At 43.2% G+C, this 72089-nt stretch overlaps 3 protein-coding genes across 7 annotated transcripts in view; all 3 read right to left on the reverse strand.

The window, feature by feature from the left end:
* Window positions 1-7558: 7558 nt before the first annotated feature.
* LOC122044309 lies at window positions 7559-19950 on the reverse strand. Its single transcript, XM_042604814.1, has 6 exons — window positions 19729-19950; window positions 18383-18469; window positions 18183-18305; window positions 18040-18111; window positions 17597-17735; window positions 7559-7680 (listed from the first exon to the last, which is right to left on the reverse strand). The coding sequence occupies exons 1-6, from the start codon at window positions 19828-19830 to the stop codon at window positions 7559-7561; spliced, it is 645 nt and encodes a 214-aa protein (XP_042460748.1). The 5' UTR covers window positions 19831-19950.
* A 9631-nt stretch (window positions 19951-29581) lies between these two features.
* On the reverse strand, window positions 29582-31632 carry LOC122040328. The gene is made up of 3 exons (XM_042599649.1): window positions 31411-31632; window positions 30339-30410; window positions 29582-30034 (listed from the first exon to the last, which is right to left on the reverse strand). Exons 1-3 carry the CDS (start codon window positions 31510-31512, stop codon window positions 29726-29728), a joined length of 483 nt encoding a protein of 160 aa, XP_042455583.1. The 5' UTR covers window positions 31513-31632; the 3' UTR covers window positions 29582-29725.
* A 40214-nt stretch (window positions 31633-71846) lies between these two features.
* LOC122040329 overlaps window positions 71847-72089 on the reverse strand; it is a 10747-nt gene continuing 10504 nt past the window's right edge. For all 5 annotated transcript variants that reach the window (XM_042599653.1, XM_042599654.1, XM_042599651.1 and 2 more), the window contains one exon: window positions 71847-72089. This exon is cut by the window's right edge and continues 322 nt beyond it. The gene's annotated coding sequence lies outside the window, so the exon portion shown is untranslated.

The following is a 72089-nucleotide window of genomic DNA, read 5'->3' on the forward strand; positions in this document are numbered from 1 at the left end:
ATTACATATGGTTGAATCTATGTTAGGTAATTTTGGTAAGCCTCTCACTAGTCCATTTAATTTGCTTATATTTATAAAGTTGGTGTGAGACATTCTTCTATGCCATAACCATGTTTCTTCTTTTTGTGTTAAATAACACTTAATGGAAGAAGTGGTTAAGTTGATGGCATAGATGTTGTCTTTTCTAAAACCTTTTAGGCTTATGGTAGGATTATCTAGATGTTTAATTAAACACTCTGTGGATAGAAATCTAACCTTATACCTAGTATCACATAATTGACTTATGATCAGAAGATTATATTTAAAGTTTTCAACAAGTAAAACATTTGTAATTATAAAGTCTATTTTTAATTCAATATTACCTATACCAATTACCTTGAGTTTGCCGTTGTTTCCAAAGGCAACTGTTCCTAAGCTTTTGTAAATGAGTTGAGTGAACTTGGTGTGATCTCCAGTCATATGTTTGGAGCAACCACTGTCCAAAATCCACTTGGTTTCCTACAGTAAGTAGGATTTAAAGTTAGTCCTTTTATTATTATAATAATAATTTTCTTTAATTATTAGGTTTTTAAAATTCAAATTTTAAGATTTAATTTTAAGTTTAAAATTAAAATTTTGAAATTAATTTTTAAGTTTAAAATTAAAATTTTGAAATTAATTTTTAATTTAAAATTAAAATTTTGAGATTAATTTTTAAGTTTAAAATTAAAATCTTGAAATTAATTTTTAAGTTTAAAATTAAAATTTTGAAATTAATTTTTAAGTTTAAAATTAAAATTTTGAAATTAACTTTTAAGTTTAAAATTAAATTTTGAAATTAATTTTTAAGTTTAAAATTAAAATTTTGAAATTAATTTTTAAGTTTAAAATAAAATTTTGAAATTAATTTTTTAAGTTTAAAATTAAATTTTGAAATTAATTTTTAAGTTTAAAATTAAAATTTTGAAATTAATTTTTAAGTTTAAAATTAAAATTTTGAAATTAACTTTTAAGTTTAAAGTTAAAGTTTTGAAATTAATTTTTAAGTTTAAAATTAAATTTTGAAATTAATTTTTAAGTTTAAAATTAAATTTTGAAATTAATTTTTAAGTTTAAAATTAAATTTTTGAAATTAATTTTTAAGTTTAAAATTAAATTTTGAAATTAATTTTTAAGTTTAAAATTAAATTTTGAAATTAAATTTTAAGTTTAAAATTAAATTTTGAAATTAACTTTTAAGTTTAAAATTAAATTTTGAAATTAATTTTTAAGTTTAAAATTAAATTTTGAAATTAATTTTTAAGTTTAAAATTAAATTTTGAAATTAATTTTTAAGTTTAAAATTAAATTTTGAAATTAATTTTTAAGTTTAAAATTAAATTTTGAAATTAATTTTTAAGTTTAAAATTAAATTTTGAAATTAACTTTTAAGTTTAAAATTAAATTTTGAAATTAAATTTTGAAATTAATTTTTAATTTAAAATTAAAATTTGAAATTAACTTTTAAGTTTAATTTTTAAATTTAAAATTTAAGCCTTATTCATCTCACCCGATCTATATTATCAATCAGGGAATCCTATGATTTTGTGAGATGAAAATTGGATTGTTAATTGTGGAGTTTTGGTTTAACTTGTGTTAGATTCAGATTTAGCTTTGGTTTCCACAAATAGGCAATCTTCGGATAAACTTCTAAGCTTGGTGAGTCACATGGACGTCATTAGAAGTAACCAACCTTTCGAAGTTTTCCGAATAGTCCTTTCACGGAGCTTAGTACTAAATCTTGGTCTAACTGGTTAGGATTCATTTAAGGGTAGCTTCGGTCAGTTCCACTTGGCCAAATGCACCAGATCGAAACCATATCTTTCTAGACATGCGATGCCCAAGTTTCCGTAACGTACTATCATCCAAAAACTTCACCAGTACCATGATTCAAGTTAAACTTGGTCTCTAATCCTAATTACCCTGCCGGGTTAATTTGTTTTAGGTTACCCTGTCGGGTAAGTTAGTTTTGGAGGTGCCAGCTATTCTGGAGCCTCCCCCTGAATTATTGGCCATTAATTTAAATTTTGGTTTTAGGTTTGTGTCGATTCCTTTTATAGTTATGGTTAACTTGGTGATAATTTTGTTGATTTTTAAAGTGTTTAGATTTTGAATTTGCTTTAGGTTTGTATTCTAGATTTTGGTTTGGTTTATTCGATTTTATATAATGTATTTTTTCTTTAGGTATATAATATTGATTAAGTCCTATTTGCGTGGTTAAGCACGCTTTCGGAACCCAAGCTAGATTGGTTGATTTGTATTGGGTTATTAATGATTTGAAGGTTTTATTTGAATTCGACTTATATCCTAGTCCGGTTTTATTATAGCATGCTTTTTGATTATTTAGGATTTAGTCTAGATTTTTTTATCTTGTTGTGAATTTTTCTAACATTTCTTTTAAATTGTTAATCTCATTTTTTAATGATAAATTCTCCTCCTCAAGTGTTAGATCTTGAGTTGGATTTGAATTTTTTATTTGTTCCTTGAGGTTTTTATTTTCCTCAAGAAGTAATTTGTTTTCATTTTCTATCTTAATTAATTTACTATTTAAACAGGAAATAATTCTAAAAAAATTTTTGTTTAAATTAAAATATACCTCATTCGGGTATTCGGAAACGAGTACGGACTCGTGGCTTGTTTCGGGATCAGACCCGTCTTCATCTTCCGACTCGTCTTCTGTTTCAACTTCGTGGGCCATCAGTGCGAGGTGGCTCTGATGTTTCTGCTCTTCTTCCTCCGATTCGTCCGAGGAGTCATCCCACGTTGCTTTGAGTGCCTTCTTTTTGGTTGGCTTCGGTTTGTCGAACTTCAGTTTTGGGCATTTGTTCTTATAGTGTCCCTTTTTATTGCAGCCGAAGCAAGTCACGTTCCTTTGTTCTGAGGGAGAGCTGATCTTTTGAAAGTCCTTTTTGCTGAAGCTCCTCTTTCTCCTGGTGAACATTTTTCTTACCAAGTTCACCAGGTGTTCTTCCTCTTCGGAGTCTTGGTCAGAGTCTTCTTCAAATTCAGGCTTGCTTTTCTTTTCTTTGGAGGAACCTGCAAATAAAGCTATACCTTTCTCGGCTCCAGCATTAGTCTGTTCATGTAATTCTAATTCACAGAAAAGCTCGTCTAATTTTAACTTAGAAAGATTTTTAGAAATTTTGTAAGCATCTACGATTGATGCCCACAAACTATTACGTGGAAAAGCATTTAATGCGTACCTTATTAAATCTCTATTTTCCATTTGGTGGCCTATCGCATGAAGCCCGTTGAGGATGTCCTTGATCCTCGTGTGGAGCTGATTCGCCGTTTCACCTTCCTGCATTTTTATATTAAAAATTTTATTCAAAAGCAGGTCTCGTTTTGTTACCTTGGCGTCGCTCGTTCCCTCGTGCAGCTCGATCAATTTGTCCCACAGCTCTTTAGCGTTTTTGTGTGGACCGACTATGTTCAGTTCTTCTCTTGTTAATCCGCACTGTAGAGTGTTGATTGCTTTATTTTCTGTTGATGCCTTTTTCTTTAAGTCTGCTGTCCAGTCTTCAGGATCCAGTAAATTCCCGGAGTTGTCTATTGAAATTTTATAGGGTCTCGTAACGCTCATCCACTGGTCGAAGTCTGTTTTGAGGTAGACCTCCATGCGCTTCTTCCAGTACGGAAAATCGTCCCCGTTGAAGAGTGGAGGTCGTACTGTGCAGAATCCTTCTGTCTGAGATATTTTAGTCTTGCGCACAGACGAAAGAAAAGAAACAACAAAAAATCCCAAGACTTGGTCTTGGATTAGTAATGCGGGAAGAAAAAAAAATAGTAGAAAAAAAATCTAGATTAGTGTTGCACCAATTTAGATTTAGTTGAAAAAAAAACACTAGTTTAGAATTAAGCGTCAAACTGAAAACCGAAAAAAAGAAAAAAAATTTCACCCCCAGTCTGATTGGTGGTTGCACCAAATCAGAGTGGTACCTGCTCTGATACCACTTGTAGGACCGTTAGATTCGATAGAGGGGGGGTGAATATCGATTCGAAAATATCGAGTATAAGCGCAGCGGAAAAGTAAAGTAGACACAGGATTTTTACTTCGTTCGGAGCCTGTGACGACTCCTACTCGAAGGCCCGTACTCCTTGAGTACTTTCGTTGGGCAATTCACTAGCAATTCGGATAATTACAATTTAAGTACAACAAGATGCTAATGACAAGAAAAAAAAACAAAGCTGTACCGACAGACAAGGAATTTGAAAGAGCGGGAACGTGTCGTCGGAGCTTTGTGAGCGTCGTTGGAGCGCAGAGCAGCAGAGCGAGTAATCTCAGAGTTCTCAGATGATCCTGAAGCTCCTGCCTGGGACTTCTTTTATATGTTGCTCCGGGCGCCTGGATTCCTTCCGGGCGCCTGGAATGTGACGTAGCTGCTCAAACCGAGATGCTCCACGTGGCGACGACTTGGCCTGGATATAATTTGCTTTCCGGGCGCCTGGACCTCCGGGCGCCCGGATCACCTTGTTCCAGAAAACTCCCTTTTCCTGCAAAACAAAGTTAGTCCGAGGCAATATATATCCTGCAAAATAGATTGTTAGCACATTTTATAATAGTATGAGTTAGCACAAATAGTATGACTTAGATTCTGTCTTTCCGAGACCGGAATCTAGTCACGATCTCGACTTAGACATCCGAAATGGATCTAAGCCGGATCGACACCTAATGTTCCCTTCCTGGGAACGCGTCCTCGCAGTCACTCCCCTCCAGTGACTTACCTCACTTACCCGCCAGACGTCCGGTCAGCCCTTCGACCCGTCTGGACTTCTTGCCAAGCGTCCGGTCAGCCCGTCGACCCGCTTGGACTTCTCGCCAGCTATCCGGTCAGCCCGTCGACCTAGCTGGGCTTCGTGCCAGACATCCGGTCAGCCCGTCGACCTGTCTGGACTTCTCCTGCACACTTGATCAAAGTGTCAGACAACAACAAACTAACTTAACCTAATTTGTCATTCATCAAAACTTAGGTTAAATCGTTAGTGCTAACCGCACCAACATATACTAAGAGTGAATTTTGAGAAATACTGAGAGGCAGGGATTTAAGTCTTATAAATCCAACCGACATTGAGAGCAACTGGCTCTAGGCTAGGAGTTGTGTTCATAAGATGTGGAAAGTTAAGCCCTGTAGATCCAATCAGCCATGTGTTTGTCCAGGATTATACTGAGAGTATGGCTTCTGAGAAATACTGAGAGGTAGGGAGCTAAGTTGCGCTAGGACCAACCAGCTCTAGGTTGGGAGTTTTATTCATAAGATTTGGGAAGTTAAACCCCATAGATACGGTTGGCCGTGTGTCCACCCGGGTTTATATTGGGGGCTTTGCTCCTAAGAGGTGGTTCATCTGGATATGTACACCCTGACTTTGACCATCACCTTATTGTGACTCTGACCATCACATTACCTTGACTTTGATAGCCATGTCATCTTGACTACCAACTCCACATTACTTTCGGGGTCACTCACAACATGTCGTATCATATATATTTCATGTTTTCATCTCTTTGTGCTTTATTTTAATACATTCCTAATTCAGAGAATTGCTCTCGTTCATTTCATTGATAGGACATGAATTCAGAGTTAAAATAAAGTATTAATCCCTTTGAACATGAAGTTAGAGCAAGAAGCACGTTCTAACCGTGTCCCAGGACACGAGCATGCACTTACGACCAAGAAAGATGAAAAATGGAGCGAAAAGGCTCAACATGGGCTAGTCATGCCTCATCATTGAGCCAACACACAAAACATTCGAGAAGAAAAAAATGATTAAAAAGACTATTAAAATGAAGCTTTAATGAAAGAGCACACTCCGACCATGTTCCATGACACGAGTGTGCTTGTACGGAAGAAATTGGGCACAAAATAGTGCTAAAATGACCACAAAAAGCTTCCACTACGACCACCCATGTTGGCGGGCACGACTCGTGTTAGCCTCTGGACTGCACTGCAGACTAAATTTTGAACGACCATAACTTTTAGGTCGATTGGAGTCAGGATCTAGTCGCATATTAGAAGTTAGATAATTTAAAGATCTACAACTTTGGTTCAAAGTTTAAACTGAGAAAACTAGATCTAAAGGTTGAAAAAGTTATTTTGGCAGAGCCCTATAAATCTAGTAGTTCTGCCCGACCTAAACTGTACACCAAACTTCAAAGGGTCATAACTTTTGGCTCGATTGGAGCCACAAGTCGAGCCACCTATAAAATTTAGATAATTTTAAGGTATACAATTTTGGTTCAGAATATAACTAAGAAAATCAGGCCAAGTGATGAAAAACTAGTTTTGGCAGAGCCCAACACAGAGGCAGATCTAAAAAGTTTAGGGGAGGTATAAAGGTATCAAGCAAACCCTTGCTTGAGGGATCTCCGACCAGAGGGCTCCACCCCCTTCCTTAGAATAAGGTCAGACTTTATTCTAAGCCAAATCTCATATCTCTAACCTGGGATCCAGATATGTCAATACCTGACCGGACGTTTTGCAGCCGATGACGTCAGTCCCTCTAACTTCTTCTCCCTAACTTCTGACTGTCACGTCCTCTTGTCTTCTGACTGCATGACTTTATCGAACCCCACCTTTATGTATCGTATCAGTATATATATTTTTAATTTTTGGTGGACTCATGGGTTGGCCTGTCGAAGCCTGAGGCTATAATCCGTCTTAAGTTAGATTGAAGATGTTCTAATTTGTCAAGATGACAAATCTTTCCACATCACTACCAAATATCTGGCCTATCATGGATCAGCCCACCCGCTATGGTTGGCCCATTTGATCACTCTAGACATGATTAAGTGCCCACTCATATAAAAAAATACAAAAAAAAAAAAACTCAAGACGCTACGAACTCGCAAGGAAGCTAGAAGCCCATAAGGATCTTAAGCTCACAAACTAGAACGAAACAATAGATGAAAGAGTTTGGGGGAGACAATAGAAGAGCTCGACTAAAAGGATGAAAGAGCTCAATGCAACATGGAGGAAAAAAGAAAATTCTATTTAAAAACAATCAAAATCAGTAAAAAAAAAAATCCATTATTGATTTGAAATTCTTCCTCTTCCTAATATTAGTTAAAAAGTGAAAAATAATATAACAATAAAGAATCGAAAAGTGCTTGTTTTAAAAAAATTATTATAAATCTCCAATTCATGATAAAATTTTAAGAGTTGGAATTTTTATGATCAGATTTAAAAATTTGAATACAAGAAACGAATCCAAACAATTTGAATCTAAGATTCAAATTTTATAACCTCTTTCAACACAAACATTGTTCAACTTGACATGCAATAACCATTTCCAACGCTCAAATACATATGTACACAACTACACAGAGCAGCCCCCAGTGCATGGTGTGAGGGTAAGAGGCCGAATACATTCCTGGATAACCGGGGTTCAATTTTCATATAAGACACACCTATAACAATTGTACTGCTGGTCAGCAGTTACCACGCTTCATGAATTTATTTAGTGAATGGAATGTGAAGCCAAAAAACAAAAAACAAAAAACAAAGCAATATAGACACAGAATGTTCTTGAGATGTTTAAGTGTTTAAATATCTCCAACTGTAGACAATTCTTCTCCATGTTCTTCCCTCATTTCCTGCACTTCCCTTTGCACATCGAAGGATTCGGAGGACATGGAATTGTCGTAACGGTTGGAAACCAAACAATCTGTAGCCGAAGATTTACAGGAAATTAGCTGAATCTAAATACTCGAATTAAATTCAACTCACAGTTAAGATGACTTGAGCAGATAATCTCAGGCTGCCAGCAGGGGCTGGTTTTTCTGACCTCAGAGTCTGAGCAATCAGAACGCTCAAGCAGACTAAAGGATAGACAGGCAGAGCGGGAGACCAGTCGGGCAGATCAGAAGGGCGAGTGGCCGACCCAACAAATGAAGAGTCCAACCGAGCGGACAAACAGAGCACCAGACCAAGGCCTGCGATCGACGCAGTTTCCTTGAAACAGATTCGTCCCACCTCCGGCTGTGCTTCGAGGTTTTCTCGGATCGTTTGTTTCCCAGGATACAACAGCAAGACCACGAACGCAACCAAACACTGGTTGTTCGTGGCGAACTGAGAATGCACCTGAGTGCTATCACAAATAGTTTAGCCGAGCGGATGCACGACTGAGAGAAAAGAATCAGGGGACGAAGGTGGAGGAATTCTCTTGCTTTCGCTTTTCTTTCGCTTTTTTTCTTCGCTTTGCTCAAGATGCAGCCTCCTTATATAGGAGCTCTCATCTTGCCTGCAATAAATGATCAAATTATGATCATTTAATGCTGAGTTTAATTTCATCATTAATGGGTTTAATGTCTTCATTAATGTCGAGACGTTACAAAATCATTATTAATGAGATTAATGTCATCATTAATACTGAGACGTTACGAAATTACCATTAATGAGTTTAATGCCGCCATTAATGTCAAGACGTTACGGAATCAGCATTAATTTCACATTAATGTTTCCATTACATCCTTGAGAAAGATTCAAGTGGCTATATGTTGGTTCATTCTTTTGGGTAAATTTTACCTCAACCGGTCCGGCATTCGACATGCACAAGTCGTGCTCGCGCACGAGTCAACCTTGGTTCGGTACAATCCGGGCCCTGGATTTGCACCCACCCCTGCGCACTCACGCGTGAGAGAGTCTCTCCCCATGCATATGCTTACAACGTCAATGCATGTGTCATAATTTAAACCAACAATAAAGCCAAGAGATTTCTAATGTGGGACTAAACTCATGCACAATAGTGTCTCTTCGTCTCCATCTCTTTATTCCATTCACATTACCAACAATCCCCCACATGAATGGAAAATAGGGTATGTGATAGCATTCAACAATTGAGTCAAGTATAGGATAGGTAGGTTTTACCCTTTGAACCCTCCCTTGTGAAGATCTGGTTGCTTACTGGCTGATAGTCGACATGATGTCTTTGAACTATACTGCCGTCTGTGTAAGCAGTGACAAATCTCACCCAAGACTCTCCCTAATACAACTCAGTTCTCATGAGTGTGTTCATTCTTGGCCATGAACACGCCTTGTTCTGTGAGAAGCTCTAAAAATTATGCCTCCAATTCTCTTCGAAGCGGCCCCACTTCTTTCTCACATAGGTGATCCCTCAAGAGTTTCAACTACTCTTTTTGATCATTAAAAACCCATCGGCTTACCCTCGTCTAGTCACTGTTTCATTGGGCTACCCCCACAGTGTGTCTTGTCAGCGCAGATTAGTTGTCCCTTTGAACCTAGTTTTTGGGATCTCTAGTCAGCATAGCTTGGGTGTCCTCTGCACTGATCGCTGACAACGGCATCAAGCCCATTCCCTGTGATGAGCTTTGCAACTAACTCTCGATTTAACCCTTTGATTAGCGGATCCGTTAGGTTATCCTTTGACTTCACATAGTCAACAGTGATAACTCCAGTTGAGAGTAGTTGTCTAATGGTATTGTGTCTACGACGTATATGTCTAGACTTACCATTATACAGATGGCTCTGTGCCCGACCGATTGCTGATTGACTATCGCAATGTATGCATATCGCCGACACCGGTTTCGCCCATCGTGGAATATCTTCTATGAATTGTCGTAGCCACTCAGCCTCTTCACCGCACTTGTCAAGAGCTACAAACTCAAATTCCATCGTGGATCTGGTTATTACGGTTTGCTTAGAAGATTTCCAGGAAATGGCTGCACCTGCTAGAGTGAAGACATACCCACTCATAGACTTAGAGTCTTTTATATCGGATATCCAACTTGCATCGCTGTATCCTTCGATTACAGCAGGATATCTTGTATAGTGCAGTCCATATTCACGAGTATACCTCAAGTACCTCAGTACTCTTGTTATCCCTTTCCAGTGCTCAACACCGGGATTACTCGTGTATCTACTCAGTTTGCTTACTACGTAGGCCAAGTCTGGTCGAGTACAACTCATCAAGTACATCAGACTTCCAATCACTCGAGAGTACTGTAACGCCCGAAAATTCTCAAAACTATATTAGAATTATGGTACGATTTTTCTGGAATTATTAGATATTTTTCCGGAATTTTCCGAGTAGCGGAAGTAGCAATAATAAATAGAATCGTAAAACGGCCTAAGCGGGAATTGAACCCGAGACCTTCGGTTTACGGATAATGTTAGAAACCAGTGAACCCAGCAGGGCCGTGCTGAAAGGAAGGAGAACCAAATATATTTATATTAGAGTTGGGTTCATTAAACCACTTAATATAAATAATAAACTTAAGTGGGGTTTGGTTTATTTTAGAAGTTTGGTTCGGCAAATCTCTCTTCACCGAAGCCCTCACGCCAATTTCTCTTCCAAAACCTCACCGCCGCCTCTCCCTTCTTCTCCTCTTCCTCACGCACGGCACACCAAGGCAAGGGTCCATAGGATCATCTTCCGGCGACGACTCCAACACGAAAGAGGTTCTTCTTCGCGAGAGGAACGCGAAGACGTGAGCGGATCGTCGAAAGGATCAGTTTTCTGGAAAACCTAGCGGATAGAATCGTAAGAAAACCTTACGATTGAGGTAAGAAACCCCTCACCTGCAGTATAATTGCTCTCGCTTGTTAGTTTTAGCGTTAGTTCAGTAGTTTTACAGTTTTCAGTTTTAGGGTGTGCTTTCAGTGCACACCAAGCATTCGGTAGAATGCCCAGTTCAGAAGGATGCACTAGTAGGCGTCCTAACAGCATGTAAAATGTATTAGAAACATTTTATTCAGTTATTTATCAGTTATTACAGCTTTATGGATCAGATATCCATTGGGTAGGCTCCCACAGTAGCCTCTAGGTTCAGATAACCTAGCTCTAGGTTCAGATAACCTAGAACAGCAAAGTAAAATAAAACAGTATTCAGTATTTTACTTTTGTTCAGTTGGCACTGTACTTGGATCAGATATCCATGGGCTGGACTCCCACAGTCGTCCCTAGGTTCAAATAACCTAATAACCCTGCTGGATTCGGAACTTGCAATCCCGGGTCTCGTAGGGATGCGCGCACAGTATGTACAGTTGCCAGGGCCCCAGCAGCATGTTTAGTATTTTCATCTATTATATGTATAGTTTTCAAATTTGAAACTAGTGATGAGAACACTAGTTTAGCTTTCAGTTCAGTTCAGGTTCAGTTTACATGATTCGAGTTCATGTACAGATTTAGATATATGCAGGATTAGTTCAGTTTTATGCTCAGTTTGTAAGTATGCCATGTTCAGTTTAAAGCATGTTCAGTTTTTATGTTATGCCATGCTTTGTATGATACCATGCCATGCCATGCTTGCATATTCAGTATGTTTTAAACAGCATGATTTAAAAACATAATCGCATCGTTGCATGTTTTAGTGAGGTAGATGGTTTCTTACTAAGCTTTAAGCTTACAGATACTATTTTCCTTATACTGCAGATACAGGTAAAAGGAAAATGGACTAGCAGTGGAGGCTGGAGGTCAATGCAGATGAGGATGTGTGTGGAAGGAACTGGAATAAAAGATCCTCTGGGGATTTAGCATTTACTTTAGCACTTTTCAGTTTATTAGTTCAATTTCATGTTTTAAGCAATTAGAACTTTTAGAAATTCATATCTTCATGCACTTTAAGTTGTTAAAATGCCATGAACCAGTAAACCTTGCTTTAGCTTAAGTTAGAATTGTTACTACATGTTGCTAGAATGTTTATTATACATTAGATAGTTGTAGTGGGAGGTTTTGGCACGAACCAGTGCTGAAATCAGATTCGAAATCAGAAACCCTGATCGGTCAGCCGACCGATCAGGAATGAGTTGGTGTCACGGGATCGGTCAGCCGACCGACCCAGGCACGAACAGAGAGTTGGCAAGGGTTATGGATCGGTCAGCCGACCGATCCCGTAGCGAACAGAAAGCTAGGAAGTGCACTGATCGGTTTACCGACCGATCAGGGCGCTCCTGGATCGGTCGGTAGACCGATCCAACTGCGTACAGAACGCAGCAGAAGCACAGAGGCTCACCGATCGGTCTCCCGATCGATCAGGGTGTTCCTGGATCGGTCGGTAGACCGATCCAGTTGCGTACAGAAGCGAGGTAAGCTTATGGATCGGTTAGCCGACCGATCCAGAGGGTGCCTCCGTGCCAGTATCAGCTGGAACGATCTGTGAATCGTTCCGACGGCTCAATCGACTCACGGATTGGTTGAAATGTCTGATTTCAGTTAGCAGGACATTCGAGAGGCATAGATTGTCTCTCCTAGCATGTGTACAACACTTAGATACTCTTAGAATGTCAGGTTAAGACTTTACAGAATCAGTTAGTGAAATTTTAAATTAGCTCAGTTTCCGCACAGTCGGTATAGCAGTATTGTAGCGATTCGCCTTACAGCCTAGTCAGTAGAAGGCGGGTCGTTACAAGTACTCTATCGGCGAGATACTTTCACCTCGATTTTTCGATAGATGTTGACTCGTATCTATCGGCGTTCGTGCCAAAGCAGTATCACCCTTGGTGAATTTTTCAAGAATTTTATCCACGTAATGGGACTGACTAAGAACAAGTCCTTCTGTCGTTCTAAGAATTTTGATTCCCAGAATCACATCAGCTAGGCCCATGTCTTTCATGTCAAATTTTGAGTTCAACATATCTTTTGTGGATTTGATTATCTTATTATTACTCCCAATGATAAGTATGTCATCTACATAGAGGCACAAGATGACATAGTAACTCTCTGTGACTCTCATGTAGACACATTTATCACATTCATTGATCTTGAATCCACATTCCTTCATGGCATTATCGAATTTCTCATGCCACTACTTTGGCGCATGTTTCAAGCCATATAATTACTTCACCAATCTACATACCTTGTTTTTCTGTCCTGGCACAGAAAACCCCTCAGGTTGGTCCATGTAGATTTCCTCTTCTAAATCCCCATTTAGAAAAGTTGTCTTTACATCCATTTGATGTATTTTGAGATTTCATAGAGCGGCAATAGCCAACAATACTCTAATGGAAGTTATTCTCGATACCGGAGAGTATGTATCGAAGTAATCAAGGCCTTCTCGTTGTCGGTATCCTTTGATTACCAATCTGGCCTTGTATTTATCGATCGTGCCATCTGACTTCATTTTTTTCTTGAAAATCCACTTGCAACCTAGTGGTCGAGTACAACTCATCAAGTACATCAGACTTCCAATCACTCGAGAGTACTCTATCTGCGAGATACTTTCACCTCGATTTTTCGATAGATGTTGACTCGTATCTATCGGCGTTCGTGCCAAAGCAGTATCACCCTTGGTAAATTTTTCAAGAATTTTATCCACGTAATGGGACTGACTAAGAACAAGTCCTTCTGTCGTTCTAAGAATTTTGATTCCCAGAATCACATCAGCTAGGCCCATGTCTTTCATGTCAAATTTTGAGTTCAACATATCTTTTGTGGATTTGATTATCTTATTATTACTCCCAATGATAAGTATGTCATCTACATAGAGGCACAAGATGACATAGTCACTCTCTGTGACTCTCATGTAGACACATTTATCACATTCATTGATCTTGAATCCACATTCCTTCATGCCATTATCGAATTTCTCATGCCACTGCTTTGGCGCTTGTTTCAAGCCATATAATGACTTCACCAATCTACATACCTTGTTTTTCTGTCCTGGCACAGAAAACCCCTCAGGTTGGTCCATGTAGATTTCCTCTTCTAAATCCCCGTTTAGAAAAGCTATCTTTAAATCCATTTGATGTATTTTGAGATTCCATAGAGCGGCAATAGCCAATAATACTCTAATGGAAGTTATTCTCGATACCGGAGAGTATGTATCGAAGTAATTAAGGCCTTCTCGTTGTCGGTATCCTTTGATTACCAATCTGGCTTTGTATTTATCGATCGTGCCATCTGACTTCATTTTCTTCTTGAAAATCCACTTGCAACTTTGTGGTTTACTTCCCGGAGGAAGATCCACAAGTTCCCAAGTGTGATTTTGCAAGATAGATTCTATCTCAGATGCAATTGCCTCTTTCCAGTGAGGTCCATCAGAAGAGCCTACAACTTCTGAGTAACTACGGGGCTCACTCTCCAACATGAAAGTGATAAAATCCGATCCATAGGATTTTTCTACCCTAACTCTTTTGCTCCGTCTAGGCTCAACCTCCACTGGTTCCTCATTGTCATCATTTTCTTCTTCACCTTGTGTTTCATTCGCCCGTTTTGAGGAGCTAACATCCTCACGGGTCTTATATGGAAACACATGCTCGAAGAAAGAGGCATTTCTCGATTCGATTATCGAGTTCTTATGTATCTCCGGTATGTGTGACTGATACACACAAAATCGATAAGCACTGCTGTTATGTGCATATCCAATAAATATGCAATCAATAATCTTTGGTCCTATCTTAATCCTTTTTGGATCAGGCACCAACACTTTGGCAAGACACCCCCACATTCGTAAATATTTGTAGGACGGTTGTCTTCCATTCCACAACTCATAAGGGCTCTTATCTATTTTCTTCCGAGGCACATTATTTAAAAGGTAATTAGCTGTTAACACAGCTTCCCCCCACATGAACTCTGGCAATCCAGAGCTTAATAGAAGAGCATTCATCATCTCCTTAAGAGTTCGATTCTTTCGCTCAGTAACCCCGTTTTGCTGAGGAGTATAAGGAGCTGTTATTTCATGTCTGATCCCATGTTCAGCACACAATTCAGCGAACGGTGACACATATTCACCGCCTCGGTCACTTCGAACCTCCTTAATCTTTCTATTAAGCTGGTTTTCAACCTCATTCTTATAGAGAGCAAATTTCTCTATAGCTTCATCCTTACTTTTGAGAAGATAAACATAACAGTATTTTGTGTTATCATCTACAAAAGTGATGAAATATTTATTTCCACCACGCGTTAGCGTACCCTTTAGATCGCACACGTCAATGTGGATTAGGTCAAGTGGTTCGTTACTTCTTTCAATATGTTGAAAGGATGACCTTGTCATTTTCGCTTCAACACAAATCTCACACTTGTGTTTTGGGTCAAGGTGGAATGTAGGTATGCTTTGCATGTTTATTAATCTACGCAATACATCGTAGTTAACATGTCCTAGTCTACCATGCCACAAACACGAAGACTCAAGCATATAAGTGGAAGAGCTTTCAGTTTTATTTAACTTGGGTCTAATGGCCATTACATTGAGCTTAAACAGCCCATCAGATACATAGCCTCTTCCTACAAACATCCCATTTTTGGACAATACAACTCTGTCAGACTCAAAAACAATGCGAAAGCCATGCTTGCTCAAAAGTGATCCGGACACTAAATTCTTCCGAATCTCTGGAACATACAGCACATTGTTCAGAGTGAGGTCCTTGCCCGAGGTCATCTTCAGCACCACCTTTCCTTGGCCCGTGATGTCCGAGGTTGCTGAGTTCCCCATGAACAGTTTGTCTCCAGTGACTTCTTCGAAGTTGTGGAGCAGCTCCTTGTTGCAGCAGACATGTCGAGTGGCTCCAGTATCGATCCACCATTGTCGCGGGTTTGAACCGATCAGGTTCAGCTCAGAGACCACAGCGCAGAGGTCGTCCATTTCTGGTCCCTCGTTCAGGTTGGCCTCCTGCTTCTTCTTCGGCTTTCTGCACTCCGAAGATTTGTGACCCACTTTGTCACAGTTGAAGCACTTCCCAGAGAATATCTTCTTGCTGATGCCTCCTTTGGGTCCTATCTTGGAAGACTTGGGGTTCTTCCGTTTCGAGCTTTGTCCGTGCTCGACCACGTTGGCTTTGACAGTAGCCGGAGAGAACAACTTTTTCTCTGAACTCTTGTTGTCTTCTTCTATGCGAAGTCGAACGATGAGTTCCTCCACATTCATCTCCTTCCGCTTGTGCTTCAGGTAGTTCTTGAAATCCTTCCATCCGGGAGGCAGCTTCTCGATGATAGCAGCCACTTGGAAGGTTTTACTCAGAACCATCCATTCTGAGTGGATCTCGTGCAAGATCACCTGAAGCTCCTGGACTTGACTGATCACCGTCTTGGATTCAATCATCTTGTAGTCCAGGAATCTGCCCACGATGAACTTCTTTGCCCCTGCGTCCTCCATCTTGTATTTCTTGTCTAGGGACTCCCACAGTTCCTTAGTCGTACTCTTCATGCTATACACAGCATACAGCGAGTCGGCAAGGCAGTTGAGGATGTAGTTTCGACAAAGGAACTCGGAATGAGTCCATGCCTCCACTGTACTGATGGTTTGCGCATCAGCATCCTCAGTGCGTTTGGGATGGTCCTCGGTCAAGAACCGAGCCAGATTGAGTGTGGTCAGGTAGAAGAGCATCTTCTGCTGCCACCTCTTGAAGTTCAGTTTACAGAACTTCTCTGGCCTTTCCCCATGATTGATTGGCACAGTTCCAATCGGGGCGGAGGGGGCCTGAACATGTTGAGTCTGTTGCACCTCAACATTTCGTTCCGTGGTCATCTCAGCAGAATCGAGTCTGTTTCAAGATTGTTGGAAACCAAACAATCTGTAGCCGGAGATTTACAGGAAATTAGCTGAATCTAAATACTCGAATTAAATTCAACTCACAGTTAAGATGACCTGAGCAGATAATCTCAGGCTGCCAGCAGGGGCTGGTTTTTCTGACCTCAGAGTCTGAGCAATCAGATCGTCCGAGCAAACTGAAGGATAGACAGGCAGAGCGGGAGACCAGTCGGGCAGATCAAAAGGGTGAGTGGCCGACCCAGCAAATGAAGAGTCCAACCGAGCGGACAAATAGAGCACCGGACCAAGGCCTGCGATCGACGCAGTTTCCTTGAAACAGATTCGTCCCACCTCTGGCTGTGCTTCGAGGTTTTCTCGGATCGTCTGTTTCCCAGGATACAACGGCAAGACCACGAACGCAACCAAGCACTGGTTGTTCGTGGCGAACTGAGAATGCACCTGAGTGCTATCACAAATAGTTTAGCCGAGCGGATGCACGACTGAGAGAAAAGAATCAGGGGACGAAGGTGGAGGAATTATCTTGCTTTCGCTTTTCTTTCGCATTTTTTCTTTGCTTTGCTCAAGATCCAGCCTCCTTATATAGGAGCTCTCATCTTGCCTGCAATAAATGATCAAATTATGATTATTTAATGTTGAGTTTAATTTCGTCATTAATGGGTTTAATGTCTTTATTAATGTCGAGACGTTACAGAATCATTATTAATGAGATTAATGTCGTCATTAATACTGAGACGTTACGAAATCACCATTAATGAGTTTAATGCCGCCATTAATGTCGAGACGTTACGGAATCAGCATTAATTTCACATTAATGCTTCCATTACATCCTTGAGCAAGATTCAAGTGGCTATATGTTGGTTCATTCTTTTGGGTAAATATTACCTCAACCGGTCCGGCATTCGACATGCACAAGTCGTGCTCGCGCACGAGTCAACCTTGGTTCGGTACAATCCGGGCCCTGAATTTGCACCCACCCCTGCGCACTCACGCGTGAGAGAGTCTCTCCCCATGCATATGTTTACAACGTCAATGCATGTGTCATAATTTAAACCAACAATAAAGCCAAGAGACTTCTAATGTGGGACTAAACTCATGCACAATAGAGTCTCTTCGTCTCCATCTCTTTATTCCATTCACAATTCCAACAATAACTGGACTCAGTGGAGCATGAATTGCATGAAACAATATCACTTCTACTTGTATCATACTTCATAGCCACAAATTCATATAATTTGCCATGATTTGGGATCGACTTCAAGCATGGATTTTGGTTAAGCTGAGAATGAGATTAAGGTAAACCAACCCATCAGAAGATGCACCATCAGTTTCAAAAGTTCTAAAGGAATGTAAGGGAAGATATGTTTTCAAGATAAATAACAAATCTATTCTAATTCTTATTGAATATATATTTTCTTCATCAATACTTGAAACCCAGTGATGTAAGATGCTTGACAAACAATTGTGCAAGTGTCAAAAAGCAACGTCAATAAAAGAAACCTGTTGTCTTTCGATATGATTTGTACAAGATATGATTTTGGCACGACAGAAAAACAAGGAGGTTATGTCAATGTCGAGCCTACCTCTCTTGATACGGGACAATCAAAGTTGGCTCCATTCTTAGGAGATTGAGCAGCTGCGTCAGCAGCAAGAGCCTAATATAAACAAAATTTAAGCAATCGACAATTCAGCCATTAAAACAAAAAACTAACTGCTCGTATTGCACCTGAATGATAAGTTCATCCGCCAAATGAAGACGAGGATTCCCTAATTCCATCGAGTTTGGGCCGGGCGACATGGTAACTTCCAATGCTTCTGATGTTGCCGAAGAATCAGGTACAGGGGCAACCTATAGTCCGTGGAAAGTAAAAACACTTCAAATGAAAAATTATGGAACACGAATTAAAGAGTTATCACAATGTTTACAGAGCTAGGATTCCCTAATTCCATCAAGTTTGAACTGGGAGAATTGGTTATTTCCGATGCTTTTGATGAATCAGGTATGATGACAACCTATGGATGTTAACACTTTTCAAATGAGAAATTATTGAAGAAAAATTAAAAAGTCATTACAATGCTCACAGTGCTAGGATTCCCTAATTTCATCAAGTTTGAACCAGGAGAATTAAGTATTTCCGATGCTTTTGATGTTATGGATGAATAAGGTATGAATAAGGTATGGGGGCAACCTATATAGACCATGGAAAAGTTTAACAACACTTTTTTCAAATGAGGAATTATTGAAGACAAACTAAAACATCATTACGAGCTCATTGGAATATACATTTCCCCTCCAGCTTGACTGTAGACTTATTATTTCTTATATAAACAAGTACAAATGATTCATAATATTGATAAACATATACACCAAACAGACTTCCTGAACATTTTGATAACTTGTCATGCTGAAATTGTATATGCAAGCAAAATGTTAGCATGCAGCACTGTGATCAATACCCAATATTTAGCATTGTTAGGAATAAATGAGGGAAAAGGAAATCAGAAAATTTAAACAATGTTAGAGTTAGAGAGTATTATAGTTTTCATAACTAATGAATTTACTCATCGCCAAAACCAATAGGTTGTGCCAACCTTAGTGTCTATGCTTAGAATTTAGAGGGGAAAGATTTATGAAAAGTGAAAATATGATAAGATGTATATATTCAAGCCCCAAATAATTGGGGCTTGCATGGCGATTTGATGATCATCAAATGTTCATAATTAGATACAATAAATGGTCAAGCCGATTTATTAAGGAAATTAAACTCCTCGGCTGGCTCCCATCTCAGCCGCTGCGCCGCCACCTCCCGAGCCACCCGTACTCTCAGCAGACGTCTGCGCCCTGCCTCGGCCCACGTCTTAATCCCGACCTACGTTAGCGGTTCCCTCCACACAGACTGGGCCGTCGCCGTCGACTCCACCTGGACCTACCTCGGGTTGTAATAAAACCTTAACCCCGACCTATGTTAGCGTCTCCCTTCACCCAGATTGAGCCGCAGCTGCCGCCGCAGCAGATACCCATCGTCTCAGACCAGGACTTTTCTTAAACCCCGACCTATGTTAGCGGCTCCCTCCACCCCGACTGAGCCGCCGTCTCCACCCAGATCTACCTCGACTGAGCCGCCGCCGCCTCCACCCCGACTGAGCCGCCGCCGCCGCCGCAGAGGGGAAGGACGATGAAGATCCACAGCAGCCAACCGTCGGAAACACTTTCCGTCCACCGGAGTGAAGGAACAGCTCAAAAAAAGAGAAGGGAAAAGAAGGCAAGTCACCTGTTTTTGCTTCGCGTATAAACCGGCGTAAACAGCAGCTGGGACATAGTGAAAGCTGAAGCGGCAACGGATGCGGGGAAGAATCTTACGTTTGCTCGTCATCGCCGCCGGATTCACTAAGATTGCGAAGCGGAAGAGCGAATGAAATGAGATGGGACGATCACGATCTCCGATTTCCGAACTCCGATCCCGGACGAGGAGGAAATGAGTCAGAAGCACTAGAGAAGGTATGAAGGGAGATTAACTAAGGAATAGTGTATATTTAGTGGAGAAAAAGGATTGGAAGTCAAATTTTGGATTTTGCGCGCATTTCTAAAATAATACATGTTCTGCTCCGTTTTGTGATTTTGGGTTGCTTGTAACACGTGGCAAAAAGGTGAAATTGCTTGCCCTCAGCGTCTCCGTCGCACCCGACCCAAGACCATTACGAGGGAGGTAAATCATAGCATCCTAAGCGAGCATGTGGTAGGTGGAGTGAGTTGCACAGGGACCAGAGATTTACGTCCCGACTATCCCGAATTTCGACCCCACACATTATCAAAAAGACGTCAAAACAACATTAATTTGTGACTCTTTAAAAATTAAAATTATTATAAGAAATGAAGAGTTTTGTTGGAAAATTTTATTATCACTTAATTTTCAACGTGCAAGGAAAATGATGAAGAAAATTTTTTTTTAAAAAAATTAAATTTAATTTAATTAATCCATCAAGGTAAACAACCATGAGGAGAGGATAGACTAGACCCGACCCCGGGCCGGGTCTGGCCCGGACCCGGCCCGGGCCCGTAACTGGGTCAACGGGCCGGTTGCCCGTTGACCCAATTCGTCGGGCTGAACCGGAACCGGCCCGGCAAGTTGCCGGCCCGGTTCCGGTTCAATGGGTGTAAAAATCGGCGAACCGCCGGTTAACCGGCGGTTCGTAGCCGTTGGGAGAGTTTTTTAGGTATTTTTTTTCAACGGTTAGGATCATTTGACCGTTTTTTGATCAATGACTATGATTTAGTGTCCGTTACTATCAAAACTCTATAAATAGAGACATCATTTCATCATTTTTCACACACATCTTCTCTACTCTTAATTTCATTTTCGTATTCTCTAATTTCTACGTGCTTTCGTTTTCAATTACAATGGAAGGAGGCCGCGGAGGTGCATCATCTCGAGCTCGGAAGGGAAAGCAAATAATGAATCCGCGGGAGGACCCCAACATTCAATCAACCAATGATGAGATTGAGCAACTTCCGAATCCGACACCCGAAACACAAGGAAGTACCGATGCAATTACTTCTAAGGTTCGGGAACTTCCTCCTCTAAAGTCTTCTATTTTTACTAAACATTTTGAGAAGGTCACTCTTCCGTCGGGAGAAATGCGTGCAAAATGTAAGCACTGCAATGCTTCCTACAAATTCCAAGCCGGCGGCGGCTATGGGTCGTTGAAACGACATGTAGAAACGAAGCACCCGACGGAATATGGACTCGACCGTTCTCAAACACAATTATCAAGATTTTCTTCAACTAGCGGTAGTACCGATTCCGGTTTATTTTTATATTCGGATAATAAATTAGCTAAATTTGTTTCCGTAGAACATCTTTCTTTTAGTTTTGGATCTAAATGCACATTTGAAGATTTTTGTAAAGAATCTCTTAATCCATGTGCTAAACGTGTTCTAGGACTACACTTACTTGTACAATTAAAAAATTAGTAAAACAAGGAAAAAATAATTTAATTGATGAATTTAGTAAATTAGATAATAAAGTTTCTTTATGTTCCGATATTTGGAGTGATCATTGGCAAACACATTCGTATATGGGTGTGACTTGCCATTGGATCGATAACTCTTGGAACCTCCAAAAAAGATTATTAGCTTATAGAGTTGTTGATGAATCACATAATGCTCATAATATCGCACAATTATTATGTTTAATTTTAGAAGAATATGGTTTAACTCATAAAATATTTTCAATATCATTAGATAATGCTAGTTCTAATACCGCTTGTATAGATGATCTAAAATTTGTTTGTCAACCTATTATTGGAGGTTTATTTTTTCATATTCGTTGTGTATGCCATGTTTTAAATTTATATGTTCAAGATGGTTTAAAAATTTTAGAAAGTTATATTAAACCAATTAGAATTGCAATTTCTTATTTATGGTCTCATCCATCTATAATGAAACAATGGGGTAGGTTTTGTAAAATTAATGGAATGAGACCTAAAAATTTCCACGTGATGTACCAACACGTTGGAATTCAACATACCAATTATTACAAGATTCATTTCAATATAAAGAATTATTATGTTCATTTTTTGCACAAAACACTAATACTAATATATATTTATTTTTACAACAATGGAATATTTGTAGTAGTATTTGTGAAATTTTAAAAGTATTTAATGATGCAACCGAACAACTTTCCGGTGTTTATTATCCCACTGCTCAATTAGTTTTAGAAAATTTTTCTAATATAGTATTAGTTTTAAATGAACATATTAATTATGAATCTTTATCTCCTTACATCTTAGCTATGAAAAATAAATGGGAAAAATATTTTTATTTAATTCCTGAAATTTATTTAATTACATTTGCTTTAGATTCTAGATTTAAATTAGAAGTTTTACAAGAAATGTTAACTTTATATTATGATACTTTAATTCCAATTAAAGATTCTTCTTCCCCTGATCCAGCTAATATTATATATAATGTTAAAATTTATTTATATGATATTTATAATCAATATTATGCAAAATATGGAACACAAATTAATATTTCTGAAATTCAACAAACTACTAGTAGTAATTTAAAACTTACAAAAGCACAACTCTTATTAAAAGAACGGACAAAACGTCCACGGGGATCCTCAAGTTCCACACAGGAACTTGAGTATTATTTTACGACTTCTTTTGATTTTAATAAAGCAGATAGCGAAAACTTCGATATCTTAAAGTGGTGATCACAGAAGGCTCAAATCTTTCCCGTTCTCTCCGTGATCGCAAAAGAAATTTTAGCTTGTCCAGTGTCAACTGTTGCTGTGGAGCAGACGTTCAGTGCCGGCGGCAACATATTAGATGAACGACGATCAACTTTGTCTCCCGACTCCTTGGAGGCCCAAGCATTACTGGACGATTGGACCAGAGCGGAGAAAAGAATCCAAGGAATGCAACTTTCAGATGATGAAGTTGAAGATTTTGATACTGAAGGAACAAATACGACAGGAACAGGAAATGGAAGTGAATGAAAATGTAAAAGGATAAAAAATGTAAAAGAACTACGTGTGCTTTGATTCCCCTAAAGGGATACGTAAGCAACTTAAATAAGTGCAAGCCCTTTGTTTAATAAATTTTAATTTCTAATTTTTAATGTTTAATGTTTAATGTTTAATTTTTAATTTTTAATTTTTTTAACATATTAATCTTGAACCGTGACGAACTATGACGAACCGTGAACCGAACCGTGAACCGGCGGTTCTGAACCGTGAACCGTAACCGTCTTGGGCGGTTAAGGTTAAGGGTCGACCTGCTTGGAACTGTCGAACCGGCGGTTCCGAACCGTCGAACCGTCAGTTCCGAACCGTGGTCAGGTCTAGGATAGACCTCGAGCGGTGGTTTATAGGGGATTAAGGCGTGAGGAGATAAACAAGCGGCATTTGCAGCATCGGCACACGGCCCATTCACCCGCAACGGACTGCTCACCGAACACGCAACGTGTGCACAAAGCCAAATCTCGAATCAGTTCGTTTCCGTGAATAGAAATATTTTTTTTAAAATGCCCTCTCGTTTAGGCTTTAGAAAAATTTAGATTATTATTTCAGATTATAAATATTTTTTATAATTTATTCTCTTATTTATTCCTCTAATTATTTCTTTTCCTTCGAAAAAAATTATTTAAAAGCATATTAAAAGGAGTAATATATTTTTTTAAAATATGTTCAAATCACACGCTAAATGTCTTTAATAGTAACTTTATAATGTATTAAGATATTTTCACATTTTAAATTATATGTATATAAGTTTTCAGAATTTACTTACAATATTTTCGCATCCCTCTTAGTTCGGTCATACTATTTCCTTTGAGTTCGAATCCAATAAAACTTCTCATCATTTTGTAAGGTTTTTTTTAAAAAAATAATAATAAATATATGTAGTGGAAAAATTGATCCCTCTAATTATTACCTTTGAACAATCTGATAGTAATTTTACTTCAGTAGATCTCAGTATAATTAGAATAGTCGTGCTTCTTCGGTATCCACACGTCCTTTGTTCATCGCACGAACTTTGAACAACCTTTGTTGTGCTAGCAACAACTACAAGGTGCTTGGCCAAAGGAAGAAGAAGAACATCAAGTGTCTCTCATAAAAATTTCACTCAAAAATAGTTTTGTATTTATTTAATGAATACCAAAGGTTTGTCTTTTGATCTACTTCTTAATGATGAATTAATCTCCATTAATCCTCTTAATGGGTTAGATTTTAGTATATTGAATTAATCATTGACCTAATAACCCAATAAGTCTAATTCATTAATCCAATTCATTTGAGTCTAATTTGGATTTATTTGGATTAATCTACTAATCTTAAGGTCTATAGTATTCTAGTTAAACTAAAATAAAACTATCTCTAAATTAACATGCTCTTTATGTGTGTGACCTAATAAATTCTCGTGACCTTGACAATGTCTCTAAAATAATATTTTAGATACATAACTAATGAGTGACATCTAGTAATGCAGCATTGCTACCCAACTAACGAGAATGTCGAGATCTGATCTAACTTTTCTGTGTTTATTATCGTATATAACTTGGTCATTCTATCCTCGATATCTAAATCGATCAATATGACATAGACCATATCATCCTCTTATCAATCTTTACATTTTTTTATCTTTATGTAAACTCATTTAACTAAAAGAGTTCAATATCTCATATTGACTTATTTGATCATGACCATGCATTTAGTAGTCCTACTTAATCAAGAGACCCACAGATATCACTTCCGTTATATGAAATATATGGATCTCATCTACATCAGTCGCATTCCTTCGCATAACTTATTACAAACTTATGATCGAATTTATAGTCCATCTTGTTACAGGTGATGTTTACAGATATCAAATTGCACAACTCCTTATATAAGGAACTATAGTAACTTCAGGTCTAAGGACTATTTATACATAGTTATTATGAGAATGTTTATGATACTCATATAACGATCCATTATACATTCTCATAGTGGGTCAATTCAGTGCATATTCTCTAATATATACTAATATGTCAACTTGATATCTTATATCTATGACTTATAAAATTAAGTCATTAATTGACCTACATACTGTTGGTGTGGTTAGCATTAACGATTTAACTCAGGTTTTAATGAATTACAAATCAGGTTAAGTTAGGTTTGTCGTTATCTAACACTCTGATCGAGTGTGCAGGCTAAGTCCAGAAAGGTCGACGGGCTGACCAGATGTCTGGCACGAAGTCCAAGTGGGTCAACAGGCTGACCGGACGCTTGGCGAGAAGTCCAAGCGGGTCGACAGGCTGACCGGACGCTTGGCACGAAGTCCAAATGGGTCGAAGGGCTGACCGGACATTTGGCACGAAGTCCAGCTAGGTTGACGGGCTGACCGAATAGCTGGCGAGAAGTCCAGACGGGTCGAAGGGCTGACCGGATGTTTGACAGGTGAGTAAAGGTAAGTCACTGGAAGGGAGTGACTGTGAGGACGCGTTCCCAGGAAGGGAACATTAGGCGTCGATCCGGCTTAGATCCATTTCGGATATCTAAGTTGAGATCGTGACTAGATTCCGGTCTCGGAAAGACAGAATCTAAGTCATACTCTTTTTTGTCAAATTATAAACTGAACTAACACTCTGTTTGCAGGTTATAAATTATTTATTTACCTCGGACTAACCTTGTTTTGCAGGAGAAGAAGTTTTCTGGAGAAAGGTGGTCCGGGCGCCCGGAGGCAAATTTCATCCTGTTCGCGTCGTCGCTACGTGGAGCACACTGGTTGGACCTGCTACGTCACACCAGGGCGTCCGGAAGGGATCCGGGGCGCCCCGAGCCTCATATAAAAGAAGGGTCAAGGCTAGAGCTTCAATCAACAACTGACAAGAAGATCTTCTATTGCTTGCTCTGCTGCTCTGCGCTCCTGCGACGCTAACGAAGCTCCGACAACGCGCTTTTTCCCTTTCGATTTATTCCTTTGTCGGTATTGCTTTTATTTTCATTAGCATTTCAGCACTTAGTTTGTAATAATTTTCGAATTGCTAGTGATTGCCTACCGAAAGTACTCAACGAGTGTGGGCCTTGGAGTAGGAGTCGACACAGGCTCCGAACCAAGTGAAATTGGTCTGTGTTAGCATTGCTTACTTTTTCCACTGCGCTTAACTCTTTTCGAAAGAATTTTCGTAATCGATATTCACCCCCCCCTCTATCGACGATCACGGTCCAACACATACTAGTCTCAACGCATTAATATTGCCCTTATATATCAATACTTGACTAGAAATAGTTTAAAAGTAGTGTTCTATATATATTTATAGCCTCCCACTATCAATTCAACCAATTGATATATTGTAGACTAGAACCTACTACCCTAGTATATTATTATACTTATTAATCGGTCATTGATCTAAAGTAAATATAATGACCAAAAACTTTGTCTTTTATTAATAAAATATGATACAAAAGTTTATTTGTCAATCATCTCAAAATTAGTTCATAGGGCTAATACTAACACATTTGCACTCGAGTGAGTCACCTATGTGCAAGTTAATATCGATAAGTCAGGGATGACATGGCTAGCGTGATCCTTCCGATGATCAAATCAGCATAGAGCTCAGAAAAAGGATGTCTTCTTTAGGAGAAAAGCTTTAGTAAGAAAGATGAAGAATAGTTGACTAGATCAACTTTTTGGACTTGGAGCCATTTATAACCGATTGCAATTACCTCCTCTTGGTACACAAACTGTCCTCTATATATATATATATATATATATATATATATATGATAAGAGAAGCATCCACATAACGTGCCAGATGCGTAAGCATGACATTAGGGATGATAATTTTCCCTATGAGTTCAAGGTTCCTTATGAAAATTCCAAAATGGGAGTGGGTTTAGAGTCTTTTCAGATATAGGTTCGAGTTCAAGAATTTTTCAAATCCCCATATCTAGATGAACGAGGCAAATATGGGAGCAGAGATATAATTCGAGGGTGTGGATGGGATGGAAACCCCTTGCCCTCCTTAGGGCATAGGCAGGTAAAAAGACGTCATCGCCTTCAATGCAAAAACAATATCTGACATAGGACATGATCCCAAACTGATCTCAAGCCTTTGATAAACGCATTTCATATAGGGTGTTTATCATAGTTTGACGTATATCGTGTCCCATTTTATATGCATATTGATCATATCTGAAATCGATGGAGATGACGCACTGGGCAGAGGGTTCTGTTGTTGATTGGGAGAAAACTCTAAGATAGAGAAAAGATAACATCTGACACTCCTTTATGCTCACACCACAAAGAGACAAAAGGGAAACATTAAAGCAAAAACCAGGAATGGGGTCCCTGACGCAGACACTCTGACGCTCAAGTCAGTCCAATAGCCGAGCGAAATGTGGAGAAGAAGATGAACAGTAATGTAGATACGTGTACATAAAAGTATCATCGTATATGGCCAACGGAAAAGATCCTTTTTATACCACCTCTTAGAACCTCCGTAATAATAAGATAACAGAAAATGTCTGGCATTAGAATATGTTTAGTAATAAAGTATGTACAACAGTCCTCCTTTGGGTAGAAGAAGGTTCCATTGCGTGTATATGCCCGAATAAGGGAATATTCTTTGATAAATTATTGTGATTATCTAATAATGCTTTCTCCTAGAGGTGATCCGTCCGACTCTAGAGTCGGGTGGGTATATGCTGAGAGTTACCTTATAGAAGTAAGGAGCTGAGATTTAGAAGTTTGATTGGCTCCGGGCTAGGCAGTTATATGCTAGGAGCTAAGCAAATAAAGTGTGGGGAGTTAAGCCCTATAGATCCGGTCGACTATATATCCACCTGGGTTTCTGCCATGTGTGCCTGGGTTTATACTAAGAATGACTTTTGAGAAATACTGAGAGGCAGGAAACTAAGTCTTATAAATCCAACCGACATTGGGAGCAACTGGCTCTAGGCTAGGAGTTGTGTTCATAAGATGTGGAGAGTTAAGCCATGTAGATCCAATTAGCCATGTGTCTGCCCAGGATTATACTGAGAGTATGGCTTCTGTGAAATATTGAGAGGCAGGGAGCTAAGTCATGCTAGGACCAACCAGCTCTAGGTTGGGAGTTTTATTCATAAGATTTGGGGAGTTAAGCCCCATAGGTCTGGTTGGCTGTGTGTCCGCCCGAGTTTATATTGGGGGCTTTTCTCGTAAGAGGTGGTTCATCTGGATACGTACACCCTGATTTTGACCATCACCTCATTACCCTGATTTTGACCATCACCTCATTGTGACTCTGACCATCACATTACCTTGACTTTGACAGTCACGTCATCTTGACTACCAACTCCACATTATTTCGGGGCTACTCACAACACGTCGTATCACATATATTTCATGTTTTTATCTCTTTGTGCTTTATTTTAATACTTTCCTAATTCAGAAAATTGCTTTCATTTATTTCATTGATAGGACATAAATTTAGAGTTAAAATAAAATATTAATCTCTTTGAACATGAAGTTAGAGCAAAAGGTACGCTCTAACCGTGTCTCATGACACGAGCATGCACTTACGACCAAGAAAGATGAAAAATGGAGCGAAAAGGCTCAACATGGGCTAGTCATGCCTCATTATTGAGCCAACACACGAAACATTCGAGAAGAAAAAAAATGATTAAAAAGACTATTAAAATGAAGTTTTAATGAAAGAGCACACTCCGACCATGTTCCATGACACGAGTGTGCTTGTACCTCCTCCGTGTTACCCTGGGACGGGTTGACAGGGGCGCTGGGGGTAAGCGTATTCGTCTTTTGCCACAATGACACGAGTGTGCTTGTACGGAAAAAATCGGGCGCAAAATAGTGCTAAAATGACCACAAAAACTTCCACTACGACCACCCATGCGGGCATGACTCGTGTTAGCCTCTGGACTGCACTACAGACTAAATTTTGAACGGTCATAACTTTTAGATCGGTTGTAGCCAAGATCTAGTCGCATATCAGAAGTTAGATAATTTTAATATTTACAACTTTGGTTCAAAATTTAAACTGAGAAAACTAGATCTAAAGGTTGAAAAAGTTATTTTGGCAGAGCCCTGTAAATCTAGTAAATCTGCTTGACCTAAACTGCAGACCAAACTATCATGCCCCCTTGACTTCTGACTGCCTGACCTTATCGAACCCCCACCTTTATGTACTGTATCAGTATATATACTTTTAATTTTTGGACTCATGGGTTGACCTCGATCCGAGGCCTGAGGGTTGTAACCCGTCTTAAGTTGGATTGAAAATGTCTTAATTTATCAAGATGACGAATTGTTCCAGTTCACCAAATGTCTGGCCTGTCATGGATCAGCCCACCCATTATGGGTTGACCCATTTCACCAAATGTCTGGCCTGTCACGGATCAGCCCACCCATTATGGGTTGACTCATTTGACCGCTCTAGACATGATTAAGTGCCCACTCATATATATATATATAAAAAAAAAGACGCTACGAACTCGCAAGGAAGACACAAGCTCATAATTTGAATACAAGAAACGAATCCAAAGAATCTGAATCTAAGATTCAAATTTTATAACCGCTTTCAACACAAACATTGCTCAACTTGACATGCAATAACCATTTCCAACACTCAAATATATGTACACAACTACACAAAGCAGCCCCCAGCGCATGATGTGAAGGTAAGAGGCCGAATACATTCCCAAATAACTGGGGTTCAATTTTCATATAAGACACACCTATAACAATTGTACTGCTGGTCAGGAGTTACCACGCTTCATGAATTTATTTACTGGATGGAATGTGAAGCCAAAAAACAAAAAACAAAGCAATATAGACACAGAATGTTCTTGAGATGTTAAGTGTTAAAATATCTCCAACTATAGACAACTCTTCTCCATGTTCTTCCCTCATTTCCTGCAATTCCCTTTGCACATCGAAGGATTCCGAGGACATGGAACTATCGTAACTGGACTCAGTGGAGCATGAATTGCATGAAACAATATCACTTCTACTTGTATCATACTTCATAGCCACAAATTCATATAATTTGCCATGATTTGGGATCGACTTCAAGCATGGATTTTGGTTTAGCTGAGAATGAGATTAAGGTAAACCAACCCATTAGAAGATGCACCAGCAGTTTCAAAAGTTCTAAAGGAATGTAAGGGAAGATATGTTTTCAAGATAAATAACAAATCTATTCTAATTCTTCTTGAATATATATTTTCTTCATCAATACTTGAAACCCAGTGATGTAAGATGCTTGACAAACAATTGTACAAGTGTCAAAAAGCAACGTCAATAAAAGAAACCTGTTGTCTTTCGATATGATTTGTACAAGATATGATTTTGGCACGACAGAAAAACAAGGAGGTTATGTCAATGTCGAGCCTACCTCTCTTGATATGAGACAATCAAAGTTGGCTCCATTCTTAGGAGATTGAGCAGCTGCGGCAGCAGCAACAACCTAATATAAACAAAATTTAAGCAATCAACAATTCAGCCATTAAAAAAAAAAACTAACTGCTCCTATTGCACCTGAAAAATAGATGAAGACCATGCATCCCCACCAATGCATGGTAAGGGAGCATCTCGGCTGATGATCTCCTCTCAAATAATTGGGGCTTGCATGGCGGTTTGATGATCATCAAATGTTCATAATTAGATACAATAAATGGTCAAGCCGATTGATTGAGGAAATTAAACTCCTCGGCTGGCTCCCATCTCAGCGCTGCGCCGCCGCCACCTCCCGAGCCACCCATACACTCAGCAGACGTCTGCGCCCTTCCTCGGCCGACGTCTTAATCCCGACCCACGTTAGCAGCTCCCTCCACCCTGACTGAGCCTGAGCCTGAGCCTGAGCCGTCGCCGTCACCTCCACCCGGACCTACCTCGGGTTGTAATAAAACCAGTAGGTTGTGCCAGACCAGTACTTTTGTTAACCCCGACCTATGTTAGCGTCTCCCTTCACGAGCCGCAGCTGCCGCCGCCGCAGATACCCTGGTCTCAGACCAGGACTTTTCTTAAACCGGACCTATGTTAGCGGCTCCCTCCACCCCGACTGAGCCGCCGCCTCCACCCGGATCTACCTCGGGTTGTAATAAAACCTTAACCCCGACCTATGTTAGCGTCTCCTACCCTCCCTCCACCCAGACCGACCCTCCGCCCGAATCTCTGCCATACTGGATCCGATCTGGTTGCCGGAGAAGAGAAGGGCACCGGGGGAAGCCAGACCTTTTGTTCCACTCCCACCAGCGTGCATAAACGAAACTCCGCTTCCACCGAAAAATGCTTCCGAGGAGACGGCGACTCGCCCTTTCCCCGTCGACTTCCACCCAAACCCAAATAATGAGAGAAGAGGGGAAGGACGATGAAGATCCACATCACCCAACCGTCGGAAACACTTTCCGTCCACCGGAGTGAAGGAACAGCTCAAAAAACGAGAAGGGAAAAAGAAGGCAAGTCACCTGTTTTTGCTTCGCGTATAAACCGGCGTAAAAAGCAGCTGGGACATTGTGAAAGCTGAAGCGGCGAGGGATGCGGGGAAGAATCTTACGTTTGCTCGTCATCGCCGCCGGATTCACTAAGATTGCGAAGCGGAAGAGCGAATGAAATGAGATGGGACGATCACGATGTCCGATACCGACGAGGAGGAAATGAGTTACAAGCACTAGAGAAGGTAACCAACAATGAGGAGCGGGCAGACCACTTGAGTGATGGTTTATAGGGATTAAGGCGTGGCAAATGATGAAGAGATAAACAAGCGGCAGATTTGCAGGGCACACGGGCCCATCTCACCCGCAACTGACGGCGGGCAGACCGAACACGAACGTGTGCACAACGCCAAATCTCCAATCAGATCGTTTGAATAGAAATATTTTTTTTTCAAAAAATGCCCTCTCTTTAAAAAAAATATTTAAAAGCATATTAAAAGGAGTAATAATTTTTTTAAATATGTTCAAATCACACGCTAAATGTCTTTAATAATAACTTTATAATGTATTAAGATATTTTCATATTTTAAATTATATGTATATATGTTTTCAAAATTTACTTACAATATTTTCGCATTGCTCCTTGATCTTGTCCAAAAATTGAGTCGGACGAAGGTTGATCGCGGTGACCTGGTTGTTGACGGGAAAGTCGGAGGTGATCCGGCTCCCACGGGTGACTGACGCTGCTGCAGGACCCTACGCACACTCAGACGATCCCCCCTCACGTTAGAGACCAAAACCTAAGGAAAAAGTCCCCGGATCAGGCCCTTCGACGCTCAAGTCAGGTACTTTTTCCCCGAAATCACAGAGAAAATACGAAAAGTAAAAGACTGGTGAGAAAAAATGACGAGTGAACGTACCCGCGTATGAGGCCTCCTCCCCTCTTTATGCACCCGCCTCCCTTCTAAAACCTGCAACCCTGTCAGAAAACGTTAGACGCTGGACTTTGTCGTGTAGTCCCGGACACCTGCCTTGCTGCTATTGGTCGTGAGAGCATCTTCTTGTTTAGGAACTTCCGCCTTTACACATGGGTTTTGTCTTGTAGTGGGGGACATCTGTCAGGCTGCTATTGGTTATGAGGGCATCCTTTCGTTTAGGAACCTCCGCCTTCGCACAATATCATTGGTGTATAATGATTATTCCGGCCGGCCCATTGAGATTCTCCGATTCCCGCATTGCTGAGTTCATCTGATCTACTGTGGCCTGCACCTGCCTTGCATCCTCCGATCGGATCCAGCCTCTAAACGTCACCTGCCAGCCGGGCTGACTCCGAACAGCTCTGTCGGTCCCGGTCTATGATTTGTGACTTGCACTTCCGGGCCCTCGAATCGCAGACCTGTAGGTCGAGTCGTCTCTACACAGCTTTGCCGCTTCTGATCCGTGACTTGTGACCTGCACTCCCGGGCCTTCGAATCGCAGGTCTGTAGACCGAGCTGCTTCTACCCAGCTCTGCCGCTACCGATCTGTGATTTGTGACTTGCACTTCCGGGCCCTCGAATCGCGCACTGCTTAGTTCATCTGATCTATTGTGGGCTGCACCTGCCTTGCATCCTCCGATCGGATCCAGCCTCTAAACGTCATCTGCCAGCCGGGCTGACTCCGAACAGCTCTGTCGGTCCCGGTCTATGATTTGTGACTTGCACTTCCGGGCCCTCGAATCGCAGACCTGTAGGTCGAGCCGATCTGCACAGCCCTGCCGCTTCTGACCCGTGACTTGTGATCTACACTCTCGGGCCTTCGAATCGCAGACCAGCCGACCGAGCCGTTTCTGCACAGCCTTGCCGCTTCCGACCTGTCCCCTGTGTTCCGCTCGTCGTCTCCCTTTGTCTTTCAACTACTTTGCCCCCCCTGATTGACAAGTCTACTTGATCTCTGAATACCTCATATGCTTGCCTCTGACTGCCTAGTCAGCTTGACTATTGACTGCCAAGTCACCTTGATTACTGACTGCCACATCCTCTTGACTTTTGACCGCTATATGGCCTTGACTCTTCTCACCTTTTCCTTTTGGGTCCCTTCCATCACCAGTCGTATCACAAGCCTCCCCCACAAGTCTAGTCGAAGGAGGACGACAGTCTGACTGACTAGACCTCAGCCTATCTCTGTGACCTCAGCATATCTCTGTGATCTCAGCATATCTCTGTGATCTCAGCATATCTTTGTGATCTTAGCATATCTCTGTGTCTCACTATACCCGTGCGCATCAACCTTTGTGTCGTGTCGCTTGGGATGCCATGCCTCCTTAATTGCTTCGCCAGTCGCTTGGGGCACCGTGTCCACGCAGTTTCTTTGACTTGGCTACCCATCCTCTTTATAAAGAGCCTTACGGTCACTTCTTCATTCTATCCTTTCTCTTCCACGCCTTCCTATTTTCTTTTGCTACCCCGCATTCCACCAACTTCTTTCCCACGTGATGCATTCTCCTTCTTCTGAAGAGGTTGATCAGCCACCCTCCCAAAGGCTGATAGATCAACTCACCTCGCTACTTGTCGAGAGAGAACGCGAACTGGAGCGCGTGTCCCAGGATCGAGCTCGCCAGATAGCTTCCCTGCATTCCATGGAAGATCAGTATCGTCTTGCAAAGTATTGCGTGCATGCGGAGAAGGAGAGGAAAGAGGAATGCCAGGCTAGCCTGCAGCGCCAACTTAGCCTTCAGGAACATTTGCAACAAGAGCATGCGAAGGAGCTATCTCTCCTCCGCGCGGGTCTTGAAGATAAGCAACACACTATCGCTCAGCAGCAAGAGGTCATCAGGTCTTTACACGCGGAGCTGGCTCGAGCCTTGAACGCCCCAGGAGCTCCTGAGTCCCTCGACAGCTCTTCACGCGGCAGTGCTCATTCTCCATGACCAATCCTTTCCCCGAGTTAAAGTTGGTCTGGGGGATAGATGTCTCAGTGGCTCCTTTCCCGTAGGGCGTTCTTTCTTGTAGCCTTAGCTGTATTACCGACTTATTGAACTGTGCTACTATACTTGTATATCTGTCCTTTTCCTGCATATTCTTTCCTGCTCAATTTTCACCTAGCAAGCATTCTTAGAAACTGGCTCGTATGTAAGAAACAAGAGTTGCATCATGACTCATTTTTATGTATGAATTTTGGATAATAAAACCAACATAGTACTTGAAAATTAAAACTGTAGTGAACGTGTAAAACCTGGTTCCGCAGTTAATATTGATGCTTTATAGGTAGGGTGGATGACCTCCCGTATTCCGTACCTTGCATATTTGCTGCATATTTGCCATTTGCATAAAGGAACTACAACAAGACTAGACGTAGTTAACCTGATTATTGGAAGACGTTCCGCTCATCGTGAGGCATATCCATCTGAAAGGCAGTTAGGCGGGGGCGCCGGGTTCACTTATGATTCTCGCAGGGGAGATGATTTTTGATTCCCACATGGGAGCCGACCTAGATGGTCGTTGGGTGTGAGAACAGAGCTCACTTTTAATTCTCGCATGGGAGCCGACCTGAAAGGTCGTTGGGCGTGAGAGCATAGCTCACTTATAACTCGCATTGAGACGAGAGTTTGGGCTACCGACCTAAAAGGTCGTTGGGCGCGAGCACAGGGCTCGCTTTTAATTCTCGCATGGGAGCCGACCTGAAAGGTCGTTGGGCGTCACTTATAACTCGCACTGAGGCGAGAGTCTGGGGCTACCGACCTAAAAGGTCGTTGGGCGCGAGCACAGGGCTCGCTTTTAATTCTTGCATGGGAGCCGACCTGAAAGGTCGTTGGGCGTGAGAGCAGAACTCACTTATAACTCGCACTGAGGCGAGAGTTTGGGGCTACCGACCTAAAATGTCGTTGGGCGCGAGCACAGGGCTCGCTTTTAATTCTCGCATGGGAGCCGACCTGAAAGGTCGTTGGGCGTGAGAGCAGAACTCACTTATAACTCGCACTGAGACGAGAGCCTGGGACAACCGACCTAAAAGGTCGTTGGGCGTGAGAGCAGAGCTCACTTACAACTCGCACTGAGACGAGAGCCTGGGACAACCGACCTAAAAGGTCGTTGGGCGTGAGCACAAGGCTCACTTTTAATTCTCGTATGGGAACTGACCTGAAAGGTCGTTGGGCGTGAGAGTAGAGCTCACTTATAACTCGCCCTGAGGCGAGAGTCTGGGACTACCGACCTAAGAGGTCGTTGGGCGTGAGCACAAGGCTCACTTTTAATTCTCGCATGGGAACTGACCTGAAAGGTCGTTGGGCGTGAGAGTAGAGCTCACTTATAACTCGCCCTGAGGCGAGAGTCTGGGACTACCGACCTAAGAGGTCGTTGGGCGTGAGCACAGGGCTCACTTTTAATTCTCGCATGGGAGCCGACCTAAAAGGTCATTGGGCGTGAGAGCAGAGCTCACTTATAACTCGCACTGAAGCGAGAGTCTAGGACAACCGACCTAAAAGGTCGTTGGGCGTGAGCACAGGGCTCACTTTTAATTCTCGCATGGGAGCCGACCTGAAAGGTCGTTGGGGGTGAGAGCAGAGCTCACTTATAACTCGCACTGAGGGGAGAGTCTGGGACTACCGACCTAAGAGGTCGTTGGGCGTGAGCACAGGGCTCACTTTTAATTCTCACATGGAAGCCGACCTAAAAAGTCGTTGGGCGTGAGAGCAAAGCTCACTTATAACTCACACTGATACGAGAGTCTGGGGCTACCGACCTAAAAGGTCATTGGGCGTGAGCACAGGGCTCACTTTTAATTCTCGCATAGGAGCCGACCTGAAAGGTCGTTGGGCGTGAGAGCAGAGCTCACTTATAACTCGCACTGAGGCGAGAGTCTGGGACTACCGACCTAAGAGGTCGTTGGGCGTGAGCACAAGGCTCACTTTTAATTCTCGCATGGGAGCCGACCTGAAAGGTCGTTGGGTGTGAGAGCAGAGCTCACTTATAACTCGCACTGAGGCGAGAGTCTGGGACTACCGACCTAAGAGGTCGTTGGGCGTGAGCACAGGGCTCACTTTTAATTCTCGCATGGGAGCCGACCTAAAAGGTCGTTGGGCGTGAGAGCAGAGCTCACTTATAACTCGCACTGAGACGAGAGTCTGGGGCTACCGACTTAAAAGGTCGTTGGGCGTGAGAGCAGAGCTCACTTATAACTCGCACTGAGACGAGAGTCTGGGGCTACCGACTTAAAAGGTCGTTGGGCGTGAGCACATGACTCACTTTTAATTCTCGCATGGGAGCCGACCTGAAAGGTCGTTGGGCGTGAGAGCAGAGCTCACTTATAACTCGCACTGAGGCGAGAGTTTGGGACGACCGACCTAAAAGGTCGTTGGGCGTGAGCACAGGGCTCACTTTTAATTCTCGCATGGGAGCCGACCTGAAAGGTCGTTGGGCATGAGAGCATAGCTCACTTATAACTCGCCCTGAGGCGAGAGTCTGGGACACTCCGGTCCGAGACCGGTGGCGATGGCACTGGTCCGAGACTAGTAATGATACTCCGATCTGAGACCGGTAGCGATGGCGCTAGTCCGAGACCAGTAATGATACTCCGGTCCGAGACCGGTGGCGATGGCGCTGGTCCGAAACCTGCCAGACCTCCGTCGGCGAAGGTATAGATGCATCGTTCTCCTCGGCCTTCACCCACCTTGCCTATGCCAACCTAATTGCTTCTGTTGATCTGGTTGTTATCGCTAGCTTTGGGCTTACTCATCCGCGCCGCTTGTCTCCTTGTAATCGCATTATGTATGGTATAGGATTAAGAACAAAGAAGGGAGCATATAAACCTTACTCGACCCTTGGGCCCTAGTGCCCTTGTAGTTTATGATGACCCCGCAGCTCTCGCGATGCGCTTGGTTAGCAGATCGGGTCAGGGGATGTCTTCGCCGAGCTACTTGCTCGGGCGATCCGCGCAAGCAACACCCCCATAGGCCTGTTCGCTACTTTTCTGATCTGGCAATCACTCCCGCTGACCTGCCCTGTCTCATTTGCGACCCTTTTGAATTGCCTGGCTTCCACAGCTTTATGAAACTTCCCGCTTAGTCTCGAGCCTTTCACGAAGAATGCCTGTTTTTAGGGGCCACACCCCTTCATGATTGCTTTGTCATGTCGATCTTTAATGCGTTTCTTCTCGTGATGACACCTGTCTGGCGCCTTTACTGCTCACGCCTCCTGACGTCAGCTTCTGCCCCTTTTTCGCACGCCTCGGCGCTTACCTTACATCAGACGGCGCGAGGGCGTATTACCCAAAAAGATACTTGGCTCGACTCTCGATGTTTCCTAGGAATAAATGGCTTTATAAACCCTAAAGGTCGTCCGCCGTCTTCACTTTGACGCTTCGCTATCCTCTTCCTCTCGTTCGTGGTCGTCTCCGGTAGTGCAGCTTCTCATCCTCCTGCTTGCGCCTGACCTGTGACCTCTCTTGTCCTCGACCTCCTCACTTGCTTACTCCTCGCAATCATGGATGGTAAGGAAACCCTTTGGTATTCATGTTATATCTCTGATTTGGACCATCACGACCTGTCGCTACTGCAATCCCATTTGAGGTTAGACTCCTCGTATGAGCTTCATCTACTGAACACCCCTCTTCCCCTCCCGAAGGTTTTATCACCGTCTTTAGGGATCAAGTCTTAGGCGACCTTCGCTTTCCTTTACACCCTTTCTTCTCCGAGTTGTGTCAGTACTGCGGCCTCAGCATTTCTCAGTTTGCCCCTAATGTATTCCGAGCCGTCTGCGGAACCATTATCTTGTGCCGTATCTATCAAATTCCCTTGACCACTCGATTATTCCATCACTTCTATTCCTTCTGGCGGGCCGAGGCGGGGGTATTCAACGTTCAGGCAAAGCCGAGCTATAAGTTTTTTGATGACTTACCTTCTTCCAATAAAGGCTGGAGATCTCGCTTTTTCTTCCTCAAGCCCCCCGTCCCCTTAACCGGGCCTTCCCAGTGGCGTTCCATCCTTGCTTCGGACTTCCCTTCGCATGTTCATGAACCTGCCTGCTCCACAGCTGCGGACAAGCTGAGCGGTGTTGTTGTTCACTTGTCTGTGCTGATGCTAGAAGGCATTCTATACACTTTTGGTCTTAGTCCTGTTTCCACAGAAATCGGAGCTCCTTTTGGTAAGTTGTTACTTTTTATATGCCGCTCTTTGCTAACTGAGGTGCTTTTTCCTTTTATTCTTGTAGTGGCTGCCATCCTCCGCTCTTTTGCCAATCAGGAGAAACCCTCGGTGGCCGTTCTGCAAGCTCTGAATGAAGAGCTAACACAAGGCCTATCTTCTGATTCCGCCGGCCCACAACCTTCGGGACCCCAAGTCTCTGATGCGGTGGCCGCCCCGACGCTTACTGAGCCACCTGCCCCCAGCCCTGCAGACTCAGCCTTGCCCCGCACCTCTGATCAACCTGCGGCTGAGCCATCGCCCGCAGGACAAGCACCTTCTTTCCCTCCTACTATGAAGTTGCGTCTGACACGCAAGGGCAAAAGTTCGGCCCCGGTCACCGCGACTTCTCCTCCACCTCCTCGCCGTCAACGTGTGGCGGGTATCTCTTCCTCCTCCAGGTCCTCGGATACGAGCTCGGCCCAGGAGACAAGCTTAGCCCAGGAGAGGGCCTCTGATCTGGAAGTGGCAGACCCGTCATTGGACCTGACCGCTCCGGTACCAATCCAGAGTGTATCACCTGCCCCGCCTTCGTCCTCTGGCGATCAGCCCCTGGGCTCGCCGACTCCTTCAGCCTCTCCTCTTCTTGTGCCTACGAGCTCAGTCGCGCCGACTCTGGAACTGCCTTCCGCGGACCTAGCCTTTGAGGCTTCCTGGAGGCTTCCCTCAGAGACTGACCCGACCTATGCACTCGCTGCCGACCTATCTTTTATCTTTGGTAAGGTCGACTTCTATGGGGACTTGGCCACCTCCTGGCAATCAGCCAATCGGCTATTCTGGGAGAGCAGTTCCCCCTAGAGGGGTTTGATCAAATTGCTCGTTCCTTGGTAGCGGTAAGCTCCTTTTCTTCTTCTTCTTCTGAGTATCCGTGTGTTTCTGTAACCCCCTTTCTCTTCCTACAGCCACTTGCAGACCTGTTCCGCCAGTCTGAGCGCCATTCAACGAGCGGCCGAGCTTCAGCGGGAGAATGCGGTGCTCGAGGCACGTCTTCAGGAACTAGAGCCCCCTGTAACTTCCTCAGCTCCTCCCGAGCCCTCCCTTGGAAGCCTGGATGCTTATCTGCGTGCCGCCGGGGAATCTACGGCCTCTGCCCGAGCCATCTCCCACGCCGCCTTCGATAAACTACAAAAGTTGGAGGCGGCCTTAAAGACAAGTGAGTCCTCCTTGGCTTCTGAAGCGGAGCGTCATCGAGCGGCAGTTTCTGAGCTGAAAGACAAAGAGGCAGAGCTGCTTTCCCAATTAGCGGAGCTAACACTGCTACGACAAAGTCAGGAACTCCTGCAAATGGGGTTGGTCGATGCCCAGGCCCTGGCTAGTGCTGCCGTTGCCCGGGAGGCAATCATGCGGACTCAGTGGGAGGCTCGTCAGGCCACGCTTCAATCTTTGCAAGCGGAGCTCTCGTAGGCCCAGGAAGCAGCGTCTTAGAGCCAGAGCGACTTATCCGCGGCGCGTGCTGAGGCTGCCCAGAACAAGAACAGCCTGGAAGCGTACCAGGCCAGCGAACCCAGGCGGCTAAAGGCCTACAAACTGGCCTATGTCAGCTCTTCCTTTTTCCTCCAAAAGCTGAGGCACTGGATGGTCTTGTTGCTGTGTCATGGAGCTGCTGGCAGGGTCAGACAGGCCTTCGAGCAGGGTTATCTACGCTCGGCACCTCCCGCCACCTTTCTGGACACAGCTCGCCTAGCCAGGGAATTGCCGCAGGAAACTTTTCCTTCCTTCGAAGCGGATGATGGACTTTTCCTCCTGGAGGCTCCTCCCCCTGCGGCCGATCAAGCTCCCATGGATATTTCTGCCGGGGATCTTCCTACTGCTGTTCTTGAAGCGCCTGCCGCTCTTGCGCCCTCTTCCCTAGTGCTGGCCGACCCCGTGCTCCTTCCGCTAGCCCCCGGTGACTCTGCCTCCTCTTCTTCAGATGTTGTGTAGTCGGGACCATGTTGTAATGTCTAAGTTTTATGTGTTGATGCTGAATCTTCCCTGATTGTACTTATTCGTGTGGTCATGTTGAACTTTGGATGATTGTACTTATCTTCCCTTATATCCGGATAATCGTATCACTTCCCCTTCATGTATTCTTAGCTTATTTCTTTTCTTAGTAGGTCGTCTGCTGGCTTTGGCTGACCTCTACTAATCAGCTTGCCTTTGCTTATTTTGCTCTGCTACGTCGCTCTTCCTCCAATAATTGCTTTTACACCGAGCCCGGCGAGGGCTAGACTTTTACTCTTTATGCCTATAAAGCCTGCTGATTTGATCTACCCCCCTTTCTAATGGCTCCTCCGTACACTTTTGTCCTGCTTGGAGCGATCTCCTTAGGAGGCGCTTCGTATCTCGAGCCCCTGCCTTTCCTATAATGCCCCCTGGTTATACTCTCGAGGACCATCACAGGGCGTTCCCTGTCTATCTCCACCCCTGCATCAACCATCCGTTGTCAACTTACGAAAATGTCCTTCCTCCGCCATACCTATAAGTATCTTCTTACTCTCTCCCTTTTGTTATGATTCACCATCACCGCGGAACACTCAAACGTCGCAGCCGCCGACTGACTTTCTCGGGGACTTTGCCGCGACCCTTCCTTTTCTCCAAACCTTTTCTTTTCGTTTGCTCTTTCTATCTCCTGAGATAATCTCTTTTGCAATGACTTCTCCTTCTTGGATCTCCTTATTGGCGGAGCACTTCCCAGGCGCTTCGACTTTCGCTGAGTTGGATTGGGATGACCTACGGTATACTTACGAAATCCCTACTAGCTTTCGCCCCATCATCCCTACTGGTGTGAACCTGTACTTTGATCCTCCGCCTGGTTCTTGCACTTTCTTCACTGAACAATTTGTATCTGGCCTTCGTCTACCCCCACATTCTTTTTTGTCTAGAGTGTGCCGCTACTTTGAGATCCCCTTAGGTCAGCTAACTCCCAATTCCATAAAGATTTTATGTGGCTTCGTAATACTCTGCGAAGTTTGCGAGGTTTCCTGGTCCGCTCCCCTTTTTCACTGCTTCTTCGCTCTTGCTCGGTACGCCGACGGTCTTTTTGATTTCCAAGCTCTCAGTCACACTGCTTTCTTCTCTTCTCTTCCTCCTCCCAGTGCTAACTGGAGGAAAAAATTCTTCTTTCCCCGATTTCCTAAAGAAACAGGCTGGCCCTTGCATTGGCAATCTGAGCTTCCTCTAACTCCGGCACTGGATGAGTTCCACATAGACCTCTCCTTTGCTACGGCTGCAACCCAGATGGAGGATTGACGCTTGAATCTGACAAGGTTGCTGTCTGAAGACCTACTTTCCTTTTTCTGGCTGAGCCCCTCCTCCTCTGAAACACCGCGCTCCTTAGGTAAGTTCAAGCTGAGCCCCTCTCCCCCGCTTTCGATCATTTTCCCCATGAGAATGACCTTTCGCATTGGTGCCTACAGCGGAGGTTTTGCGTCGCGCCTCAGAGGTTCTACCTTTGCCCCTCGATGATCTGGAAATACTGCGGCGCGGTCGGGTAATCTTGGATAGGAGGTTACTCCCTCATCTTGGATCCACCTCATTTGGGGCAGCGACTCAGCCCGCTACCAACCCCACCTCGCACACAGCTTCTCCTTCACATGTCGCCCCGAACCAAGGCCGGGGTTGCGATCCAGCCGGCCGTCCGACTAGATGCGTCTTCCGAGGAGCCCCCCGGGGCCCCTAGACGGGGTCGCGCAGCCCTTCATCGTGCAGGTCGAAGCTCGTCCGGTCGAGACGCCACAGACGGGGGTGCTGCAGCCTCTTCACAGGGTCAGCCTCGCTCTGATGATTTTGACTCTAACGACCAGCCCCTGCGTCACAGGCGGCGTCGAAGACCAGGTCCGACTTCATGAACGCTTAATCCTGTTCCTTTTACGGCCATATCGCCCCCTGCTGCCCTCGTGGCTGACTCTGACCCCACTCCCTTCTTCATTTTTGTTCCGTTTATCTGGCAGCCTCTCCCAACCCTTACAGGGGAAGACCAGCTGCATTCCGCTCCGCCCCCACTCCTACTAAGGAAGGCAGCTCAGGCGAGCGTCATGACACAGCGCCAACTGAGCCCATTCCCGAGCCACCTCCTGCTCCTCCTGGTTCTACTGCCGACCCTTCTCGACCTTCCTCCTCAGCCCGCCATCGTTACAGGACCACTATCCCTTCTGAAGCCGCTCAAGCTCGGCGACACGACTCCCCCACGAGCATTCTGCTGATGAAAGGCTGCCTCGGCAGTTTGTGGGCAGAGAGCATGAGTCAAATGGATAGCGCATCGCCATTAGCTCAGATGGATAGGTTCTCGAAGTCCTGGGCTAAAGTAAGTACTCTTCACCCTACACTTGCTATTAGTTTGCCTTAACTGAAGGTTATATCTTCCATCCAAACTTATGCAGAATCCTTGGTGCTGAACCAGTCCTTCCACACCCTTCATCATGAAAGCAAAGAACTCCGAAAGAGAATCTTTGAATTAGAGCTGCAACTAAATGACCCCGCTCAAGCCAGTTATGCATTGCGAGCAGAGATCCAAGCCTTAACTAATCAGACCGACCGGCAGAAAAGTTCCCTGATGCAGGTCAAAGATGAACTCCGAGCTACGAGGGAGGAAAGAGCTGCCTCTGAGACGGGGTATCAGCAACAACTAGCCCACCAGGCTCAGGAAATACAGTCCAAAGATACTCTTCTGCGGGAGAAGGACAATAAACTGGAGGCTCAGGCAGCTCAGTTGGAGGCTCAAGGAGCTGAGCTGAGGGCCCTGAGGGAGGAACTATCCCAGTCTCGGGCAGCTTTGACGGGAGTATCCGTTGCCCTGGCGATCTATCAAGAAGGAGAGGAGGATCGTTGCCTGCGAAGTCGAATGTCTTATCTAACCTCTCCTGAATTTTTATCCTAGGCTGGGGCACACTTTTCCGCGACCATACCATACACGGCGGCTGGGGTTATCCGATAGCTTCATGCACAGAACTTCTTGAACTCCATTCCTCCCGCAGACTTATTGGATCAAGACAAAATCATTCAAGGCTTTCCGGATGAGATTTTTACTCCTTTTAAATGATCTGTATCAGCCGCTTAAACTGAGGAATTTTTACATGTACACATGCATCTTCGAATTTTTACTTGACTATCCTACTGTCTCCGAGCCCCTCGCCTGACCCGGCTTGTACCAACAGAGTCAGCCCCCTCAAACCCGATAAGGCCGTAGGTAGTTAGCGCTCCAAGGTCGATCCAACTTCCTTCCTTGAGCATCCTGCAAATAATAGGCCCCCGATGTCAATTTTTTGATAACTTTGTACGGTCCGTCCCATTGAGGTGCCAACTTCATCACTTCCCCTAAGGGTTTTGTCTGCTTCCAGACCAGGTCTCCTTCTCCGAAGAATCGGGGGATCACCCTACTATTATAGTTTTGTCTCATCCTCTGCCTATAGGCTTCCAACTTGGCAGCTGTTTGTTCACGAATTTCGTTGATAAAATCTAGCTCGGCCAGCCGTCGCTCTGTGTTCTCTTCGTCATACATCATTCTGTTGGTCCCTTTGGAGGCCGGCAAGAGGGGAGGGGTGAATTGCCCTACAAATTAAAACACGAACCTTTCTCGGATTTCAACTATATAATGAACACTTGTAATAAATAAATAAAAGAGACTAAGTAAAGAAAAACAGACACCAGAGTTTTACTTGGTTTGCAATCAGGGGATTGCTAATCCAAGAAATGTAAGCGCACTATCTGATTCTCCTCTGGGCGGAGTAGCGTCTTACAGCGTTGAACGTACAAGAAGAAAAGTAAAGCACACTGAAGTTGATTACAAGTTCGTTGTTCTTAATTAATTGCTTTGCTTCTGGACCAAGGTTATATTTAGTCTTGGTCCGGGTGCCTGGAAGGGTTCCGGGCGCCCTGGGGGGGATAAAATTTATCCCCCAACGGTCGGATCGAGTCAAAACTCGATCCTGTTGAAAAGTCGATTCCGGGCGCCCGGAATGGTTCCGGGCGCCCGGAATGGTTCCGGACGCCCGGAATGGTTCCGGGCGCCCGGAAGGGTTCCGGGAGCCCGGAATGGTTCCGGGCGCCCGGAGCCCTAAGGTCAACATAAGTTGACTTTTCGACTCCGCTTCAGCTCGTTCTCAGTTCGGCTCGTCTTGGTCCGGGTCTGTTCGCTCCGGCTCCACTAGCTTGGGTGATCTCGGCCTTCCGGAATAGGGCTCACCCGAACCCATGTTCCGGCCTTCTCCTCGAGCAGCCTTCCTTCCCGGTTTCTCGTCCCTCGAACGCCGCGCACGTTCTTGTCGTCCGCAGATCTACTCTTCCGCGGTCACCTCGTCCTTCGGACGCACCGAGCCCGTCGGCTCTCTCCCCGTGCCGTCCTTCTCGTTAGCCGCGTCTTCCGCTCGACTTTCTGTGTTCCTAAGCTCCTGCACACTTAGACACAAGGGTTAAACAAACGCATGACCTAACTTAGCTTGTTTGATCACATCAAAACACCTTGGGGTTCCAACAATCTCCCCCTTTTTGATGTGAGCAACCCAAGTTAAGTTAGGGTAAACATATGCAATAAAAACAATTTATATTCAAAGAAGTCCAAATATTTTTCAATTGAAAAATTATATTACCTCCCCCTAGACTTAGCATATTTCTCCCCCTTTGATCACATAAAAATTGAGGTTATAAACAAGTCTAAGGTAAATTTAAACAAAAAATTGTAAAATAGTTAATTTTTCTTCAGAATTTTTCTTTCGAGAAAAATTTAAGTAAAACATTTTCCTATAATACCAATTTAAACCTCTATAATTCCTAAAAGTAGAAATATTTGAACTATTAGATTTTTTCAATCTTTCTATTTCTTCTTGTCATAAATGAGAAAAAAGAAAAGAAAAAAAAATTTAAGTTTGAAATTTATTTCAACATTCCAAAAAAAAATTTCTAAATAAACAAATTCTAAGTTACTATTCATAAGATACAATTCTAAGTAAAAAAAATTCTAAGATAATAATGAATTTCTAAGTCAAATTTTTTTTTTTTTTAAATATTTTCTAACATAAATAAATTGAATAACTCTTTTAAAGCATTAAGTAATTTAAATTAATGCTTTTTCAGTTAGTCAATTAAACTTTTCATTTCGATACTTGGCTTCCAGGTCGTGGCGAGGTACTAGGCCTTCTTGGTTATTGGAGCAACAACCACTTCCTTAGACAAAGCCTTATAAAGAAATTAGTTGTTTAATTTCCTTGCTGAAAATGTTAAGTCTGATTTTAATTTTAAATTAAACAAGTTTTTGGAACCCAGTAGAGGTTCATACCTACAGGATTAACCAAGTATTTCCTAGGTACATAGATTTTTGATATATTTCTAATTTGACTTTGATGAAATCTATAATACCAATTTAAACCTCTATAATTCCTAAAAGTAGAAATATTTGAACTTTTATATTTTTTTAATCTTTCTATTTCTTCTTTTAGTTTTTCATTTTCAATTTTCAATTTATCAAAATCCTCTATAAGACATGATTTTGCTAAAATTCTTTTTGTTTCCAAAATTTCATTTTTTAATTTGATATTTTTCATTTTCTAATTTATACATGGATTTAGTCATTGCCTTAATGCCAGAATAAAGTTGATCAGGGGGTAAGAGACATACCTCACTTACCATATCAGACTTGAAGCCTAAATCTCCCCCTGCTTCGCTGCCTTCATCTGAGGTTGCTCCCCCTTCATCGATGCTGGGTTCTGATGTACTTTGTCCTTTGTGGCTTGCCATCAGTGCAATCCCCGCATATTCTTGAGCTTCTGATTCAGATGAAGAAGTGTCGTCCCAAGTTGCTTTTAGGTTGTGTTTCTTGGGTGTCTTCATTTTGACCTTCTTGAGTTCTGGGCAGTCTTCCCTTAGGTGTCCCTCCTTCTGACACTGGTAGCACCGTACCTTTCTTCTACCTTTTTGATTCTTGTTATTCTGCATTTTAAATTTATTAGATCTAAAAAACTTTTTAAAGTTTCTTACCATGTACGCTTCTTGATTGTCTTCGGAGTCTGACTCGGGTTCATCCTTTTTGGTTGCGTTTAGCGCCATAGTCTGGGTTGTGTCCTTTGATATCTCTGCACATCTAGTTTCATGTAATTCAAGGGTAGAAAACAACTCTTCTAACGTACTTACCTTCAGGTCTTTTGAGATGTAGTAAGCATCGACGATTGATGTCCATTCCGGAGTTCTTGGAAACGCATTGAGCGCGTAGCGTATAGTGTCTCGGTTTGTTACCGTTTCACCAAGATTTTCGAGACCAGTAACTAGTTCTTTTACCTTTGCATGTAGACCGGCTACTTTCTCACCTTTCTCCAGACGGATGTTCATCAGTTTGTTGCGGAGGATGTCCCTTCTAGCGAGCTTTGCTTCGGACGTGCCTTCGTGGAGTTCCAAGAACTTCTCCCAAAGTTCTTTAGCAGATAAGTAGTTTCCGATGCGGTTGACCTCTTGAGGCGGTAACACGCTCAGCAGGTGATGTTCCGCACGGCTGTTTGCTACCGACTCATTTTGCTCATTCTTTGTCCAATCGCTCTCTTCTTTTTCTTTTCCATCTTTATCTATTGGAGCTACAAAACCGTATTTCATAATAAACCGAATTTCAAAATCTGTTTTTAGGAATACCTCCATACGACGCTTCCAGTCTGCGAAGTTCCCCTCGAATTTTGGTGGGACGATGCTTGGTCCGACCATCTTGTTGCTTCGATCGGCGGTTAGTCCTCCTGAAGCGCGCCTTGCTCTGATACCACTTGTTGGTCCCTTTGGAGGTCGGCAAGAGGGGAGGGGTGAATTACCCTACAAATTAAAACACGAACCTTTCTCGGATTTCAACTATATAATGAACACTTGTAATAAATAAATAAAAGAGACTAAGTAAAGAAAAACAGACACCAGAGTTTTACTTGGTTTGCAATCAGGGGATTGCTAATCCAAGGAATGTAAGAGCACTATCTGATTCTCCTCTGGGCGGAGTAGCCTCTTACAGCGTTGAATGTAAAAGAAGAAAAGTAAAGCACACTGAAGTTGATTACAAGTTCGTTGTTCTTAATTAATTGCTTTGCTTCTGGACCAAGGCTATATTTATAGTCTTGGTCCGGGCGCCTGGAAGGGTTCCGGGTGCCCTAGGGGGGATAAAATTTATCCCCCAACGGTCGGATCGAGTCAAAACTTGATCCTGTTGAAAAGTCGATTCCGGGCGCCCGGAAGGGTTCCGGGCGCCCCGGTCGGTTCCGGGCGCCCGGAGCCCTAAGGTCAACATAAGTTGACTTTTCGACTCCGGTTCAGCTCGTTCTCAGTTTGGCTCGTCTTGGTCCGGGTCTGTTCGCTCCGGCTCCACTAGCTTGGGTGATCTCGGCCTTCCGGAATAGGGCTCACCCGAACCCATGTTCCGGCCTTCTCCTCGAGCAGCCTTCCTTCCCGGTTTCTCGTCCCTCGAACGCCGCACACGTTCTTCTCGTCCGCCGGTGTACTCTTCCGCGGTCACCTCGTTCCTCGGACGCACCGAGCCCGTCGGCTCTCTCCCCGTGCCGTCCTTCTCGTTAGCCGTGTCTTCCGCTCGACTTCCTGTGTTCCTAAGCTCCTGCACACTTAGACACAAGGGTTAAACAAACGCAGGACCTAACTTAGCTTGTTTGATCACATCAAAACACCTTAGGGTTCCAACACATTCTTCTCACGGACGGTATCCCGACCTCCAGAGGTACCACTGCTTCATTATCATACACTAAATGGAAAGGTGTCAGACCTGTGCTTTCTCGGGGTGTCGTACGATAAGCCCACAAAATGCTCGACAGCTCGTCCACCCAATTGCCTCCTGCGTGATCCAGCTTGACTTTGAGTCCTCGCACTATTTCCCGATTGACTACCTCTGTCTGACCATTGCTTTGATGATAAGTCACCGAAGTAAAGGCCTGAGTTATGCCGAACCCCTTGCACCAATTTTGTATCTTGCGTCCTTGGAATTGTCTGCCATTGTCCGACACTAACTTATGAGGCAAGCCAAATCTGTAAAAGATATTCTTCCATAAGAACTGGATCACCGCATCTTCAGTTATTCTGGCTAAGGCTTCTGCTTCTACCCACTTGGAGAAGTAATCTACCACTACCAGCAAGAAACGTCTCTGCCCTGTAGCCATCGGGAAAGGTCCTATGATATCCATACCCCATTGGTCAAATGGACAAGACACTATAGAAGTTCTTAGCAGCTCTGTGGGTCGGTGCGTCAGGTTCTGGTACTTCTGGCATGACAAACAAGTATTCACCAGCTTCTGTGCGTCCTTCTGCAGGGTAGGCCAGAAATACCCGGCCAATAGTACTTTCCGAGCCAGTGTTCTCCCCCCTGCGTGATTGCCACAGCACCCCAAATGTATCTCCCGCAAGGCCTGATCTGCTTCTTCCATATTCAAGCACTTGAGCAGAGGTCTGGAGAAAGACTTTTTGTACAGTTGATCTCCAATCATAACATAAGAATGGGCCTGTCTCCTGAGCATACGCGCCTCTTCTAAGTTGGTGGGTACGATTCCTTGCTGGAGGAAACTTATTATGGACGCCCTCCAATCAATTACTCCTCCCAGGTTATTTTGTAGATCTATTTGAGCTATAAGGAAGGTCTGTGCTATAGATCTGTCAAGCGCCCAAGTGGTCAAGGAGCTGGCCATTTTAGCTAACTCATCTGCTCTTTCATTTTCAGCCCTGGGAATCTTAGTGACTGTGACTTCTTTAAACTCTTCCCTCATCTTTTCATAGGCTTCCTTATAAACTTGCATCTTCTCGTTGTTCACCTCAAAATGCCCGGTCACCTGCTGAGTTACTAGCTGGGAATCTGAATATATAACGACTCGGCTCGCCCCCACGTGCCGAGCTACTTGCAGGCCTGTTAGTAGGGCTTCATATTCTGCCTCATTGTTGGTAGCTCTGAAATTTAGCCGTACAGCCAGCTGCATAATGTCTCCCTGCGGAGATATTAGAAGTGCACCTACACCACTTCCATGATGGGTAGCTGACCCGTCTACATAAATTTTCCAGACCTCCTCCGAGTTTGCTTGATAAACCTCTGTCAAGAAATCCGCCAGAGCCTGTGCTTTGATCGCGGTTCGGGGCTGATACTGTATATCATATTCCCCTAGCTCGGTTGCCCATTTGATAAGCCGACCTGCCACCTCCACCTTGGTGAGAGCTCGACCCATTGTACTGTTTGTCAGGACGGTAATGGGGTGTGCCAAAAAATATGGTCGGAGGTGCCGAGCCATGAGAACAAGTCCGTAAACCAACTTTTCCAGGGTCGTATACCGAGACTCGACCCCCTTCAATAGATGACTGAAAAAGTACACTGACCGTTGTACATTGTCCTGCTCTTTAACCAGCACTGCCCCCACGACCTCGGGGGTGGCTGACAAGTAGACCCAAAGGGGCTCTCTCACAACAGGATTAAACAGCGATGGCAAAGACTCCAGGTATTGCTTTAGCTCCTCAAAGGCCTGTGTGCATTCTTCTATCCACTGAAACTTAACTGCTTTCCTGAGCACTTTGAAGAAGGACGCGGCTCGATCCGTAGATCTGGAGATGAATCGGGACAGCGTTGTTATCCTGCCGACTAGCTTTTGCGTTTCCTTCAGATTCTGAGGGATTTGCATATTCCGGAGCGCTTGCACCTTCTCAGGATTGGCTTCTATCCCTCGTTCAGTCACCAGATACCCCAGGAACTGTTGGTTGCTACTCGGAAAACCTAGAGGTTCCACTGTACAAAAATTTTGTACAAAGGTCTGAACCTTTTCCTAGCTACCGTGTGTTCTTTTAAATTAAATTTTGGATCGCCTGCGGAACTTAACACTTTTGATCCAAAACTTAATCTATTTGTTCTTTTAGGTTTAGACTTGGATCTCCTGCGGAACTTAACACGTTCGACCCAAATCACCTTAAGTTATTAATTCCATTAAATATAAATTTCCATAATTGGTTCCCAGTACTGACGTGGCGAGACACATGACCTTCTTGGATATGGGAGCAACCACCACCGACTAGACAAAACCTTTTATGGAAAACTAATATTTAATTTCCTAAAATAACTTTAGGTTAACCAAAAAGAACAATCAAATCACAAGGAAAAGAAAAACAAAAGAACACTATATCGAAAACAAATTCGAAACACTAGAATCGTAAGCCTCTTGTATTTGGTATTATTTCCATAAATAACTAGCATGATGCAGAAAAGGAAAAACTACTAGTTATACCTTTTAGAAAGACCTCTTGATCTTCTACCGTATTCCTCTTCTAACCCCGGACGTTGTGTGGGCAACGATCTACCGAGATGAGAAACCACCAACCACCTTCTTCTCCTCCAAGCAAGGTTCGACCACAAAGGAAGAACTTCACCAAGGAAGAAAACCAAAATACTAACCAAGCTCTAAGAGATGCTAGCTTTCTCTCCTTCTTCTTCTTCTTCTCCGAGTAGTATCCGGCCACCACAAGAGCTCCAATGGAAGAGGGAGATTCAGCCACCACAAGAGGAAGAGAGGGAGAGGATGGCCGGCCACACCAAGGAACAAGAGAGGGAGAGAAATAATAGATGTTGTGACTCATGAAGGCACCCTCACCCCTTCTTTTATATTCCTTGGCCTAGGCAAATTAGGAAATTTAATTACAATAAAATTTCCACAATTTCCTTGACATGATTTAATTGAGAAAAATAAAATAAAATTTCCCCAATTACAATCTCATGGCCGGCCACAACAAGAGAGAACAAATTGGACAAGTTTAAGATATCGAATGTCCACTAATTAAGTGACTTACTGACAAGTCATTTAATTAATATCTTAGGCCAAGAGTAGTACCACTCAACCTTATTATCATGTCGGACTAAGTCCACCTGCAGGGTTTAACATGACAATCCTTATGAGCTCCTCTTGAGGACATTATCAACCTAGTATTTCTAGGACACAGTTTCCTTCTATAATCAACAACACACACTATAAGTGATACCATTTCCCAACTTATCGAGCTTATTGATTTATCGAACTAAATCTCACCCATTGATAAATTAAAGAAATAAATATCAAATATATGTGTTTGTTATTATATTAGGATTAAGAGCACACACTTCCATAATAACCGAGGTCTTTGTTTCTTTATAAAGTCAGTATAAAAGAAACGACCTCAAATGGTCCTACTCAATACACTCTGAGTGTACTAGTGTAATTATACAGTCAAGATAAACTGATACCTAATTACACTACGACCTTCTAATGTTTGTTCCTTTCCATTTTGGTCGTGAGCTACTGTTTATAAAGTATCGATAATATCATCTTCTGTATGTGACACCACATACTATATTATCTACAATATAAATTAATTGAACAACTACAACTAAATGTAGACAATTTGACCAAATGTGATTCTTTATTCATAATGAATGTTTACAAAGCTTAGGCTTTCAGTATACACTCTAACAGGAACTTCCCTCCTTTGGCCCCGAACAAGCATTTCAGGGGATTCAGCTTTACACCATATTGCCTTAGAGTCCCGCAGGTTTCCTCTACATCTCTTATGAGGTTGGACGCCAGGGGGGACTTGATTAAGATGTCATCAACATAGACTTCGACGTTCCGCCCGATCTGGCTTCGAAAGACTTTGTCTATCATCCTTTGGTAGGTAGCCCCAGCGTTCCTGAGCCCAAATGGCATGACCGTATAGCAGAAGGTACCGTCAGCCGTTATGAAGCTAACCTTCTCCTGATCCTCCTTGGCCAAGGGTATCTGATGATATCCTTGATAAGCGTCCATCATGCATATCCTCTCGCAGCCAGCAGTTGAATCTACCATCTGATTGATCCGCGGGAGAGGATAACAGTCTTTGGGGGTGGCTTTGTTGAGGTCGCGAAAGTCTATGCACACCCTCCACTTGTTGTTAGGCTTCTTTACCAATACTACGTTAGAAAGCCAGGACGGGAATTGCACCTCTCGAACATGTCCTGCCTTCATGAGCTGATCCACTTCAGCTCGGATAATTTTATTCTGGTCGGCAAAGAAGTTTCTCTTCTTCTGCTTGACTGGCTTGGCTTCGGGTATTAGATGCAGCTTGTGCTCGGCTACCTCTGGTCTGACTCCGGGCAGCTCCTCCGGTGACCAAGCAAAGACGTCTCGATTGCGGCTGAGACACTGTATCAGCTCCGACTTAAGCTCCGGAGGTAAGTCGCTGGCAATGCGAGTAATGCTCTCTACTCTGTCAGGGTGTAAATGGATCTCTTCCCAAGGGATAGGCTCCTCGGCTATAGGCAGGGGCTCCTCTTGGATGACGTGTACACCGCTATCCTGAGTCCTCCGGCTCTTGCGCACCTCCACCCGGACCATATCAATGTAGCAGCTGCGAGACACCTTCTTCTCTCCCTTGAATTCCCCGACCCGCTCGCCGACCGGGAACTTGATCTTCTGGTGAAAAGTGGAGACAACAGCCCGGAACTCATGCAGAGCTGGCCTTCTCAGGATGACATTGTAGGAGGAAGGCGAATCCACCACTATAAAGGTGCTCCTCCGGGTGCGCACCAGTGGCTCAGTGCCCATGGAGATGGCCAGCTTGATCTTGCCCATGGGCTTGACTTCGTTGCCTGTGAACCCGTACAAAGAAGTGGTTACAGGTTGGAGCTCAGCGGCATCAATCTGCATCTCCTCGAACGTAGCTCTAAACAAAATGTTGACCGAGCTCCCGGTATCCACAAAGACTCGAGCCACCCGGCTATTAGCAATAACGACCTTGATTATGAGAGCGTCGTCATGGGGCAGTTCCAAACCTTCCAAGTCTTGGGGCCCAAAGCTAATGACAGGGTCGGACGCCTGCTCGTGGCTGCATCCCACGGCTCCCACAAATAACCGCCGACCATGTGACTTGCGGGCTCGGCCTGAGTCCCCGTCAGTGGGCCCTCCTGAAATCATGCCGATTTCTCGCACAGCAACGTTGCCCCGGTTTTCCAGCTCTCCGGCATCTCTTCGATCTTCCCCGGGACCGGCTAGGTTGGGTCGGGTCTAACAAGCACGTCCAGCCGCGGCCCGTTCTTCCTCCATTCTCTGTATTTAGGGCGCTAACTCCGGGGGGGGGGGGGGGGCAAGCCCTGCTCAGCAGCTCGCCTAGAATCACGAGCGAATTGGAAGCAGTTACTGAGATCATGCGTCCTGGACCGATGATATGTGCAATATGGTGCTCCTCTTGGTCCAGGTCTGGGCGCGTGTATAGCAGCAACTCGTGGGGCTGGTCTGACTCCCTGAGCGGGCTGAGGGGCAGGCCTGGGTTGAACGCGCTGAAAGGGTTGAGCTGGCTGGGGTGCTCTCCTTTCAGGTCGGTTGCCAGGAGCCACCGTCTTTTCGGCCTTTCTCCTGGCGGCCTGAGCTTCCTCCACCTTGATGTAGCAAGAAGCTTTCTCCACCATATCGTCAAAACTTCGGGCGGGGTTTTTGATGAGGTCCCTGAAGAATTCCCCTTCTCGCAATCCGTGGGAGAAGACGCTCATCAATATTTCTGAGGTGGCGGAGGGGACGTCATTGGCCACCTGACTAAATCGGTTGATGTAACTTCGTAGGGGCTCGGTCGGATCCTGCTTGAGAGCAAAAATACAGTGGTCGGTTTTTTGATACTTACGACTACTAGCGAAACGACGTAGGAAGGCCGTTTTGAAATCCATGAAGCGATTGATGGACTCTAGGGGCAATCCATCGAACCACTTCTGCGTCGACCCGGATAGGGTATGTAGGAAGACTCGGCATTTGACGACATCACTGTATTGATATAACATAGCCGCGTTCTTGAACTTCCGCAGATGCTCTTCCGGGTCCTTGCTCCCATCATATTCTCCGATGTTTGGGGCTCGATAACCCCTTGGCAGGCTTTCCCTCAGGATCTGAGCCGAGAAGGGTACATTGTCATCCGGATCTTCAGGCAGATCTCTGGCAGAGATTATAGCCTTCCCCTTTCCGGAATCCCGGGGTGGGTGTAGAGAGCTTTCCGCCACCGACGCCGGCGGCTCCTCTTTCTTCGGACTATGCTCGCGAGGTCCGGATCGATGATAGTTGCGGCGAGGTTCTCAGAATGAAGCACGAGGGAGTTCTTCCGGTTGCTTCATCTTTGAGCTCCTGTCGGAAACAGGAGCTGGTTCTTTGGACGCTTCAGGGGCTAGGCGAGGTCGTGAAACTGTGCCTTGTTTTTCAGAGGTGGCTTGCTTTCTGACCTCCTTGAAGAGCTCGTACTCCCCCGCAGTTATGGTAACGTTAATCCTCCTGATGGAGCTTCGACCAGAGTCCTCCATCTTCACGCTTCGGATCAGGCTGTTGTGTTTCCCACAGACGACGCCAAATTTGATCCTGTCCGAAAGCTGAGTCGGACGAAGGCTGGTCGCGGTGGCCTGGTCGTTGACGGGAAAGTCGGGGGTGATCCGGCTCCCACGGGTGGCTGACGCTGCTGCAGGACCCTGCGCACACTCAGACGATCCCCCCTCACGTTAGAGACCAAAACCCAGGGAAAAAGTCCCCGGATCAGGCCCTCCGACGCTCAAGTCAGGTACTTTTTCTCCGAAATCACAGAGAAAACACGAAAAGTAAAAGACTGGTGAGAAAAAATGACGAGTGAGCGTACCCGCGTATGAGGCCTCCTTCCCTCTTTATGCACCCACCTCCCTTCTAGAACCTGCAACCCTGTCAGAAAACGTTAGACGCTGGGCTTTGTCGTGTAGTCCCGGACACCTGTCTTGCTGCTATTGGTCTTGAGAGCATCTTCTTGTTTAGGAACTTCCGCCTTTACACATGGGTTTTATCTTGTAGTGGGGGACATCTGTCAGGCTGCTATTGGTTATGAGGGCATCCTTTCGTTTAGGAACCTCCGCCTTCGCACAATATCATTGGTGTATAATGATTATTCCGGCCGGCCATTGAGATTCTTCGACTCCCGCACTGCTTAGTTCATCTGATCTACTGTGGCCTGCACCTGCCTTGCATCCTCCGATTGGATCCAGCCTCTAAACGTCACCTGCCAGCGGGGCTGACTCCGAACAGCTCTGTCGGTCCCGGTCTATGATTTGTGACTTGCACTTCTGGGCCCTCGAATCGCAGACCTGTAGGTCGAGTCGTCTCTACACAGCTCTGCCGCTTCTGACCCGTGACTTGTGACCTGCACTCCCGGGCCTTCGAATCGCAGGTCTGTAGACCGAGCTGCTTCTACCCAGCTCTGTCGCTACCGATCTGTGATTTGTGACTTGCACTTCCGGGCCCTCGAATCGTGCACTGCTTAGTTCATCTAATCTATTGTGGGTTGCACCTGCCTTGCATCCTCCGATCGGATCCAGCCTCTAAACGTCACCTGCCAGCCGGGCTGACTCCGAACAGCTCTGTCGGTCCCGATCTATGATTTGTGACTTGCACTTCCGGACCCTCGAATCGCAGACCTGTAGGTCGAGCCGTTTCTGCACAGCCCTGCCGCTTCTGACCCGTGACTTGTGACCTGCACTCCCGGGCCTTCGAATCACAGACCAGCCGACCGAGCCGTTTCTGCACAGCCCTGCCGCTTCCAACCTGTCCCCTGTGTTCCGCTCGTCGTCTCCCTTTGTCTTTCAACTACTTTGCCCCCCTGATTGACAAGTCTGCTTGATCTCTGACTACCCCATATGCTTGCCTCTGACTGCCTAGTCAGCTTGACTATTGACTGCCAAGTCACCTTAACTACTGACTGTCACATCCTCTTGACTTTTGACCGCTATATGGCCTTGACCCTTCTTGCCTTTTCCTTTTGGGTCCCTTCCATCACCAGCCGTATCACTCCTAGTTCGGTCATACTATTTCCTTTGAGTTTGAATCCAATAAAATTTCTCATCATTTTGTAGGAACTTTTTGAAAAATAATAAATATATATAGTAGAAAAATCGATCCCTCTAATTATTACCTTTGAATAATCTTGATAGTAATTTTACTTTGATAGATCATAGCATGATCAAAATGATCATGCCTCTTCAATATCCACATGTCCTTTGATCATTGCACTAACTTAAAACAACCTTTGTTGTACTAGCAACAATTACAAAGTGCTCGACCAAGGGAAGAAGAAGAACATAAAGTGTCTCTCATGAAAATGTCACTCAAAAATATTTTTGTATTCATTTAATGAATACTAAGAGTTTGTCTTTTGGTCTACTTTCATTAATGATAAATTAATCTCAATTAATTCTCTTAATGGGTTAGATTTTAGTATATTGAATTAATCATTAACCTAATAACCCAATGAGACTAACTCATTAATCCAATGAGTCTAATCCGGATTCATTTGAGTCTAATATGAATTTATTTGGATTAACCCACTAATCTTAAGGTCCATAGTATTCTAATTAAACTAAAATAAACCTATTTCTAAATTAACATGTTCTTTATGTGTGTAACCCAATAGATTCTCGTGACCTTGATAATGTCTCTAAAATAATACTTTAGATACATAAACAATGAGTGATATCTAGCAATACAGCATTGCTACCCAACTGACGAGAATGTCGAGATCTTATATAACATTTCTGTGTCTATTATCTCATATAACTTGGTCATTCTATCCTCGATATCTAGATTGATCAATGAGGCATAGAACATGTCATCCTCTTATCAATCTTTATATATTTTTGATCTCTAAGTAGACTCACTTAACCAAAAGAGCTCAATATCTCATATTGACTTATTTAATCATGGTCAAGCATTTTAGTAGTCCTACTTAATTAAGGGGCCCACAGATATCACTTCCGTCATATTGAAGGCATAAATCTCATCTATATCAGTCACATCCATCCACATAACTTATTACATAGCCAATGATCAACTTTATAGGTCACCTTGTTACAAGTGATGTTTGTCGATATCCAATTAGACAACTCCTTATGTAGGGAACCATAGTGACTTCAGGTCTAAGAACTATTCATACATAGTCACTATAAGAATGCTTATGATATTCATATATAGATCTATTATATATTATTATAGCGGGTTAATTCAATACATATTCTCTAATATATACTAATGTGTCAACTTGATATCTTATATCTATAACTTATAAAAGTAAGTCATCAATTGACCTACATACTCGTCTCAACGCATTAATATTTCCCTTATATATTAATACTTGACTAGAAATAATTTAAAAATAGTGTTCTATATATATCTACAGTCTCTCACTATCAATTCAACTAATTGATATATTATAGGCTAGAACCTACTACCCTAGGATATTATTATACTTATTCATCAGTCACTGATATGAAGTAAATATAATGACCATAAACTTTACCTTTATTAATAAAATATACTACAAAAGTTTCTTTGTCAATCATCTCATAATTGGTTCATAGGGCTAATACTAATACACTTGCATTCGAGTGAGTCACCTACCTGTAAGTAAATATCGATCAGTGGGGGCTAACATGGCCGGCGTGATCCTTCCAATGATCAAATCAGCATGGAGCTCTGAAAAAGGATGTCTTCTTCAGGAGAAAGCTTTAGCAAGAAAAACGAAGAATAGTTAACTAATCAACTTTTTGGGCTTGGAGCCATTTATCACCGATTGCAATTACCTGCTCTTGGTGCACAAATTATCATATATATATATATACCGAAATGGGAGTGGGTTCAGAGTCTTTTCGGATATAGGTTCGGGTTCAAGAATTTTTCAAATCCCCATATTAGTTGAATGAGGCAGATATGGGAGCGGGGATATAATTCGAGGGTGTGGATGGAATGGAAACCCTGCCTGCCCTCCCCAGGTGCAAAGACGTCATTGCCTTCTATAAAAAATAATATCTGACACATGATATGATCCCAAGCTGATCTCAGGCCTTTGATAAATGCATTTTATATAGGGTGTTTATCATAGTTTGACATATATTGTGTCCCATTTTATATGCATATTGATCATGTCTGAAATCGATGGAGATGACACACTAGGCAGAGGGTTCTGTCATTGACTGGGAGAAGACTCTGAGATAGAGAAAAGATGACATCTGACACTCCTTTATGCTCACACCGTAAAGAGAGCAAAGGGAAACATTAAAGCGAAAACTAGGAATGGGGTCCCTGGCGTAGACACTCCGACTCTCAAGTCAGCCCAATAGTCGAGCGAAAAGTGGAGAAGAAGATGAACAGTAATATAGATACGTGTACACAAAAGTATTAGCATACCTGGCCAACGGAAAGAACCCTTTTTATACCGCCTCTTAGAACTTCTATAATAATGAGACGGCAGAGAATGTCTGGAATTAGAATATGTTTGGTGACAAAGTATGTACAGCAGTCCTCCTTTGGGTAGAAGAAGATTCCATTGCGTGTATATGCCAGAATAAGAGAATATTCTCTGACAAGTTCTTGCGATTCTATGATAATGCTTTCTCCTAGAGGCGATCCGTCTGACTCTAGAGTCGGGTGGGTATATGCTGAGAGTTACCTTGTAGAAGTAAGGAGCTGAGATTTAGAGGTTTGATCGACTCCGGACTGGGCAATTATATGCTAGGAGCTAGGCAAATAAAGTGTGGGGAGTTAAGCCCTATAGATTCGGTCGGTTATGTATCCACCTGGGTTTCTCCCATTTGTGCCTGGGTTTATACTAAGAGTGACTTTTGAGAAATACTGAGGGAGCTGAGTCTCATAAATCCAATTGACATTGGGAGAAACTGGCTCTAGGCTAGGAGTTGTGTTCATAAGATGTGGGGAGTTAAGCCCTATAGATCCAATCAGCCATGTGTCCCCAAGATTTACTGAGAGTATGACTTTTGAGAAATACTGAGAGGCAGGGTGCTAAGTTGTGCTAGGACCAACCAGCTCTAGGTTGGGAGTTTTATTCATAAGATGGGGGAGTTAAGCCCCATAGATCTGGTTGGCCGCCTGTCCGCCTGGGTTTATATTGGGGGCTTTGCTCCTAAGAGGTGATTCATCTGGATACGTATGTTAGGACCAAAAGTAGCTAGAGGGGGGGGGGGGTGAATAGCTCGTCGCGTTCGCTCGGTGCTCGGCGTTGCTTGTTCCTTCAAAGATGTGCAGCGGAAAATACAGAAACAAATATAACAACGCTAACACAGTTGGTTTACTTGGTATCCACCTCACAAGAGGTGACTAGTCCAAGGATCCACACCACGCACGCACCCTCCACTATGAAAACACTCCTTTTCGGTAACTACCGAGGGCGGAGAAGCCCTACAAGACTCTCCGTACAAGAAGAAAGGAAAGGGAAACAAAATACAAGCGCAAAGCTTACAATGAGTACAGAAAACCCTAACCCTAGCTTCTCTTCTTGCCTTTGATCCGCCTCTTGACTTGGAAAGCTTCCAAGATCCTTCAAGAACTGGCGATCTGATCTTTGAGAGCGCTGTGGAGGAGCTGGCGAAGATCTGAGATGAAATCGTGAAGAGATGATACCGCAGCCATCACACGCCTGCAGCTATAAACGACGCCAACGGTCGGATCCCGATCGATTCGAATATTCCCAATCAATCGGGGAGGCTTTAGATCGATCCACGGATCGATCCAGAGCACCTCTGTGCTCTAGAAAAGCGCCTGGATCGATCCACGGATCGATCCAGCGCAGCCGCGTCCCAATCGATCCACTGATCGATTGGGACCTCTGGATCGATCCACGGATCGATCCAGAGGCTCTCTGTTCGCTGGGACAGGTCTGGATCGATCCACTGATCGATCCAGCACTTGATTTTTGTCCAAAACCAAGTCCCAAACCTCCCAAACCAACATCCGGTCAACCTTGACCTGTTGGTATGTCATGCCTAGCATCTAGTCACTCCCTTGACCTGCTAGGACTCCCTTACCAAGTGTCCGGTCAATCCCTTTGACCCACTTGGACTTTTCTCTGTGCCAAGTATCCGGTCAATCCCTTTGACCTACTTGGACTTTTCTCTGTGCCAAGTATCCGGTCAATCCCTTTGACCTACTTGGACTTTTCTTTCATGCCAAGTATCCAGTCAATCCTTTGACCTACTTGGGCTTCCCAACACCAGATGTCCAATCATCCTTGATCCATCTGGATTTTCCCTTGCACGGCTTCACTCACGGGACTTTCACCCTAGCTTCACTCACTAGGGTTTTCCATCGCCTAGCTTCACTCACTAGGACTTTCACCGCCTCACTCACCGTGATTTCCACCGCCTAGCTTCACTCACTAGGACTTTCACCGGCTTCACTCACCGGGATTTCCATCTGCGGCTTCACTCACCAAGACTTTCACCGGCTTCACTCACCAGGATTTCCATCCTGGCTTCACTCACGGTGACTTTTCTTACTGGCTTCACTTACTGTGACTTTCCTACCGGCTTCACTTACAGGACTTTCCCGGCTTCACTCACCGGGACTTTCATACGCCTAGCTTCACTCACTAGGTCTTTCATTTTGCCTAACATCCCGGTTAGGACTTCCCGATCAAGTATCCGGTCAACCTTGACCTACTTGACTCTTCTTCAATCAATATCTTATTGTCAAACATCTAAACCCAAACCAAGACTCGACTTGGTTACCCAGTCAACTGCTTCCTGCACCAACAATCTCCCCCTTTTTGATGTTTGACAATACCACTATAACACTTACAATCCCATATGTAAGTTAGGCTAATCCCATAGCCTCCTTCTTCATGCCAATAGGTAATGAAAGCATAAATTAAGCTCTTCATTCTCCCCCTAAGAGGGCAAACTCCCTCTAGGTAATGAAAGCCTAACTTACTCCCTTTCATGAGTCCTTTCATTCTCCCCCTATGACCTTCCCATAGGTAATGAAAGTCTAAACTTAATCATACATTCTCCCCCTATTGGCACACATCAACCCATCGTTGGACACACATCAACCTATGCTCCAATTCTGGGCACACTTCAACAAATCCATTTGTTGAAGACTCTCCCCCTGCAGAGTTGCTCATCGTTGTTCACAACATCACTCGTTGTGATCAACACGATAATGAAGGTCCCATACCCTTCATTTATCCTTAACTTCTCCCTCAATGTAGACAACTACCCAACCTTGAGCATTATCTACCACTTGAGTGCCCACTTGAAATAATGAGGATATCCACTCCCCATTTCTCCCCATTTCAAGTTTAAATGCTCAACCTTGAGCAAGTTCACAACAGAAGGTTAACCACCTTCCAAGGTTCATGAAAAATAATTTTCATGTCTTTAAAGAGTCCCTCCCCCTAAAGACATGGTGGTAACTTCTGTCATTGCACCAACAATGACTTGGAATCCCTAAAACATTAGGAAACCCAAATTTAGAAGTTTTGAGGTTCAAATATTCAAAATTTGAAACAACCTCAACCTAAACTTCTACTTAGTCTTCGTTAACCAATCCATCCTTGTTTTCAACATGAAAACACCCTTTGTATGTATACAAATGTATTTAAGGGTTTGGAATGGTTACCTAGACTCAAAGAGGTTCAAAGATGCTGAAATCAGGCCTTCCCGGCCAAAATCAGCAACTTGGATCGATTGGAGTTGGGTTCCAATCGATTGAACCTTTCTGAATCGATCCACTGATCGATTCAGACTCCCTGGATCGATCGGTTGATCGATCCAGCGAGCTTCTGCTCGCGGGAATTGCCGTTTGAATCGATCCATGGATCGATTCAGGAACTCCAATCGATCCATGGATCGATCGGAGCTCTGATAGTTGCTGAAATTCCATTTCAGTCAACTTCAGAAACCCCTAGAAAATTCTACAAAAATCCAAAAATTATGAAATTTCGTGTAGACATTATTTAGGGCATACTTAATCATGGAAAAATAGCTTTCTATGAAAATACATCATATTTTCAAAGATTGACACAAACTTGAAAACTTGCAAAAACTTTAGTGTTTTTCTTCAAGTTTGTGTCTAACTATTCAATGGTGATTACTATCAAAAGATAGCCTTCACCAAGGTTTTCCAAAAACATTTTAAAAATATTTTCAAAACCAATATCCCATCACATTCCTTGGGCATAATACACATGACTTGTACATTAGCTTTCCCAATGATGGGAAAACACATAACTATGTGTTTTGATGAACCTAAAAACTCAAAAGAATGCACTAAATCAACATGTTGAGTTTTGTTCATCATCCTAACATCTCACTTGTATCTATTGTGGACAAAACACATACAAGTCACCTTATAGTCTTTGTGAGATGTAGATTTTGGTTTTTGCCCTAATCTAGGGATCATGCATATTTATCTAGGCATTTTAGAAATGTTAGACATCCACCTAGGATGTCACTTGTCAATAAGTGTCGTTAAATGTCATTTGTCCTTAATTACAAGAAATTAAACTTAATGCATGATTATGTTATGGCATATATCAAAAGAAAATAATTTTCAAAAGAAAATATCCTATTACTACATGATGTATGAATGCCATGACATGGTATTTTTGGATTTTTCATAATAAAACATGAATGCAAAACTAGACATGATGTCATGACATATTATGGGCAAACAATCATGGCAAGATTTAGCATAAATAAAATATACCTAGATTAACTATCTAGGTATCCTTAAAGTCTTAGCTAAACTTACACCTTAAACCTAGATTGCCCTAAAGTGCTTCAAGAGAATGCCAAAGCCTAAATTTGGCATTTCTAATTTCCTTGATTTAATGTATGCCAATTGAAAATAAACATGTCCTCAAATGTTGGCATATTCCATTTTTCCTCAAGAGTAGCACTTTTAAATTTAAGGCCCGGATTGCCTTAAATTGCCTAAGAACATACCAAAATCCCAACTTGATAGTTCTTATGAATTTCCCAATATGTGCCATTTAAGATTAAAATCAATTCTTCCACCATTAGGCACATTTTACTCTTTCAAGGAGTAATCAATAGGTCCATTTCATTTTCAAAGGTTAACTAAAACCTTGAAAATGCTCCTTGAGTGTCAATTTCCTCAAAGTTGGGTTAACTACCCTTCTAATCGGAGTTGACACTCTCTAACCCATCTATGGGGTAGAGAAGATGCTCCAAGGAACCCAACACCTATTGGTGCTCCTTGGATGCTCTAGGTACTCACTAGGGATTACTTCCCTAGATACCTTCCTAGTGACCTTGTTGGGCTTCTTAGAAGCCTTGGTCACACTTTCTAGGCCAACTCTAGGGATAGCCTCCCTTGTGACCTTGTTAGTGACTTTCTTAGACTTCTTAGAAGTCTTAGTCACTTTGGTTGCAAAGATACTCTTAGGGATGACTTCCCTAGTATTCTTGGCTTGACCACTAGACCTAGGGTTTGTTCCATAACTATATGGAACTCTATGGTAAGAGGGCACATCCTTCTTAGCCTTTGGTTTGTATCCCAAACCTCTATGGCCATTAGATGACCTTTGTGCTCCTAGACCTAGGCTATGCTCATTTTTCCCTTTTAGGATATTTTCCATCCTTTTTAGGGTCCTTTCCATTTTATCAAGCCTTGACCTCAAGACTTGATTTTCTATCACTAAGTCCTTAGTTTTAGATTTTTCATTTGATTCATGAGCATATTTGTTCTTGGGCTTGTATCTACAATCCTTAGAGTTTTTACCTAGACTTTTACCTACATTCCTAGCCTTAGGGATAGTAGTTTTGGCATGTAGAGCCACATGCTTTTCCTTAAAGCCCTCATGCTTCCTATTCTTATGGTAAATCGCATTAAAATGATAAAAATTTGACCTAGCATGCTTTTTACCATTTTGCAAGGGAATAGGCTCAATGAAAGTTACATTCCTTTTTACCTTGGAGGCTCCCCCTTGACTAGTGCCTCCTTGAGCCTTGACCATCTTCTTCCCCTTGGGGCATTGACTTCGGTAATGCCCTTTTTGTTGACACAAGAAGCACACAATGTGCTCCTTGCTCTTCTTTGTCCCAGGGGTGGTCTCCTTGAGCTTCTCCTTGCCCTTTTTTGCCATTTGGCCCTTCTTCTTGGCCAATTTAGGACACTTGCTCTTATAGTGCCCATGTTCCCTACACTCAAAACATATTATATGATTTTTATTTTTAATTGAAACATTTATACCTTCTTGTATAGGGATGGCACTTGCTCCTCCATTTGATATTTCTTGAATTTCGGAGGTGGCACCATCTTCTTCTTCTTCACTTGACCCGGATGTAGAAGCTTCTCCTTCTTCTTGATCCGGCGTCACCAAAAATTGCTCCCCCTCAATCCTAGAGGTGGAGGCTTCATCATTTCGAATATGAAACAAGGAGTATGCTCCCTCCTTGTTCCCTTCGTTGCATTCTCTTGAGGATGAAGTTTCTTGGATTTCCTCTTCTTCGGAGGTTGAGCATCTCTCAACCTCGGAGTCCTCCTCTTGGTCTTGATCCAATGAGTCGCCCTCTTTGGATTCTCCTTGATCTGGCACAGTGGAGGGGATCTCTTCATGAAGCTTGGCCAATTTGCTCCAAAGCTCCTTGGCATCTTCGAATTCTCCAACTTGAGCCAAGATGTGGCTAGGCAATAAGTTGACCAGAAGCTTGGTCACTTTGTCATTTGCCTCGCCCCTTTGAATTTGCTCTGAGCTCCATTTGCTTTTCTTTAGAAGCTTGCCCTTGGAGTTCGTTGGAGCTTTGAAGCCTTCCATTAGAGCAAACCATTGCTCTATCTCCATCATAAGAAAGTTTTCGATTCTTGATTTCCAAGAATCGAAGCTTGTAGATGAATATGGTGGAGCCACCCTTGTGTCAAATCCAAGTCCATCTTGGAATTGCATCTTGAAGTTGAGCTTGATAAAATCTTGAACTTGAAGAATTTGCTCCAACTTCTTCACCCCTCAAGCTTTTCTTGTTATGCTTGACCCTTCCGGCGATGATTCCGGTGAAGAGCGGCCTTGCTCTGATACCACTTGTTAGGACCAAAAGTAGCTAGAGGGGGGTGAATAGCTCGTCGCGTTCGCTCGGTGCTCGGCGTTGCTTGTTCCTTCAAAGATGTGCAGCGGAAAATACAGAAACAAATATAACAACGCTAACACGGTTGGTTTACTTGGTATCCACCTCACAAGAGGTGACTAGTCCAAGGATCCACACCACGCACGCACCCTCCACTATGAAAACACTCCTTTTCGGTAACTACCGAGGGCGGAGAAGCCCTACAAGACTCTCCGTACAAGAAGAAAGGAAAGGGAAACAAAATACAAGCGCAAAGCTTACAATGAGTACAGAAAACCCTAACCCTAGCTTCTCTTCTTGCCTTTGATCCGCCTCTTGACTTGGAAAGCTTCCAAGATCCTTCAAGAACTGGCGATCTGATCTTTGAGAGCGCTGTGGAGGAGCTGGCGAAGATCTGAGATGAAATCGTGAAGAGATGATACCGCAGCCATCACACGCCTGCAGCTATAAACGACGCCAACGGTCGGATCCCGATCGATTCGAATATTCCCAATCGATCGGGGAGGCTTTAGATCGATCCACGGATCGATCCAGAGCACCTCTGTGCTCTAGAAAAGCCCCTGGATCGATCCACGGATCGATCCAGCGCTTATCGCGCGAAGCAGCCGCGTCCCAATCGATCCACTGATCGATTGGGACCTCTGGATCGATCCACGGATCGATCCAGAGGCTCTCTGTTCGCTGGGACAGGTCTGGATCGATCCACTGATCGATTCGATCCACTGATCGATCCAGCACTTGATTTTTGTCCAAAACCAAGTCCCAAACCTCCCAAACCAACATCCGGTCAACCTTGACCTGTTGGTATGTCATGCCTAGCATCTAGTCACTCCCTTGACCTGCTAGGACTCCCTTACCAAGTGTCCGGTCAATCCCTTTGACCCACTTGGACTTTTCTCTGTGCCAAGTATCTGGTCAATCCCTTTGACCTACTTGGACTTTTCTCTGTGCCAAGTATCCGGTCAATCCCTTTGACCTACTTGGACTTTTCTTTCATGCCAAGTATCCAGTCAATCCTTTGACCTACTTGGGCTTCCCAACACCAGATGTCCAATCATCCTTGATCCATCTGGATTTTCCCTTGCCTGGCTTCACTCACCAGGACTTTCACCTAGCTTCACTCACTAGGGTTTTCCATCTGCCTAGCTTCACTCACTAGGACTTTCACCTGGCTTCACTCACCAGGATTTCCACCTGCCTAGCTTCACTCACTAGGACTTTCACCCGGCTTCACTCACCAGGATTTCCATCTACCTAGCTTCACTCACTAGGACTTTCACCTGGCTTCACTCACCAGGATTTCCATCTGCCTGGGTTCACTCACCAGGACTTTCACCTGGCTTCACTCACCAGGATTTCCATCTGCCTGGCTTCACTCACCAGGACTTTTCTTCTGCCTGGCTTCACTTACCAGGACTTTCCTTCTGTCTGGCTTCACTTACCAGGACTTTCCTTCTTCCTGGCTTCACTCACTAGGACTTTCATACTGCCTAGCTTCACTCACTAGGTCTTTCATTTTGCCTAACATCCCAGTTAGGACTTCCCAGTCAAGTATCCGGTCAACCTTGACCTACTTGACTCTTCTTCAATCAATATCTTATTGTCAAACATCTAAACCCAAACCAAGACTCAGCTTGGTTACCCAGGTCAACTTTGACCTGAGGGATATTGCACCAACAACGTATACCCTGACTTTGACCATCACCTTACTGTGACTCTGACCATCACATTACCTTGACTTTGATAGCCACGTCATCTTGACTACCAACTCCACATTACTTTCGGGGTGACTCACAACACATCGTATCACATATATTTCATGTTTTCATCTCTTTGTGTTTTATTTTAATACTTTCCTAATTCAGAGAATTGCTCTCGTTTATTTCATTGATAGGACATGAATTCAGAGTTAAAATAAAGTATTAATCCCTTTGAACATGAAATTAGAGCAAGAAGCACGCTCTAACCGTGTCTCATGACACAAGCATGCACTTACGACCAAGAAAGATGAAAAATAGAGCGAAAAGGCTCAATATAGGCTAGTCATGCCTCATCATTGAGCCAACACACGAAACATTTGAGAAGAAAAAAATGATTAAAAAGACTATTAAAATGAAGTTTTAATGAAAGAGCACACTCCGACCATGTTCCATGACACGAGTGTGCTTGTACGGAAGAAATCAGGCGCAAAACAGTGCTAAAATGACCACAAAAAAGCTTCCACTGTGGCCACCCATGTTGGCGGGCACGACTAGTGTTAACCTCTGGACTGCACTACAGACTAAATTTTGAACGACCATAACTTTTAGGTCGGTTGGAGCCAGGATCTAGTCGCATATCAGAAGTTAGATAATTTTAAGATCTAAAACTTTGGTTCAAAGTTTAAACTGAGAAACCTAGATCTAAAGGTTGAAAATGTTATTTTAGCAGAGCCCGGTAAATCTAGCAGATCTGTCCAACTTAAACTGCAGACTAAACTTCAAAAGGTCATAACTTTTGGCTTGGTTGGAGCGATAAGTCGATCCACCTATAAAATTTAGATAATTTTAAGGTATATAAGTTGTTGGTCCTTTTGGAGGCCGGTAAGAGGCGAGGGGTGAATTGCCCTACAAAAATAAATTACACCTTTCTCGGATTTTCGACTTAATAATAAAACTTGTAACTTTAAATAAAAGACGAGACCAATTAAAAGAGATTAGACACAAAGGATTTACTTGGTTTGCAATCAAATGATTGCTAATCCAAGGAAAAGACGACGCACTATCTGATGATCTCCTTTGGGCGGAGTAGCCTCTTACAGCGTTAACAGCACAAACAGAAAAGTAAAGCACAGAGAATTTGATTACAAGTTCATTGAATAATCTGTGCTAATCAATGCTATATTTATAGCACTGGTCGGGGCGCCCCGAAGGGTTCCGGGCGCCCTGGGGGGATAAAACTTTATCCCCCAACGTTCAGACCGAATTTGACTCAATCTGGTCAAAATCCACTTCCGGGCGCCCGGAAAGGTTCCAGGCGCCCGGACCACTTAAGTCAACCCAATTGACTTTTTGTGGTCCGGTTCCACTGCTCCAGTTCAGCTCGTTTCGGTCCGGGTCTTCTGTTCCGGCTCCGCTAGCTTGGGTGATCTAAGCCATTCGGAATAGGGCTCACCCGAACCCAAGTTCCGGCCTTCTCCTCGAGAAGCCTTCCTTCCCGGTTTCTTGTCCCTCGAACGCCGCGTACGTTCTTCTCGTCCACCGGTGTACTCTTCATCAGTCACCTCGTCCCTCGGACGCACCAAGTCCGTCGGCTCTCTCCCCATGCCGTCCTTCTCGTTAACCGCGTCTTCCGCTCGACTTCCTGTATTCCTAAGCTCATGCACACTTAGACACAAGGGTTAGATAAAACAAGACCTAACTTAACTTTTTTGATCACATCAAAACACCTTGGGGTTCCAACAATTTGCCCCTTTTTATGTGAGCAACCTAAGTTAAGCAAGGGTAAACATATGCGATAAAACAGTTAATTTACAAATAAGTACAAAGATTTTTCAATATTTATAAAATATATACCTCTCCCTTGACTTAACATTTTTCTCCTCTTTGATCACATAAAAAATTGGGTTTCTTTTAACAAGTCTAAAGTAAATTCTAACTTTAAAAAAAAAATTAAGTGTTAAAAATAAGTTAGAAAAAATGTGATAATTTTTCAAAAATTTATGTGTTTGCAAAAATTTCTAAGTAAAACAATAATTTTCAAAAAAAATTTATGCAAACAGAATTGATACCTTAAAAAAATCTTTAAGTAAAAAATCTTCAAGGCAATTTATTTTTTTAATTTGCAACGTAAAAATTTTCTGACTTAAAAAAATTTCTAAGTTTTTGAAAATATGAATATTTTTGTAAATATTTTATAAAACAAAAATAAATTGAATATTGAATAACCCTTTAAAGCATTATTTTTTGAATTAATGCTTTTTCAGTTAGTTAATTAAACTTTTCATTTCGATACTTGGCTTCCAGGCAGTGACGAGGCACTAGGTCTTCTTGATTATTGGAGCAACAACCACTTTCTCTCTGAAAATGCTAAGTTTAATTTTAAATTTAAGTTAAACATATTTTCGGAACCAATAGAGGTTCCTACTTATAGGGTTAATCAAGTATTTCCTAAGTACATAGGTTTTTGATATTTTTCTAATCTGACTTGATGAAACCTATAGTACCAATTTAAACCTCTATAATTTCTAAAAATAGAAATATTTGAATCATTAGACTTTTTCAATCTTTCTATTTCTTCTTTTAGTTTTTCATTTTTAAGTTTCAATTTATCAAAATCCTCTATCAAACATGATTTTGCCAAAATTCTTTTTGTTTCTAAAATTTTATTTTCTAATTTGATATTTTTATTTTCTAATTTATACATGAATTTTGTCATAGACTTAATTCTAAGGTAAAGTTGATCAGGGGGTAAGAAGCATATCTCACTTACCGTATCAGACTTGAAGCCTGAATCTCCCCCTGCTTTGCTGTTTTATCTGAGGTCACTCTCCCTTCATTGATGCTGTGTTCTGATGTACTTTGCCCTTCGTAACTTGCCATCAGCGCTAGCCAGCATATTCTTGAATCTCGGACTCAAATGATGAAGTCGCTCCCACTTCTTGGTCCTTTTGGAGGTCGGCAAGAGGGGAGGGGTGAATTGCCCTATAAAAATAAATTACACTTTTCATGGATTTTCGACATAATAATAAAACTTATAACTTTAAATAAAATACGAGACTAATTAAAAGACATTAGATACAGAGGATTTACTTGGTTTGCAATCAGAGGATTGCTAATCCAAGGAAAAGACAGCGCACTATCTGATGATCTTCTCTGGGCGGAATAACCTCTTACAGCGTTGACAGCACAAACAGAAAAGTAAAGCATAGAGTATTTGATTACAAGTTCATTGAATAATCTGTGCTAATCAGTACTATATTTATAGCACTGGCCGGCGTGCCCCGAAGGGTTCCAGGCGCCCTGGGGGGATAAAACTTTATCCCCCAACGTTTAGATCGAGTTTGATTCGATCTGGTCAAAATCCACTTTCGAGCGCCCGGAATGGTTCCGGGCGCCCGGATCACTTAAGTCAACCCAGTTGACTTTTTGTGGTCCGGTTCCACTGTTGCGGTTCAGCTCGTCTCGGTTCGGGTCTTCTATTCCGGCTCCGCTAGCTTGGGTGATCTTGATAATCCGGAATAGGGCTCACCCGAACTCAAGTTCCGGTCTTCTCCTCGAGCAGCCTTTCTTCCTGGTTTCTCATCCCTCGAACGCCGCGCACGTTGTTCTTGTCCACAAGTGTACTCTTTCGCGGTCATCTCGTCCCTCGGACGCACCGAGCCCGTCGGCTCTCTCCCCATGCTGTCCTTCTCGTTAGTCGCGTCTCCGCTCGACTTCTTGTGTCCCTAAGCTCCTGTACACTTAGACACAAGGGTTAAACAAAACAAAATCTAACTTAACTTATTTGATCACATCAAAACACCTTGGGGTTCCAACATAAGTTTGGTTCAGAATATAACTAAGAAAATCGAGTCAAGTGATGAAAAATCAGTTTTGGCAGAGCCCAACACAAAGGCAGATCCGAAAAGTTTGGGGGAGATATAAAGGTATCAAGCAAACCCTTGTCTCAGGGATCTCCGACCAGAGGGCTCTACCCCCTTCCTTGGAATAAGGTCAGACCTTATTCCAGGGTGAATCTCATATCTCTAACCTGGGATCCAAATCTGCCAATACCTGACTAGGCGTTTTGCAGCTGATGACATCAGACCCTTTAACTTCTTCTCTCTAACTTCTGACAATAACGTTTGAATTCTGACTACTTGGCCTTATCGAACCCTACCTTTATGCACCGTATCAATATATATATTTTTAATTTTTGGAGGACTCATGGGTTGGCCTGCCAAGGCCTAAGGTTGTAATCTATCTTAAGTTGGATTGAAAATGTCCTAATCTATCAAGATGACGAATCGTTCCACATCACTACCAAATGTCTGGCCTGTTATGGATGAGCCCACCCGCTATGGGATGGCCCATTTGATCGCTCTAGACATGATTAAGTGTCCTCTCATATAAAAAAAACTCAAGATGCTACGAACTCCAAGGAAGCGACACACTCATAAGGATCTTAAGCTCACAACCTAGATGGAAAAAATAAAAGAACTCGATGTAGGCAATGAAAGAGTTTGGGGGAGACAATAGAAGAGCTCGACTAAAAGGATGAAAAAACTCAATGCAACATGGAGAACGGAAGATAATTCTATTTAAAAACAATCAAAATCAGTAAAAAAAATCCATTACATGATTCGAAATTCTTCCTCTTCCTAATATTAGTTAAAAAGTGAAAAATAATATAAGCGGCTTGTTTTGAAAAAATTATTATAAATCTCCAATTCAAAAAGTTTCAAGAGTTGGAATTTTTATGATCAGATTTAAAAATTTGAATACAAGAAACGAATCCAAAGAATTTGAATCTAAGATTCAAATTTTATAACCTCTTCCAACACAAACATTGTTCAACTTGACATGCAATAACCATTTCCAACGCTCAAATATATATGTACACAACTACACACAGAGCAGCCCCCAGTGCATGATGTGAGGGTAAGAGGCCGAATACATTCCTAAATAACCGGGGTTCAATTTTCATACAAGACACACCTATAACAATTGTACTGCTGGTCAGCAGTTACCACGCTTC

This window comes from Zingiber officinale, chromosome 2A (assembly GCF_018446385.1).
Source record: "Zingiber officinale cultivar Zhangliang chromosome 2A, Zo_v1.1, whole genome shotgun sequence".
NCBI classification, from domain to species: Eukaryota; Viridiplantae; Streptophyta; class Magnoliopsida; order Zingiberales; family Zingiberaceae; genus Zingiber; species Zingiber officinale.

Coding starts and splice junctions, on each gene's coding strand:
- LOC122044309 (XM_042604814.1), bottom strand. CDS start 19,830: ATGACGAGCAAACGTAAGATTCTTCCCCGCATCCGTTGCCGCTTCAGC. Junction 18,306..18,382: donor AATTAGGGAATCCTAGCTCT/GTAAACATTGTG, acceptor CACGGACTATAG/GTTGCCCCTGTACCTGATTC. Junction 7,681..17,596: donor GTCCAGTTATTGTTGGAATT/GTGAATGGAATA, acceptor CTTCGGCTACAG/ATTGTTTGGTTTCCAACCGT.
- LOC122040328 (XM_042599649.1), bottom strand. CDS start 31,512: ATGACGAGCAAACGTAAGATTCTTCCCCGCATCCCTCGCCGCTTCAGC. Junction 30,411..31,410: donor TATACGCGAAGCAAAAACAG/GTGACTTGCCTT, acceptor TGTTTATATTAG/GTTGTTGCTGCTGCCGCAGC. Junction 30,035..30,338: donor ATTGTCTCATATCAAGAGAG/GTAGGCTCGACA, acceptor TCTCATTCTCAG/CTAAACCAAAATCCATGCTT.